This window comes from Pleurodeles waltl, chromosome 3_1 (assembly GCF_031143425.1).
Source record: "Pleurodeles waltl isolate 20211129_DDA chromosome 3_1, aPleWal1.hap1.20221129, whole genome shotgun sequence".
Taxonomy (NCBI): domain Eukaryota; kingdom Metazoa; phylum Chordata; class Amphibia; order Caudata; family Salamandridae; genus Pleurodeles; species Pleurodeles waltl.
In genome coordinates, this window is record NC_090440.1 from 1416286917 (window position 1) to 1416359005 (window position 72089).

The window sequence follows — 72089 nt, forward strand, 5'->3', positions numbered from 1 at the left end:
GTATAATGTCTACAAATTGGCCCTCCGCAGGGTCTTTTTGATGGCACGCACCCTCCGGTTTACTTGTGCCACCTCCTGCTGCAGCCCGGTCATTTTCCACAACACACAGTCCAAGTTTTGTTGCATCTGTAGAAAAGCTGCATGGTCTATGACTGCAGCAGAGGTGGTCTAGGTGCCTGTGGAGGAAGTATGGGCCCTTGTCGGTGCCATGTCTGTAGGAGAAGGTGCAGGTGGTACTGTGACAGGTCCTGGAGCTGTGGATGTTGACGGTCCAGCAAAGGTGCCTGCTAATGTTGGTGCCACCTGGGTGGTAGTGGTGGTGGCTGAGGTGGACATGGAAGGACCCCTTGGACAAATGCCCTCCACACTCCGGAGGCTCTTTCATTCCGATAACGCCTTGCCATGTTGTGGAACCCCGACTCCACATCCAGAATGTGGCGGTAACGCTTCGCCCTGTGCTAAAACTCCAGAATCTGGATGGGATTCATATTGGCAGCTGTTCAAACAAATAGAAAAACAAACATTGGGTACTTCATTGTGTGATATGGCTCCAGAAGTAAATCAGACAATACATCTACTGTACCAGAAACATGCCATATCATCATACAGATCACTGATTGTCCCTGAGGCAGTACATGCCAAGCCAGAATACACATGTCCTATCATCAAACAGCACAGCAAAACTCTAAAAGGTGGGTAACAACTTGAATGACTTTGGCATCATTGTTCAGACATTTGTCAGGTAAAAATAATGCTGCAAGTCCTCCACCACTGACAGGCCAACAAATTACTATGTCCTTGATGACAATCAAGGGCAACAAGATCTGCGAGTTGTAAATGGAATTGCCATGATAGAATATAGCTGCTAATCATGAGTGGGTATCCTAGGTTTGGACAAGTGACTTACATATTTACATGTCTGTGTACTAAACTTGGATCATCAGTCCTAGGTACACTATTCACAACCCTACGCCTGTGCCTGAGGGGGGGTGGACAAGCAACAAATACTTTCAAACAACAAGGTCACCCAGGAAACTTTGGACAGCTTTACATGGGTTTGGCCAGCACACCACAGGTAAGGAGGAAGTCCAACTGGGATACACCCAAACCTTGGACAATCCCATCCACAGTTATGTTTGGAAATGCAGACCATTGTCAACATAACCCATGACTTACAACAAGCAGATAGATGCAAGCACACATCTGGCCATGAGTTGCATGCACACCTAGGCCATTGTACTCAAGTGCCTCATACTTGTAGCCCAACATGTGGAGCTACAGGCTGCTAGGAAGTTAAACATACAGTCACACATATTCATTAGTGAATAGGGAAGCTGAAGTCTGTGGGTAAGACTTTGGCATCCCTATTATTGGAGAATCAGGGTCTGACTTGCAGACTAAGGCCCTCATTACAACAATGGCGGTAAATCCTGCTTACTGCCGTGCAGAAGACCGCCAACACACCGCCGCTGCCGCGGAATTCCACCAGAGCAATTATGACCAACAGTTATGAATCCGCCAAAATCTAGACACCCACACAAGTCCGCCACACCAAAGGTCAGTGATAAACTGACGAAAACAAAACCTCCACCATCACGCCAACAGAATTACGCCCACACTATCACGACCCACGAATCCATGCGGCGGTCTTTCAACCGCGGTATTCCATTGGCGGTACACACCGCCGCGCTCAAAATACACACACATTTACAAAACACTACCACATTGGACAAATCGAAATACACACACCTGATACACATACACACACCACTCCCACACATCCAATACAATATAAAGAACTTCCACGCACCTCACACAACACCCCACTACATATCAGATCACTTATCACCCCACACTCCACCCCACTCATCACCTACACCACCCCATGGCACGGCAAAGACACCCCAGGTTCTCGGACGAGGAGCTCAGGGTCATGGTGGAGGAAATTGTCCGGGTAGAGCCACAGCTATTCGGATCACAGGTGCAGCACACCTCCATTGCAAGGAAGATGGAGCTATGGCGAAGAATAGTGGAAAGGGTCAACGCGGTGGGACAGCACCCAAGAAATAGGGATGACATCAGGAAGAGGTGGAACGACCTACGGGGGAAGGTGCATTCCGTGGTCTCAAGACACCACCTTGCGGTTCAGCGGATTGGCGGCAGACCCCCACCTCTTCCCCCACAACTAACAACATGGGAAGAGCAGGTCTTGGTGATTCTGCATCCTGAGGGCCTCACAGGAGTAGGTGGAGGAATGGACTCTGGTAAGACAAATCTTAACTATTACATCCCCTACCCTACCTGCATGCCAGCACATACCCCCACCCTCACCCTCATCCCCAGCACTCCAACTCCTCACATATGTCCCAACATCACAAACCACACATCCCAACACCAAGCCCTGCATGCAACAACAAAGCATGGACACCCATCACTAAAGCATGCCCACTGTACATACCCGTCCCCCCCCCTAAACCATCATCACACGATGTCCCACACAGGAATGCAAGCACTGGGGTACACGGTCACCCACCCATTGCACACCATGATACACACAGATGTAATAAACATCCTTTTATACCCCTGCAGGACCCCTACCCAACGTCACCGGACAGGAGGGTCCACACATGTCCACACCACCAACAGAAGAGGCCCACAGTGATGACAGCACCTCTGTCCAAGTATATCTAGATGACCAGCCCGGCCCATCGGGGACCTTGGGACAGTCGGTTCCCCTGAAACAGTCACAGGCCACTACAGAGCTTCCCCCCCTCTCGAAACACCAGCACAGCACCCACCCAGCGGGCCCATACATCCGTCCCCAGGACACGTCAATCAGCTGTGTGTCCACCACTACAGGGAACCCAGGATAACCCACCACCCCAACAACAACAGGGACCTGGGGGCAGTGGCAGTGGGCACACAGTCCAGGGGACGGAGGCCCAGGAACACAGGGGAACTGGGAGGGCTGCTGTGCGACAGGGGGCGGACAGGCCAAGGGAACCCACTCTCCTCCATCATGGGAGCATACCACCACTCCCAGGAGACAATGGCAACTGTACTGGCCAAGTTTCAGGAGACCCAGTGCCTGCACGAGGAACAGTATATGGGCTTCAGGAAGAAACTCACAACCATCAACTCCACCCTGGGCACCATCGTAGGGGTGCTGAAGGAAGTCCTCAACACCAGGAGGGACACTGTGGCACTACAAGGGGCCCCTGACATAGCATGGACGATGAACTGCCCACCACCTCCACCGGCGCTAGTGGACAGGACGCCCCACCACAGGACCACCACACCAGCACCCCACCCCCTGCAGAGGGAGAACCACCTCGCAAACAGTCCCTGAGATCCAGGAACAAGACAGAGCACGATGCCAAGACCCCCGCCAAGAAATGAGACCACCTTGATTGTCATCCTACTGTCCCACTTTGTCACCCTGTCCATCCTTAAACTGCCCCAGCTCCACTTCCTATGCCCCTTTGGACAATGCACCTGTTAGACTAATATACTGGACTCTGCCATGGACATTCCTCCACCATCACCCCTCACCATTTTACTACCCTCTTCAATGTTGAGCACTTAAATAAACACACTTAAAGCACAAAACAATCTGGAGTCTGTCTGTGATTTTGAAATAGTGTATTGGCAATTACAGTGGCAAAATGTTCATTCAAATGTAATATCGACATACCTATGTCACACAGTGCTAGTCCATGAGGAATGGGACCCACATCCGTGAAATCGTAAGGGAAAGTGACAACTCAGTGACCATGCACTGGGTGAAAACGACAGACAGTAGAGAGGCACTAGTGTTTAAGTACATGTAGTAGGCAGGTCTGTACTCTTACCTGTGTCTCACTGGAAATATTCCTGGATCACGGAGTCCCTGTTGTTCATGTCTTCTTCCTCTGCTTCCTCGTCTTCACTGTCCACAGGCTCCACAGCTGGCACAACACCGCCATCTGGACCATCCTCCTGCAGAAAAGGCACCTGTTGTCGCAAAGCCAAGTTGTGTAGCATACAGCAGGCCACGATGATCTGGCACACCTTCTTTGGTGAGTAGAAAAGGGATCCACCTGTCATATGGAGGCACCGGAACCTGGCCTTCAGGAGGCCGAAGGTCCGCTCGATTACCCTCCTAGTTCGCCCATGGGCCTCATTGTAGCATTGCTCTGCCCTTTTCCTGGGATTCCTCAATGGGGTCAGTAGCCATGACAGGTTGGGGTAACCAGAGTCACCTGCAAATGGCGAGGGACAACTGTTAGACACGCACTAACCTGTAGGGATATCCCCAGACCCAGACAACTATTCCCACTGACTAGCTTCCAGGTGCTCACCTAATAGCCACACAGGGTGCCTCTGGAGTTGACCCATCACACAAGGGATGCTGCTATTCCGTAGGATGTAGGCGTCATGAACTGAGCCAGGGAACATAGCATTTACCTGCGAGATGTACTGGTCTGCCAACCATACCATCTGTACATTCATGGAATGATAACTCTTCCGGTTCCTGTACACCTGTTTACTCCTGTGGGGGAGGACCAGAGCCACATGGGTCCCATCAATGGCACCTATGAAGTTGGGGATATGTCCAAGGGCATAGAAGTCACCTTTCACTGTAGCCAAATCCTCCACCTCAGGGAAAATGATGTATCTCCTTAAGTGTTTCAGCAGGGCAGCCAACACTCTGGACAACACGTTGGAAAACATAGGCTGGGACATCCCTGATGCCATGGCCACTGTTGTCTGAAAAGACCCACTTGCAAGGAAATGGAGCACTGACAGCACCTGCACTTGAGGGGGGATTCCAGTGGGATGGCGGATCGGTGACATCAGGTCAGGCTCCAACTGGGTACATAGTTCCTGAATAGTGGCACGGTCAAACCTGTAGGTGATGATTAAATGTCACTTCTCCATTGTCAACAGGTCCACCAGCGGTCGGTACACCAGAGGATTCCGCCATCTTCTCAATTGTCCCAGCTGACGGTGCCTAGGAAGGACAACAGCGACCACAGAGTCAACAAATTTCCAGGTATGTACCCACAGATACACAGAACACGACACCTAACACAAAACCATTTCTGTACTGTATGTGTGTTGAGTGTAGGCCTAGCTATGTGTGATGCACAAATAAAGGAAGCCATGTGGGCCCCTGAAATGGCGGCTGCCTGACCTCTAAACTGGGACAATGGGATTTGAGGTATCTGCACTGGTGTTGCACACCGTCGCGGTAGGCGGTGGTAGACCGTGGCGCAATGCAACAATGGTTAACATTGAACCCTATGGGTCCCAGGAGCCAATGAACTAGTGCGCCGGCGTTGATGATACACACTGCCGCGGACGTCACCGCCGCGGACATCACCGCCATTTTCTAACTATTCAATCACTCGATACCTGACCTTCGACAGGAGAGGACCTACACTGCAAGTGCTGCTGTGACCTCGGTCTGGAAGCGACGATGGCTGCTGCGTCTGGGTAAAGGTCCCCTGCCTTCACTGCTCAGGAGTTGGAGAAACTAGTAGACGGGGTCCTCCCCCAGTACACGCTACTCTACAGTCCTCCAGACCAACAGGTAAGTACACAGGGAGCACGTTGTATGGGCTAGGCCTGGGTGGAGAGGGCTGGTTGTAAGAGGGAAGGGGGCAGAGTTTAGGGAACATGAATGCATGTGAATGCATGTGCCACATGGCAAGGGTATGGAGGGGGAACACTTACATCAACAGTGCAGTTGGTAATTACTTCTCTTTTCCCTTGTGCATGTCATGTAGGTCAGCGCCCACCAGAAGAAGGACATTTGGCGTGCCATCGCCAAGGAAGTCCGGACCCAGGGGGCCCACCAGAGACGGGGCACCCACTGCCGGAAAAGATGGGAGGACATTCGCCGCTGTAGCAAGAAGACGGCGGAGGCTCAGCTGGGGATGACCTCCCAACGTGGGAGGGATGCCCGTCGCACCATGAACCCCCTGATGTTCCGGATCCTGGCGGTGAGCTACCCTGAGTTGGATGGGCGCTTGAGGGCATCACAGCAGGCACAAGGGGGTGAGTACACTCTCATTCTGGGGACTTTTCGCGCAGTTGAGGGGTCTAGGTGTGGGAGGAGGGCTGTGGGTTTCCCTAGGCCAGGGCGACTTCCATAGGCTAGGCCCCTCCGTAATGCAGGCCATGTGCCACTACACCCCACCGCAGGAGAGTGCCAAGTACAGGTATAGATGACCCTGTGGCATCCATGTGTGCAGATGTCCACCATAGCCATGTAGTCCAGATCCCAGTAATTGCATCTGTAGAGGCCAGGAGCACGGCGTAGTGCATGGGGCTGCTGTGTCTGTATTGTCCGCCAACGGTAGCAGTATGCCATGCACTCAACCTGTCTTTCTTCTGTCGTCGTCCCCCCTTTTTCTGCTCTCCCTGTTCTTTTGTGCATCAGCATCATCAGGCGGAGGTACAGTGGCACCGGAGCACGAGGGAGCTGCATCCCACATGGCCATGGAGGGCCACACCATGGACTCAGAATGCACCAGTGGGACGGAGGGCGAGGGGAGCTTCACGTCGGCCACCGGATCACCAACCAGCGACACGGACTCGTCTGCCGATGGGAGCTCCCTTGTGGTGGCGGCACCATCTGTGTCCCCCACTTCTACAGGTACAGCCGCCACCTCCCCTACCAGCACCGCCCTCCCAGCAGCCCCTCAGCCTTCGCCCCGTGCCTGATCACCCAGGAGGGTGGGCATCACCTTCGCCCCAGGCACCTCAGGCCCTGCCCCAGTCACCCCTGCTGCCCTCAGTGAGGAGGCCATTGACCTCCTCAGGTCACTCACTGTTGGGCAGTCTACCATTGTGAATGCCATCCAGGGTGTAGAAAGGCAGTTGCAACACACTAATGCATTCCTGGAGGGCATTCATTCTGGTCAGGCTGCCCTTCAGCGAACCCTGCAATCTCTGGCCTCAGCACTGATGGCAGCCATTGTCCCTGTGTCTAGCCTCCCCCTCCAACTTCATCCACCCAGACCCAATCCCCTTTACCCCAGCCCATCCCAAGCACACCATCAGACGAGCATGCACACAACTCAACACACAAAAGTGGCTCTGGCAAACATAGGCACCACAAATCCCACAGGCACTCACACAAGCATCACCCACATACAGACACAGCAACATCCACTGCCTCCACTGTGTCCCCCTCCTCATCGTCTCCATCCTCCTTCCCAGTGTCGTCTACACTCTCACCTGCATGCACTACATCTACAGGCACTAGGACTCGCACCAGAACACCCAGCACCACACCCCGCTCACCTGCACTCACCACCCCCACTACCATTTACACGTCCCCTGTGTCCTCTCCCAGTGTGTCTGTGACGCCCCCTCCCAAAGTACACAAACGCGGGCACCCACACACCCAATATCCATCCACCTCACGATAGCCTCCAGTACCTGCACCCAAAACACCTAAAGTGACACCTCCTACAACCACCTCCTCTTCCTCCACTCCCAGACCCCCTCCAGCTACCCATCCCAGTGTTCGTCAGAAACTGTCCCTCTGTAAAGTTGACCTTTTTACCCCCACCCCCCTCCACTTCATCAGTCCCGTCGTAGCGCCTCAGCCAAAAAGCCTCCAGGACCAGTGGTGCGTGTTCAAGGTGTATGGAGTGCACCGGCCACCAGGGCAGGCAGTGTGACACAGAGCCAAGGCACTGCCAGTCCACCCCCTGTAAAGGCTCTGAAGTTGGAAAGTGTTTGACGGGACCGGCTGAAGACTCCTGGAGGTAAAACAACTCACAGGGGTCCCAGGGGGATTTCAGAGTCAGCTGTGACTCCTCCAAAGGTGGGGAAGGGCCAGAAGAAGTCTGCACAGCCTGTTGTTACCATCACGGCGGAGAAGGGCAGCATCATTCCCAGCGGCCGGGACTCCACCGCCAGCACCGTCGTCACTGGTCAGGAGACCACCGCCAGAGTCATTGCCCAGGAGGGCACAAGTATCGTCACTGGTCAGGAGACCACAGTATCGTCACTGGTCAGGAGACCACCGCCAGAGTCATTGCCCAGGAGGGCCCAAGTATCGTCACTGGTCAGGAGACCACCGCCAGAGTCATTGCCCAGGAGGCCCCAAGTATCATCACTGGTCAGGAGACCACCGCCAGAGTCATTGCCCAGGAGGGCCCAAGTATCGTCACTGGTCAGGAGACCACCGCCAGAGTCATTGCCCAGGATGGCACAAGTATCATCACTGGTCAGAAGACCACAGAGTCATTGCCCAGGAGGGCACAAGTATAGTCACTGGTCAGGAGACCACCGCCAGAGTCATTGCCCAGTATCGTCACTGGTCAGGAGACCACCGCCAGAGTCATTGCCCAGGAGGGCCCAAGTATCGTCACTGGTCAGGAGACCACCGCCAGAGTCATTGCCCAGGAGGGCCCAAGTATTGTCACTGGTCAGGAGACCATCGCCAATCGTCACTGGTCAGGAGACCACCACCAGAGTCATTGCCCAGGAGGGCACAAGTATTGTCACTGGTCGGGAGACCACCGCCAGAGTCATTGCCCAGGAGGGCCCCGGCAGCCACAGCCCCGCTGGGCAATGAGGGACCGTCATGCCACACACCAGTGCACAGGCCAGAGACCGCCATGGCAAAGCACCGCTGAAAAGTCCAGAGACCGCCATGGCAAAGCACCGCTGAACAGGGCATGCACCGCTGAACAGGGCATGCACCGCTGAACAGGGCAAGCACCGCTGAACAGTCCAGAGACCGCCATGGCAAAGCACCGCTGAACAGTCCAGAGACCGCCATGGCGATTCACCGCTGAACAGGGCATGCACCGCTGAACAGGGCAAGCACTGCTGAACAGTCCAGAGACCGCCATGGCAAAGCACAGCTGAAAAGTCCAGAGACCGCCATGGCAAAGCACCGCTGAACAGGGCATGCACCGCTGAACAGGGCAAGCACCGCAGAAGAAGGAAAAAGACCACCACATCAGGCATCGTTATCCCATGTGCAGCTGGGACTGTGACAGGACAGGAACTGTCACGGGGAGACTAATCAAGTCGGGGCACCAGTCCCCCTCCAGAACCAGTGGAGACTGTTATCCACTTGAGAGACTGTGGCTTTGCACTCCCCAGGATGGTACAGTGGGCAAACTACCCACTGTAGAGACTTGTGAGACTGTGGCTTTGCACTCCCCAGGATGGAACAGTGGGTAACCCACCCACTGTAGAGACTTGTGAGACTGTGGTTTTGCACTCCCCAGGATGGAACAGTGGGCAACCCACCCACTGTAGAGACTTGTGAGACTGTGGCTTTGCACTCCCCAGGATACATCAATGGGCATGGAGCCCCGTCGTGGATGTGGCGTGGTGCTGTAATCCGGCAGAGGTGCCCCCTTCCCTTCCCCCTGAAGTGCCTGTTGTTTTTCTCTCTGATGCCCCGGCAGTGTTCTCTCCATTTGTGGACAGGTATCTTGTGTGGGCCTCGCCCATGCATTTTTGGCCTAGTGGTGCACGGACATTAAGATGTGCATATCTGCACTACTTCTCGTACTGTATATACCTTTGTATGAGTTTATATATATCTGTATATATTTGACACATGTATTTTGATACATTACAATGTTTGAACTGATTTCGTTTGGTGTTTGCATTCTTCCGGGGGGGTTGTGGGTTGTTACTGTGATGTTTGTAAATGCATTGGCGTGTGTGTTGTAATATGCGAGGGTGGGGGTGTTGCGTGTGTGTGTTCCTGACTTTTGCCTCCACCCTCCCCTATGTCGTAGGTGCAGTACTCACAGTTGTCTTCGCCGCCTCCGGCGCTGGCCTTCGTAGATGAGTAGAAGGGCAGGTATGATTTGTAATTCCAGCTCCATGGTGTCCTCCTTCCTCGTGGGATGTGTTAAGGTGAGCGTTTTCCCATTGCAGAAACTGTTTCTGCCGTGTTTTTATCCATGGTGAATCCGCCCCGGAAAAGGTGGCGGATTGGTGTGTTGTAATACTGTGGGCGGTACATTTTCTTCCGCCTGTCTGTTGGCGGTGACCGCCGCGCTGCTTGTCTGTACCGCCGTGGCGGTCGGAGTGTTAAAGTGGCTGTCTATGTTGGCGGTTTCTGCCACGGTCATAATTCCCTTTTTTTGTCCGCCGGCCTGTTTGAGGTATTACTGCAGCTTTAACACCGTCTGCCAGGGTTGTAATGACCCCCAATGTGTCCAACCCTCAGATGCTATTCAGTGTGGAAATGAGACAGCACATGTGTTAGTCATACACATAGCACTAACTGCTGTGTGCACTTCCTAGGTTTTTGGGAAAATAAGCATCACCAATGACAAAGCATGCACAAGATAGATAGCAGACGGTTGATCATGGCAATGTTCCAAAACTAAGCCATCACGTGTCCTGGAATGTTGGATACTACTTCCTAGGCACTTGCTTGTTTATTCACCATGAGTCAAGCATGGGATAAGGCTGTGTGGGTACTGTGTTTGTGACACCGAGTCCCAAATATAATACACAAATGTCATGCCACAGTTGGAGTCATAAAAATGAGCCATGTCTCTCCTGTGGCAATGGAGGAACAGCTGACCAAGAAGCACATGTTCACATATTTCCAGTGGTAAAATGCACAAAGGTGTCCGGTTCAAGTGTGTGGGCCAATGTTTAGCCTCTATCGTTATTGGGGTCCATGTTGTCACAGTTATGGGCAGGTCTAGTCATGAGTCTGTGGAGCCATTTCCTGCATCTACAAAGTATCCTTCACAGATCAATTGAAGGAAAGCCAATGAGGAATTGAGAACACACATGGGGATAGTCCAGCTATGGCACTGCAGACATGGTATGACAACAGGGCAACCTTGGTGTGCTGACAAAGTTAATGTATCAGGATTCTGAAACCAGCAGGTGTCCTCACAACATTTGTACACAGGTTGGCCTCTAAAATTCCCACTGCATCCGGGAACATCAGTGCCTCTGTGCTGATTAATCTCACAGCTATTCACCATGCAAGCCCCATCAATATGTGGGGGACAATATGAATCAGCGTGTGGACTGTCAGGGTCCTAACATGTGTTGACATTTCATGCACATTATCTGACGTTGTTTGTTGCGTTGGAGGAACCATACTCAATCCATGCATACAGCCATGGTACACTGTCACTATTTGTCACTCGTGCATACATGAAACCCAGACAAGGGATAGGCCATGTTTCAGCTATTTGGAGACAAGTTCCACCCCATGGTACGATAAGTAAACTGATTATGCTATACAATGTAGTTGAGTATGCTTTGTAGACCCACCTGATACAATTCCCCAGGAGGAAAGTGAGGGCTGAAAAGCAACTATGATACAAATGTAGCCACATGGAACCTTTATGGTAACACAAAGACAGGAACCAGTCAGGCTAACAGGATGCAGGGTCAATCAGGATCCAAACATTTACAAGGCAAATACACAGTGGTCAGACTGAGACTGGTCAAAGGTGGAACAACACTGTGGAAAATGAAAACTGTGTTTCTCCTGTGTTTTAGAACGTAACACAACAACCCAAGGGCTGTGTTACACAGCTGATTTATACGGCAATGCATAACAGTGTTATAGATTAAATGGCAGCTTCTATGCTGTTCAGGCAGCTGCAAGGGCAGTGCATGTTCAAATGGCTGGTCTCCATGGAGGTGCTCACAGGTGTGTGAAGCTTCAGTCTCTCCCAAGTCCTGTAGGTGAGAATCAAGTTTAAAGGGCCAACCTTACCTTTCACATGGGAAGCAATGTACAGGTGATTACAGGTCCTACAGACTACAAGGCAGTGCATAATTTAACCAGACATCCATGCAGACAGAAGTACAATGACTATGGCATACCATACTAAAGAGGGAAGCACACTGGATTCACGTTGTGAGTCTGCGTGAGTGTAGAGGAGTGATTATCTGGGTACACATATTCCCATTCCAGGGACCTCTGAAGAAGGATGGGGTGAGACAGGGAACATGGGTGTGGCAGGACTTAGGACATGGGCTGCCATGTGCAGGGGATGTCCTGTGAGCAATGCTAGTCAAACCTGGGGCACTTGTGCTATCCATTTTCTGCTTATATGGAAATCTTGTCACACATAGTCCTTGCAAAGATAGGTGATGTAACACTTACTGCTGTCAAGGGTCTGGTCATACCTTCTTGTCACCAATGCAATAGCACATCCACTGTCTCGTGTATGAGGCATTTTTTTCCCTTATTGAGTGATGATGTCTTAGTTGTGTGCCATATACTGTGATGAACCAAGTTGCCAACATGTATGTGTGAAATAGCTGTGGTCCTCTGCTATTGCCCTTCAAATGTAAAATGTACAGGATATGTGTCATTTACAGTGTGTGTGAATTTGGCTGTACATTCATACACATCAAATTTGATGTGGATTTTTCTGTGTCCTATTCTGTATTTCTGCAATGTTCCATGAGGCTACACTCTGATTCTGATAGTTAGGGATTATGTTATGCAAAAATGATTATCCAGACCATGATATAGTGATTAGTATAGGTGTTTATTGACATATGGTAAGACAGTGGTGGTGGCAGAGTAGAGTTAAAAGAAATTTTAGACAATATGGACAGCATCCTCCTCTTCCTCCTCTTCAGGCATTTGTGGGTCGGATTCATATAGGGGAATGTTCCTTCATACCCATATGTTGTGCAGGATGGCACAGGTCAAAATTATTTTGCACACCATTTCTGGTGAGTCTAGGAGGCTGCCTCCGGTGATGTCGACTTGAATCTTGACTTCAGGATGCCAAAGGTCCTCTAGACTGTGGTGCGTGTCCTCCTATGTGCCTCATTATAGGCACGCTCTGCTGCAGTGTTTGGGTTTGCAAATGAGGTCATGATCCATGGCTGGATTCCATACCCCTGATCAGCTGAAAGAGAAAATGAGTGAGAGCATGTTGATGTAGCTTGCACCATAATTATCACTTTGCATGGCAGTTGTTCTCTTGTGTTGTCTGTGACTCATTGGTGTTTGTGTTATTGTGTGGAATCCTAGGCTTCTAGGATGTACCATCAGCATTGGGTTGTTTCCTTATCTGAACGGGTGTTTGGCCGATTGACCGGATGTCAGCAGTATTTTTGTAGAGTTACAGTACAGTGTGTACTCCCTTGCATTGTGTCATGTGAAAGAGATGTCCCTGTGTCTTAACTGGGGGTGAGATGTTACTTCCATACACAGATTCAATTCCACAGTGGTGGTAACACGGTTGCATCTATATACCCTGGACATCCCATCCAATTTCACATATGCAATATAATTATTTAAACATCAGTGAGACCCTTAGATTTGGCTAGGTGACAATGTACAACACATCTCCGTACGTTCTCAGCACTGACGTGCTGACAATTGACTATGCACTAATTTTACATGTGTGACAAGTTCACTGCAGACCTATTTCCCTGCCCTTGCCAAGTCGACTCAGGTTGTAACGTGTACCTATACTACTGAACGTGTTCTAGTTCAGATGGCTAACTTGGTTGCGAGGTTGTCATTTTGAGTGTCAGAAGGTCCGTATGCCTGTATGTGAATTTGTCGCAATGCTTATGTGTAGGAATGTGCACTTTCAATACTGTCCCATCAATATGTGTTCTTTGCACAGTCTACTTCCTTATTGGTAGTAGGCAATGTGAGAGCAGGTGTGACGTGAGACATTGATATACCCTCAATGATTTCATGTCACCTTCATTGTAGTTATCATCATGCTATGTGTGTCATAGTGTTTGACCTGCAGCGAAACACATTACACACCCCTTACACAGTACGTATTGGCTGGAAGGGTGTTTGATTGGGTGTTATTGATGTGATATTGAAAGATTAATCTTCCAAATTGTACTGCCAGTTGAGGCCATGTCATTGTCATTGTGCTGTTTTAAATTGTCCCCTTGTGTCTGTGGAGTGGCATCTGTTGTTCTTTCGTACTGTCATTTGTCCATAGGTGTGTATCCCATTGGGTGAGGATATCAAACATGCCTAGGGGTGTCACAACCTCATCGTCTTCCTGGCCACGTGTCGATGTTGTGGTGTATGTGTTGTGTGTCCTAGAGGATTGCTGTGCTGTGTGTATTTAACTGGGTTTCTGTACTTACCAACAAGTAGGCCATTTCTATATCGTCCATCCTGGAAGTGTTGATTGTTGGTGCAGTGATGGAAGATGAATGAATCATGTACACTCCAAGGATACTTTGCCACAATGTTGGTGATCAATCCCCGGTGATCGACAATGGCCTGCACATTGATGGAGTGTGTGTGCTTCCTGTTGCAGTATAGATGTTCGGTTGCAGCAGGTGGTACAAGGTGTACATGTGTGTAGTCAATGGCACCAAGAACGTGTGGGAAGCCATTAATTTGGTAAAACCCCTGTTTTGTCTCCTGCTGCTTCTGCTGTGTGTTGGGGAGGCTGATGTGGTGGGGTGTGAGGGAGATGATAGCATCCAGTACCTTAGGAAGGAAGGCGAAGAATGATGGCTGTGAGATCCTGGCAAACAGGGCCCCAGTGGTTTGAAAGAAGCCACTTGCCAATATGTGGAGTACAACTAGCAGCTTGGTTTCTGGTGGAATGGTGCGGAGTGTCTGCAAACTAGGTGCCAACTGTGGCTCAATGTTGCGTAGCAACTGCTGAATGGCTTGCCAGTTGAGCCTGTATCTCTGAATGATGTCTTGTTGGTGGAGTCCCAGAAGGGTTGTCCTGGTGCAGAATATCCTCTCCTGCCTTCTGTGTTGCCTTTGGGGTCCCTGCTGGTGTTGTGGAAGCTGCTGTTGTTGTTCCTGTGCTCTGCGTCTGCGTGCATGCTGGATGAAAAGCACCTCCATGTCTTCCTTTTGGAGCTCTGCTGTTGCTTCTGTGTGTTTTCATTAAGTACAGGTGTGTTTGCCCCATTTTAATGCCTGCCCTGACCCAGGCGTTATTTTTGTACTGAAATCGGGCTGTGCATCATTTTCCGCCTCCGCCTCCCGGCCATGCGGGATTTTTGCACGATTGGATAAATAAGGCTCACAGGTGTTTTAGTCTTTTTTTGGACAGCAATGCCTACCTAGCAAGTCATTAACACAAAGCGGTTTCCCGCATCCAGAAAATGACGCACATGGTGGAATTTTGGCGTTCACGGGAGCCAAAGTTTAAATATGGTGCACGGTTTGCACCGAATGTGAGTCAAATTTTTGACGCACATTCGGCGCAGAGTGTAAATATACCCCTTAGCCTCTCCGAGATGAGTAAACTTCATTTGAGAGTTCACAAACAGGGGTATTGGACTAGTGACCACTGGGCTGGTGTTTGGAATTACTAAATCAGGGCCTCCTGGGAGTTGTAGTCAGCTCATTCCCTCTACTACACACACTTGACAAATGGTATCCTCCCAGGGGAGTACACTTCAATTGACAGTTAAGACACAGGAGTATTTGGACAAGTGAACACTGGGCTGTTGTTCGGAGTTACTGATACAGAGACGCCTGGGGTTGAAGACCGGTCCCTCCCTCTACTACAAACACATGTCAAATAGTACCCTCCCAAGTGAGTACACTTCAATTGAGAGTTTGGAGTTACTGGAGCAGGGTCTATTGTGCTTGCAGTCAGATCACTCCCTCTACTACACACACTAAACAAATGAAATCCTCCAAGGTGAGTACACTTAAATTGACAGTTAAATCACAGAGGTATTTGGACAAGTGAACATTGGCTAGTGTTTGGAGTTACTGACACAGGGCCTATTGTGCTTTGCAGACAGACACATCTCTGAGCTGAGCATGATTTGTATCTTGGTCACTCACACATGAGTAGACTTCATTTGAGAGATCACAAACAGGGGTATTTGGACAAGTGAACACTGGGCTGGTGTTTGGAGTTACTAAATCAGTGCCTCCTGGGAGTTGCAGTCAGCTCACTCCCTCTACTACACACACTTGACAAATGGTATCCTCCCAGGTGAGTACACTTCAATTGACAGATAAAACACAGGGGTATTTGGACAAGTGAACACTGGGCTGCTGTTTGGAGTTATTGAAACAGGGACTCCTGGGGTTGCAGACCGGTTACTCCCTCAACTACACACACTTGACAATAGTACCCTCCGAACTGAGTACACTTCTATTGAGAGTTTGGAGCTAATGGAACAGGGTCTATTGTGCTTTGCAGTCAGATCACTCACTCTACTACACACACTAAACAAATAGTATCCTCCCAGGTGAGTACACTTCAATTGACAGTTAAATCACAGAGGTATTTGGACAAGTGAACATTCGCTAGTGTTTGGAGATACTGGAACAGAGCCTATTGTGCTTTGCAGACAGACACATTTCTGAGTTGAGCATGATTTGTATCTTGGTCACTCCCAGGTGAGTAGTCTTCATTTGAGAGATCACGAACAGGGGTGTTTGGACAAGTGAACACTGGGCTGGTGTTTGGGGTCACTAAAATAGGGCCTCTTGGGAGTTGCAGTCAGATCACTCCCACTACTACACTCACTTAACACATGGTATTATCCTCCCAAATGAGTACACTTCAATTTAGAGTTCACAAACAGGGGTATTTCTACAAGTAACCACTGGGCTAGTGCTTGGAGTTACTGAAACAGGGCCTTCTTGGAATTGCAGTCAGGTCACTCGCTCTACTACGCATACTTGACAAATGCTATCGTCTCAGGTGAGTACACTTCAATAGACAGTTAAGGCACAGGGGCATTTTGACAAGTGAACAGTAGGCAGGTATTTGAAGAAGTTACTGGAATAGGGCCTATTGTACTTTGCAGTCAGATCACTTCCTCTACTACAAACACTATACAAATGGTATCCTCCCAAGATAGTACACTTTAACTGAGAGTTAACAAACAAGGATATTTGGACAAGTAACCACTGGGCTGGTGTTTTGAGTTACTGAAACAGGGCATTTTGTGCTTTGCAGTCAGATCACTCCCTCTACAACACACACTATTCAAATGGTATCCTCCCAAGTGAGCACACTTCAATTGAAGGTTCCCAAACTGGGTTCTTTGGACAAGTCACCACTGGGCTGGTGTTTGGAGTTACTGAAACAGGGCCTCCTGGGAGTTACAGTCAGGTCACTCCCTCTACTACGCAGACTTGACAAATGGTATCTTCCCTGGTGAGTACACTTCAATTGACTGTTCAGACACAGGACTATTTGAACTAGTGAACACTGGGCATGTATTTTGAGTTTCTGGAAAATGGCCTGTTGTGCTTTGCAGTCAAATCGCTCCCTCTACTACACACATTATACAAATGGTATCCTCCCAGGTGAGTACTCTTCAATTGAGAGTTCACAAACAAGGTTATTTGGACAGGTGACCACCAGGCTAGTGTTTGGAGTTACTGAAAACAAGGCATCCCATAGGTTGCAGTCAGGTCACTTCTTCTAATACATACAGTATACAAATGGTATCCTCCCAGGTGAAATCTCTTCAACTAAGAGTTCACAAACAAGGTTATTTGGAGAGGTGAACACTAGGCTTGTGTTTGGAGTTACTGTCACAAGGCCTCCTGAGAGTTGCAGTCAGGTCACTCCTTCTAATGCATACACTATACAAATGGTAACCTCCCAAGTGAGTACACTTTAATTGAGAGTTAAGACACAGGGGTATTTGGACATGTGAGCTCTTGGCTGTGGTTTGGAGTTAGAGAAATAGTGCGTCTTGGGCGTTGCAGTCAGGTCGCTCTCTCTACTTCCAAACACTTGACAAATGCTTGGTATTACACACCTGTATGCAGGTTACATTTGGGTTGAGCATAAATTTACATTATTGGACATACTATGAGTCCTGGAATATGTTTTTGGTATTGTGAGATTTCCGGGTACCATTTGGACATACGGCATGTGATGAGCCTAGGTGGCTGTGATGCTGGATCCAATTATATAGAATGACATGGATAAATCTCTGATACTCTGGGTATTGAATGTTGGTGAGGTACATGAGGTACAAGACAGTGGCAAAAGTTGAGCTGTGAGCATTCATGACATTGCATCTTGTGATGCTTTTTGTGTTATAACATACAAGATTTTACTTCCCCAGGTATTCCCGTCAAGCCCTCTGGATGCAGGATGACCAAGACCTTCTCCTCCCCGGCAAAGAGTCTTAATGAGTACTGGAAGGGCCACCTGCTGCCTGAAGAACAGGGAGTGGACCTTGCACCTCAGGTCATTCCACCTCTTCCTAAAGTCCTCCTTTTTGCACAGGGTAGTACCTACAGAATTCATTCTGTCGACTATCCTTCCCTACGCTCCAAATAATTGTGGCTTTTCTCCAGTGATTTCATCCACCATGACTCTCAACTCATTCTCTAAAAATCGTGGGTTTTTGACCTGTGACAATACTGAAAATTAAAGAGGGTGACAGTGACTAACTAAATAAGAGAAGTGGATGTGGGAAAAAAAATAGACCTGTGTGTGAAAAGTGTAAAATGGGATGGGGAAAAAAAGTGCTGCCTTATGCAAAAAAAGGACGACATGATGTGTGGTCTGTCTTGCAGTGCTGCAGTGAAAATGCAAAGGATTGTGGTCTGTGAATAGGTGTCTTTATAGTGTCTTTTGCAGGTGTGTCTACTTGGCCAATGTGTGTCAGCTGTGTTGCTTTTAATCCAGTGTGTACTAGACTGTTACTTTGCGGACTTTGTAATAAGCTCAGTGGTTTGCCGCAGCGCTGGTGGCACTAGGGGTCGGACCGCCTAAATCCAAGCTGCTGTGCCGCTGAAAGTCTGCCATTTTTGCTTGCCAGACGGTGGACTTTCCTGTACGAATCGTAATCTGGGGACCGCCGGCACAGCAGTCTTTTTGGGACTGCTAAAATGGCAGTGTGGTGGTCCCACCACCAAATTCGGAATCAGGCCCTAAGTTTTCACTACCTAGTACCCTGATGAGTTGATCCATCTTCAGTTTGTATAATGCCAGAATATTACAGAAATTCATTTGACAAATATATTCTGTCCTAGATAGTATTTATAAAATATTGACCAACTGAAGTTAATAATAGAAATGCTATACCTAACATGATCAAGGACTTTATTTAGAGTTAGAAGACAAGATAGTTTATTAACATCTGTGGCAGATATCTCGTCCATCATTGTTCTGGTATTATATGCTATAATGCACTTGCCTTACAGCTGATGTGTTAGCCTCCGCATTTCTGATGGAGTACCCCATGTGCTGAACTCTAAAGAAGGCCCCTTGTCAATGATCTCAATATATGTGACTTATAACATTTTTTATTACTCTTTGTGGGATCTGGTTGGGGTCTTAGGGCATTCAGTGGACCCCATTGAAGCATTTTACCACTGGCATTCTAAGGACTAAAACAACTCAAGTACACTCCTTTATCATTTGAGCCTCAGGTTATTGAAGAACACTGGCCTACAGCCAAAGGGGAGTTGACTGGTGGGGCAATAGATTCAGAACTGAGCAAATGTGTAATAGTCATCAATAAACTATTGTAGGCCCAGTGTTTGCACTTCAAAAGAAAACAAGTACTTTAATCTATGCACAATACTCAATTTCCATGTACATAAGTTAAATAAATGTACTTCACCAAAATGATAAGCTATTTAAAGGCAGCTTTCTCACAATCAAAAGGTGCTGTCTACTGTGACCGTACCATGCTATGCACCAGAAACAAACCTTCCCCGATAGACATTGACAAAGGAGGCTACTATTTGTGGGTGGTACCTACAAAGTTGGGATAACTCAATAAGGATTTATGTGCATCTACCACCCAGACAATCTTATAAGGTGGGTGGAAACAATGATCAGAGGCAAAGAGGTGTTCTGCCGGCACAGTCACATGTTGGCTGAGCTCTGCTGTATTCATGCATCCCTGGGCAGATCGGGAGACCGCTGGAGTCATTTTCTTTTGGTCTTTACACCCTCTGTGGCCCCACAAGTACATACCAGTTATGGCCTCGGGCCAGCTGGGGCCTAAACTGTAGTCGAGTGTCCAGTCCTCTGCTGTGTTGTCACGGCTGGAGGGGCTTTGTACTAGCTGATGTGCCTCTTTACAGCCTGACAGCAGTGGTGGTCGTGCCCCACATCATCCTCCAGGGCTCTGATCCACTTGGGACACACTCTCCCACCTCAGGGTCCGCCTGTTCGTCATCCCATAGCACTCTGCTCTTATTGCTGTGGCCCTCTCATTGCTGTGGGTGGGTGATCTATGTACTCCACACCTTATATGTGGTGCTTGGCGTGGTCCTTGACCTGAACTTTGTCAATGACATCTAGGGATGACTCTTTGGTGGCTGTTTGACCTTCCCTAACTTCAGGGACTAGAGAATACTAAAGAATACTGATGTCACAGCCATGTTTTGGAAACTCATACAGGGCTTGTGCTCCATAGATGGCAAAATAGATTGTCTTACTGCATGCCTTGACTGTATGCACGAACGTGCTGGATGACACGATTCCAGGCTTATGCCGGCTGCGGATGGGATCTGTGCCCACCAAGAGCTCGTACATGGTCTCACAACGTCCAGATGGGAGCTCAAAGCAGATAGGGCTAAAATGAGGACTTGGAAGGTATTTCCCTCAAAAATATTGTCAGGATACTGAGTGTTCCATAGTCTGCTACCAACTCCAACTACGAGGGACTTGTGGACAATCTTCTTGATGCCCGATTCAGCAACAGCAAATTCTCCAATGTTCTCATCATTTAGTGGGCACAATGCATGCTTGAGCCCAAGTCCAAATCTGGTCAAGGTCCGTACCCAATCATATCCAGATTATTAAACTATAGGAACAGAGACCTGATCATACAATTGAACAGAGATAACCTGGATCTTCAAAACGAGGGTTATAAGATATCCTTTTACCCTGACTTTACCCCTGCAGTGGAATAGGCACATTGCTCTTTTCAAGAGGTGGAAATGATCCTTTGATCTCATGGGTCAAATACTCTATGCTCTTTCCTGCCAAATTGCGTCTGAATCACAAGGGTAAAACCCGTTTCTTTCTTCAACCCACCACTGTGCCACAATTCTTTGAACACCACATCTCCACAGGCAGGGCAAGAACCTCCTCCCTCCTCTTCACCAGACCAACACCTTTGATAGCACGTCCAGCCCTTATAAATTACTTGTACTTGGACACTCTGGAGGTCGGTGAACCTTTTAGCAGAGTTGGGCTCTCCTCGTCCTAGAATAGTCAGATCACTTAAATCAATAACTATTGTAATCAATACCCAATACACTATTACTAGATCAAAATAACACATTAGGAATTAATAACAGTCGGTATTTGATGCAACATGACCTTTCAGTCATGAATAACCACACCAGTTTATTAAAAGTTAATGAGTTTATTTCCCTATATTAACAAAGCTAACACAATATATATGAGTCTCAAAATCAAATGATATATGTATACGAACATTACTAGCTGTCCATAACGACGGAAGAAACGCTATGTACGCAAAATCTGAATTATAATGCACTCAGTTATAGCAATACAAATCACTAATATGAGTAACTGAATTTGACTAATTGCATACATCGGTCAGCATAACAAGATTTCAATTCAACATGGTGTGTCAAGTGAATACCTCAACTAACATCTAATTAGCATTGGCATGTGGGGCTTCATGCAAAACGAATTTAGTCAACACAAATTTGGAAAGCGTCTAGCTTGGGGCCTAACAAAATAGCAGTTGGTATCTAAAAGGAAAAACACAATGCATAATACAATTATCCTTTCATAATTACCAAATACAATCAGCATTCATGAAAGTCTTCGTCCTTCAGGTACTGGTTCGATCAGCATGGGGCAGATTTCAAAGGGGCAGAGTTAAGGACAAGTTTCCTTGCGGCAGCAAGGAGAAAGGGGCAAAGTTACTGCATGGGCAAGACGGGGTATATTAAAGTTAAAGTCTCTAGGGTGAGAATTCTCAAAGTCTCTTTCTCTGGAATAGAGAAAAGGGCATCAAGATGTCGTCCAAGATGGCATCTGGCATTTGGCTTCAAAATTGGCATCAAGGAAAATGGCTGACTTCTCTTTGTCCGGTGGGTTAAAGTAAGAAACATTCCAACTTCTTCAGGGTCTTCCATTGGAGGGTTCATAAGGTGGCTTCAATTTGACCAATGAATAGTGTCTTTCTCTTTATACTCATTTATGCATACATTGTCCTTGGAGCCTTGGAGCACAAGTTGCAACAAAGTTTGCCAATTAATTTTATCTTAAAGCCTTTATTGTCTGCACCTGCAGGAGCTGACCTTGTATCAAAGGGGATGAAACCGGCCTAGCACGAAACCTAGGAGATAAGTGTATTAGTCATCTCTACTGGAAAAATACAGAATAATTTATCTGTTAGTAAAAGTGAAAACCACGCAGTTAAATTTGAGACCCGGTGACTAGGCCAAAGCCTCTACTAAATTTAAGCTAAGCATAAAACAGTTTCAATCAAGAAAATCATAGAATAAATTTGCAATTATGACAGATTACTAATTTTTTCAGTTCTTCATGATTAATTAAGCTCGTTTATAATAATGGCGAACTACTCCGTGGGCACAATTTTCCACGTACATTACTTTCTTTGCTAAAATCACACTACCTTATACGATTTTGGTTACACGATATATAAATATATGTTGGTCCTTCTTTTTCTGCGTCACTAATCCCTCCTCTGATGACTAAATATGTCATCACATCAAATCTTCCCACAAATTTTATTCCATTAAAATTCTGTTTTAGTAATTTGGCACTTCAGTCAACTCCATCTTTCTTTTGGTTCCCTTTGAATTCTCTCTGTATATTTCTACTATTTTATTTTCTATTTTCTCTTCTTTTCTCCTTTTGTTTCTTGTTTTCAATATTTTAATAACTTTCCACATTCCCCAAATACCTAATAAACAAATTAATACTATCAATATGCCTTTTACTATTCTCAGTAACAATCCATTCCAAACGTTGCTGAGCCAATTTCCCACAGAAGCAAATCCTTTTCCAACCTTCTCCCATACTCCTGGTTCTTTCAATTCCTTCAAATCTGTACTTTCGTTAGTTAAATTTGTAAGCATTTTTCTAATTTGCCCGCTGTTGTCCAGAATATAAGTACAACAGTGACGTGTACCAAGCATTTTGCAAACGCCGCCATCCTTTGCTAAAAGAATGTCTAAGGCAAGCCGATTTTGAAGAGTCATAGCTCCTTCTGCAGCAAGTTCAGCATCCATCAGGATTATAGCTCCTGAGAATTTTGTCAGCATGTTATCCAAAATAGTAGACAACTTTCGTATTTTAATTGAATTCAATATGACTCCTACTGAAGGAATCATTGCTCCAAATATATCTCCTACCACACCAGAAGCTGTCTCCCTTTTCTGAACATGATGTGATTCAGACAGCTTTGGAAGATTCTTTAAGTCGTCTAGTTGATAAATCTTTGGAAATACTATTCCCAGATAACATCTCCCATACCATCCTTTTGGAAGACGATAATAGGCGTTAAGTCCACAAATATAATATAGCCCTGGAATAACTGGGTATTGTCCATTCAGCATGAACGTCCATTTGGGTTGAAACAAAAATGTATGTTTACATTCACTCGTTCCCACAAAGACTGTGTCATAATATGATTTATGTCTATGTACACAGAACCTCCCTAGTGTAATGCATCTAAAGCTATTTTCCCTTGTGTCTTTATCGCTGCAAAAGCATAATTATCTACAGATGTCCTCTTGTGTAATTCCCTTTCTAATTTCTCCTTCCCCGCTTTCCTCCTATCGTCAGTGTGATCTAAAAAGCTTTTCTCCATCGGTGAAAGCAAGCATGTAAGGTTTTCTCTGTAAGCGTAAGCCGTGTGAAAAGGTGACAATGGCTCAAAGAAACCCCTTATATCTTTATATAATAATCTCTTGCTATTTTACTCAGGTGCTCTATTATGGGGATATATGCAAATACAACATCCTGATTGGAATAAAAGTAGTGAATATACTCCTGACCATAAAATCTGGTCATTATTAAACTACATGAAATCCCATACGTAAGAGGCATGCTATGATATGTCACACCTTCCATTACTGAGGTAGGTATTTGTGTGCACACATAACAATCTTTCGCATCCATTGTCTCGACATACTCATTCAACAAGCGTTAGAAAACGTTGGACGAAAGTTCCTTCTTATCATGCAAATGTCTTTCATCTTGTTCGAGTTTCTTCAAAGGAGTTAGTTCAGTAGTAGGTTTAGAAGTAGAAGCATCATTCGCGTCTCTTTCATTCCCTCCATGCATTCCAAGAATTATTGCCATAACTGTTAGTACACATGCAGTTATTAGACCTATACACATGTATTTACAACACTTCATCTTATGTCCCTGTGTAGTGCAGCCTGTCATGATCTATATAGAATCAGAAAGTCGAAGACACTTTATTAAATCAGATTTTCAGATATATATATAAAGCTGAACGAGTTCAATGTTCACACGGTTCCTTTAGCAGCTTCGTCTCTTATCGGTTTAGCAGCTTTGTCTCAAAATCGGTTTCAAAGTCAATCAAGTTAGCAATGTCTCATCCGGTTCAAAGGTCAATCAGGTTATCAATGTCTTATTCGGTAAGGTTCATGGAATTTCACTTCTCAAGTGCCAAAGTGACGTTCTGCTTCTTCGTTCTCAAGACTGAGAGATAGGAATTCGTCTGACCAATCGTTAGTGGCTATGTATGCCCACTCCGGACCAGAATATCTTCTGCTCGGTATTCTTTTCCTTTTCAATTTTGCATCTCCTTTTGATTATCTCTCGCTGGTACTTTCTTCCTTGGCCGGGTCTTTCTCTTCACTTGGTGTTGTTATTGCGACAGACACTTCTTTTCTTTTCTCTTTCAACTTTGGCCCTTCATTTTCGTTTAATATTTCCCTAGTTCTTAATTTCACTGGCGATATGCTTTTTCTCCGTTTTGCACTGTTTTCACCTGATGGACCTGCAACCGGTTCTGGAAGACTTTGAACAGTTTCACTTTCTCCTGTCTTGTCTTCTCCCCCTAGGAGGTCAATCAGGTTTTCCTTTTCTTTTCCTGTATCGTCTACTTCTGGGAAAGCCCTCTTCTGATCAGGCTCTCCTGCTCCTTCACCTGTCTCAGGATCTTTGTCACCTTAAGGACCTTCGTCACTTCCTGAGGCTTCTCCTTGGTCCTCCTCAAATGAATCAGTTGTTTCTTCCTCAGAAAATATCTCTCCTTCCTCTATTTCTGCTTGTTCGCCTCCAGGTTCTCTTTGTTCTGCCTCTGTGCCTGGTACTCTCTTGTCAGTCACTGGCGATTTCGGTGCTTCAACTTCCTCTTCTGTGGGGCACATCACCCTTTTCGTGTGACTGGCGTGAATCCAGTTGGGAACTCCTGCACACTTCACAGCGGTGGTAGTTGTCAGAATCACTTGGAAAGGTCCTTTCCAACGAGGTTCCAGGCACGACCTCCTCACGTGCTTCTTTATCACGACCGGGTCACCTGCTTTCAGGGCGTGTCCTGGACCTTGGATCGGTGGCAAGGTGGTTGCCTCCACCTGGTGAGAAAAAGAGCGCATCACATCAGCTAGACCTTTGCAGTAGTCCAACACCATATCATCTGTAATATTCAAAAGAGCATTTGCAGGAACTGCTGGAAGCCTTATGGCTCTGCCCATGAGGATCTCATGCGGTGACAGTCCAGTCTTTCTATCAGGGGTGTTTCTCATTGACATTAACACCAAGGGCAATGCGTCAGGCCATTTCAAGTTTGTTGATGCACATATTTTCGCCATCCTCGATTTCAATGTGCCATTCATTTGCTCCACTAGTCCTGATGCTTCAGGGCGGTAGCTACAATGCAATTTTTTCTCAATGTTCAGCACTGTAATTTTATTACTTCATTATTGAAGTGACTTCCCCTATCTGATTCTAAGGAGATCGGGAATATGAAACGTGGTATTAGTTCTCTCAAGAGTAGTTTTGCAACTGTAAGGCTGTCATTTCTACGTGTGGGGTATGCTTCAATACAGTGACTTAAAATACACACAATCACCAACACATATTTCAAACCTCCATGCACAGGCATCTCAATAAAATCCATTTGCATCCTGCGGAATGGACCACCTGCTCTTCCAATGTGGCTCAAATTTACTACTGTTCCCTTCCCTGCGTTCATTTGTTGGCAAATGACGCAATGATGGCAAACTGCTTCAGCAACTTAATGGAATTTGGGATTATACCGATCAATTTTAAATAGTCTAATCATGGCATCCCTTCCAAGATGGGCTTGTCCATGATACAGTCTGGCTAACTGCGTCAAAAGACTGTTTGGCAGAAACATTCTCCCTTCACTTGAAACCCACAAATCATCTGGTTTCTTTACGCATTGTAATTTTGCTCCATGAGAGTTTCTCATCTTCACTAACATCGTTCTGTAGGGATTTCAATTCATCGATTGTATCTACAACCTTTAGAGCAAAAGCTTCACTTGGTTCAAATTCTGGCTCATTTATCAAGTTCCATGCGTCTCTGAGCAATATACAGTTCAATGCGCAAAACCTTGAGACTTGATCTGCATACCCATTTCCCAAAGAAACAAAGTCTTGTGATTTTGAGTGTGCACTGCATTTTACCACTGCTACTTCTCCTGGTAACTGGAAGGCATGTAACAATTCTCTTATTCTTTCACCATTTTTCACTGGTGATCCTGAAGAGGTCATGAAGCCTCTTTGTGACCACAACTGTCCAAAGTTATGCACTATTCCAAATCCGTACTGACTGTCAGTGTAAATGGTGACTTTCATCAATGCGGAAAGTTGGCAAGCTCTAGTAAGTGCTACCAGTTATGCTGCTTGTGCAGAATAAACTCCTTGAAACCAAGATGCTTCCAGAACACCTGTTATTGTACATAAAACATATCCTGCTTTCAATATTCCTAGTGCATCTCTTAAACATGAACCATCAACAAAAATAACTTGATTGTTTTCTTCCAATCGGGTGTCTTGGTTTTGTACAAAATTCAGTCACCTGAAGACAGTCGTGCTCGATGTCTTCAGCGTTCTCAATTTCGACATTTTCACTGGGAAACAAGGTTGCTGGATTCAACGTAGTGCACCTTTTCAGCTGCACATTAGGTGAACCCAAAATTATTGTCTCGTACCTTGTAAGCCTAGCACCGGTCATGTGCTGTGTTCGGGAACGTGTCAAAAGTATCTCGACTGAGTGAGGGACCGTGACTGTTAAAGGATTTCCCATCACTATTCCTTCACTCTGATTTAGGCTGATACCAACTGCTGCTACGGCACGCAAGCACCCTGGCAGTGCTGCTGCGACCGGATCCAAAGTAGCTGAAAAATATGCTACTGGTCTGTTTACGCCACCATGGGCTTGAGTCAAGACAGACAAGGAACATGCATCACGTTCATGACAAAACAATGTAAAAGGCTTTGTGTAATCAGGCATACCTAAAGCTGGAGCCCTGCACATGCATTCCTTTAATTCAATAAAAGCATCCATCTCATCTCTTTTCAGCACTATTTCATCCAGCGCATCTTTCTGTGTCAGTTTCAGTAAAGGTTTTGCTAGAGTTGAGAAATTGGGAATCCATTGGCGACAGTAGCTCACCACTCCCAAAAACTTTCTCACTGCTCTTCTCGTCTTTGGTGGACTCATTTGAAGTACGCTTGTTATTCTCTCTTTCATAATTCTTCTCGACCCTTTCTCTATTTGGTGACCCAAATATTTCACTTTCTTCTGGCAGAACTGTAATTTTGAAGGGGACACTTTGGGCAATGATATCAGCTGTACAGTCATTTTCTGTCTTGGATGCGATCCGCAAATCGTCAATATACTGTACCAAGGTTGATTCAAATGGTAATTCCAATGATTCCAAATCTTTCTTTAGAATCTAATTGAAAATTGATGGTGACTCTGAAAACCCTTGAGTACTTCGACACCAAATGTAGACTCTGTCCAAATATTTGAAACAAAAGAGAAATTGGCTGTCCTCATGAAGAGGCACAGAAAAGAATGCTTGTGACAAGTCGATGACTGAGAACCACTCAGCATCACAGGGAATTTGAATCATTATCACAGCTGGATTTGGTACTACGGAACAACATTTGACTATTATGTCATTTATTTTCCTCAAATCCTGAACAATCCGGACCTTTCCACTCGGTTTTATTAGTCCCATGATTGGTGAATTACATGGACTACTTAGCACTTCTTTCAGTACTCCCTGTTTCACAAACTCGTCAATGAGTTGGGCAACTTTCATGAGGGTATCTTGCAGCATATGGTATTGTGGTGTCTGGGGAAAATTTACATTGGGTTCTACGGTCACTTTCACTGGTTTTACTCCTTTGACCAATCCTACTTCTTTCCCTGTCATATCCCACACTTCCCTTTCAACTTTCCTGTAACTCAGCAGGAATATCTGCTTCAGTGAGCATTGGATAAAGAGTAATCAGGGGATACTCTTCATCAACAGTTTCCACTTCGTCTCCTCCTAAACTGTCCTCTTCTTCTTCATCACTGTTTGTCTGAATTTTAATTCCATCATTTGAACACATAATCGAGCATCCCAATTTACACAATAAGTCTCTCCCTAATAGTGATATCGGGCTTGAGTCACACACCACAAATTTATGTGACCCTTGATAGTTACCAATTCTGACTTGCACTGGATCTGTGATTGGGTTTGTCAGGTACCTATTTGCTACTCCCACTACTTGAACTGTTCTCCCTGAAAGTGGCAAATTTGGTACTTCGATGCTTCTAACTGTAGAACATGTAGCTCCAGTGTCAACCAAGAACGAAACACGGTGACCCATAACTCTTCCTTCCACATACGGACCCTTTTGATCAACTTCCAAGGATGCTGCAAGCATACAATTTCCCTCCTCATCTGAACTTTCACTCTCCCACACATCATTTATTCCATTCTTACTGTGTAACGGGAATTGATGTACTGTGTCATTTTGTTTCATCCCTTGACCCGCGACCTGTTGAGGAAGCATTACTTGTTGCTGATTCATTGGTGCTAAGGGTATTTGCATTTGCTGATTAGGTACCATAGGAAACTGATGTTGCATTGGCTGCAACTGTGCCATTTGTGCACAGGATATTTGCACCTGCTGCGGTTGTATGGGTTGTAAACCCTGCATCTGATTTATATTATTTTGAAAATTTGGATTTGGAACTCTCAATTTCGGTCCTCTCATATTCTGAAATGCATTGACATCATTGTTTTGCTGACCTACACCTTCCTGCACCATCATTGGGCACTCCCGTTTCCAATGCCCGACGATTCCGCATGTGTGACATGGCATCACCTTCTTCATTGCCTGTATACCATTTGGAATCATAACAGTATTTAAATCAGGACCATTATTCACAAAACCTCCTCAGCCTCTGCCTCTCATTTGTGGCTGAAACATAGCATTTCCCTGCTGTTGCTTCTGCGGCAACTGTTGATGAAAACCTTGTAAACTTTGCAAACCTGTCTGAGCTGCTCTAAGCTGCATCACCATCACCTTTTCTTTCAACCTTTTATGCTTTGTTTCAATCTCATCACTGCAGTATTTTGCATAGTTCAACACTTCGTCAATCGATTTTGACTGCCAACAAATCAAATGCCTTTTAATCATCTGACTGATCTCAGGTCTCAACCCTTCCACAAATCTGAACACAAAATGGAGCATGTCCTTTGCCTCAATCGTTTCCGTGCCACTCTAATTTTTAAACGCTTTCAACAATCTCTCATAGTACGCATGTATTGACTCTTTAACTTCTTGTGCTGTTCTGTCAATCCTATGCCAATCCACATTTTTTGACTCAACCTTTGTTTTCAAGTGCTCAATCACCTTATGGTATAAACTCATTACCGTAGGTGATGGTGCATCTGTGTCCCTATCTCTTTCTGGTTCACTTGTCGGCCAACCTACAGCCCTCTTACAATCTTCCCACAAATCTGCCAGAACCACAATTTCTAATAAGGTGTTCAGGTCTTCCCAAAGACATTTTGCGAGTTTCACAAATCTATCTGTTTGTTGATACCTTTCAATCGGTTTCTCTCTTAATTTAGGGAAATCATCCGTAAAGGATTGAATATCGCACCTGTGCCATGGTACATGTACAAGTTTTCCCCCTGCTGTTTCTCTCATTGGCAAAATGGTTATCAGGTCGTCATTCTGTTGTGCTTTTTCATTCCTATCTGGGGTACTTTCTTTCTTTTTGTCCTTTTTCTTAACCCATCTACTTTCCCACTTGTCCAATCATCTCCAGACCTGCGCGCTCTGCAGTATCTCTTTAAGGTGTGTTTTCATCCCTGCAGATCTCATGTGTTCAAAGTCTTTTGTCTCAAAGTCTAGCCTGTAACTTCTGCTCAAGTGTTTAGTCTTTCCTATATCGATCTTGTTTCTATCTGCAATTTCTTGTAACTTCTTATGTACCCTGCTTACTTATCTTGTAATCCTAGGGCACATGTTCCCTCTACCATGCCCAATCTTATTTTATTCAGGTATTCTTCTCCCTTCCCGCTGGGTGTACTCTGTGGGGAGTTCAGACTGTTGAATCATTGTGTTAGCTGTTGTGCGTTCAGTCCCATCAATGTAGCACTTACATCAACTGCTACTGATGGTTGCTGTAACGTTTCAGTTTTTGAAGTTAGAGGTACTATTAGTGGTGGATTTGACCTTACCACAGTTGACAGAGCACAAATTAGAATTGGACTGAATTCCGACAAAGACCCAGATCCATTTGGCAGTGTTCCTACCGGAGTCGTTTCTGGAGTGTTTTCTATGCATCTTCTCCCTGTCTCACTTTGTATCATTACCCCTTGATCGCATACGTTTGGGTTTGCCTGTATATACAATGGCACTGGCGGTCCTACAGTGATGGGCAAAGATATTGCATCTGGATTCTGTCTGTTCCCCGAATTCTGTGGCATGTTAATCCCCACATTATGGTTCATCATTGCTGTCATACCTAACTGGCTCTCTGTTACTCGAGTGTACCACGGCACTTCTTGTATCTGCTTTTGAGGCATCAAAATTTGTGTTGATTCGGCTTGAATCAATGTCGGTCTTTGATAATTCTGTCCTCCCTGCGCCATTAAATCAGAAGTCATTCCCAGATTATGCTCATCACAGCAGCACCTTTGAACCTGCGGCTGATAATTATCGACAGGTTCCAATTTAGGCACGTCAGGATATATTCTCTGAATTTGTGGTATTTGTGGTGTAAAAGGCATATCGGAACTGCTCTGCCTCTGTGATATTCTCAAATTCTGTGTCACATTACCTTGTATTGGTTCTGGAGGGGGAAGTACTAGTGCTTGAGCCATTTTCGCTTTCAACATATGGTGGTGGGCGATCGTTTAGCAATTGCATAATGAACTCCTTGTCGTCTGACTCGTTTGACCTTTTCGAATTTCTGTTGTTTTCTCTATCTCTGGACTGACTCCTGTTTGTTTTATAGGTAGCTTTCCTTCCTTCCATCTCTGCTTCATCAGTAATTGCTGGAAACAATTTAATTCCCTGCAGTACGTCTGATCTCCAAACCTTTTGTGTGCTATCCCATCTAGCATCTGCTAGTGTCTTTTCTACTTTTCTTATTCGTGTCTCAAATTTCTTTGGTTGTTGGTTTCTAGCTATTAGTTCCCAAATTGCTAATGCCTCAAACTGTGCTGGTCTTGGAGGTACTTTCATGTCGTATAGCGCGAATCTTAGATTCTCCAAAACTCTTAGATTAAACGACCCGTGGATAGGGAACGCTACACTCCCATGCTTCTCTGTTAATTTGCACCATTGCTTTAGCCAAAGACATGGTGCGACACCTTTTTCTTCAATCACAATGTAAGCTGGTGTTCCCTCAGGCGGTGTTTCTTCTCCTACATTTGCTTTAATATATACATCTCCCCTCAAGGCACTCTTAAATGCTTTGAAAAATGTCATCTTTCTGTCTTTTATTTTTCTATAATATGTAATCAATAAGTGACTTTAATTCCCAGAATACTCTTCGCTTGCCTTTCCCCACCAATTGCGCTTCACGGACTGCGTCCAATCCGTGCGCGACCCTTCTCACCAACCAACCTATCCCAGCGTGGCTCCTAGTGACGTCACACTCACACACTGCGGCTGACAAAGTCCCGCGGCTTGTCCTCCTTCATTCAGCTTCACTCAAAACTAATTTCCGCAATATATCGCAAGCACTAACCAAAAAGAAGCAAACATATCTGTCGGTTTACTATAGAAAGGGTAATACAGTCGCTTCAGAAACCTTAGGGATTTTTCACTAGCCTCTGCAGTTATTCCATCTTTCTCGGTTTCCCACTCTCGCAATTAAAATTTGACCCGCAAACTTTTTTTCTCAACTGATCAATGAACTATTCTAGTGCACCTTAGAATTCGTCAAATCTCAAAGTCGAAAATGTTCTTTCATTCTTCAATATTCATACTGACTCGTTGACCACGCCCGATCAACCTATTAAACCGAACAGATTACAACATCAATCAAGTGTCTCATACACTTTTCAACATACTCCGGAATCTCTTGATCTCGCAGGGCCCGTCTCAACATCAATAACCACGTGGACAATTTTTTCCTGCACAAAGCGCTACACAGATGTGAAGTTCTACGACTTCCCTACTCTCACACTTTGGAGTAAAACTCCTCTAAAATCTTTTAATTGGAGTTCGTAACCCCCTAAAATCCTCACAACTTCTTTAATCAATCTGCGGCAATAAGCTGTGCAAGCGCAAAACCCTAACTTCTCTCATGCCGTCACTAGAAACGCCGGAAACATCCTCACACTTCCATTTTCTCCATTCGCAAGCTCCGAGATTCCGGGAAAGTCATTGGGGATTTAGGGCATCATCATCTCTCCAACTTGTTTTATCAAAGAAAATCCTAACTTGACTCCGTCTATTGTTCGGATGGGGCCCCAAAGGGTGAAACCATCAATCTCTGTATACCATCTACTGATAGCGCGTCCAGCCCTTATAAATTACTTGTACTTGGACACGCTGGAGGTCGGTGAACCTTTTAGCCGAGTTGGGCTGTCCTCGTCCTAGAATAGTCGGAACACTTAAATCAATAATCAATAACTATTGTAATCGATACCCAATACTCTATTACTAGATCAAAATAACACATTAGGAATTAATAACAGTCGGTATTTGACGCAACATGACCTTTCAGTCATGAATAACCACACCAGTTTATTACAAGTTAATGAGTTTATTTCCCTATATTAACAAAGCTAAGACAATATATATGAGTCTCAAAATCAAATGATATATGTATATGAAATTACTAGCTGTCCATAACGACGGAAGAAACGCAATCTACGCAAAATCTGAATTATAATGCACTCAGTTATAGCAATACAAATCACTAATATGAGTAACTGAATTTGACTAATTGCATACATCGGTCAGCATAACAAGATTTCAATTCTACATGGTGCGTCAAGTGAATACCTCGACTAACCTCTAATTAGCATTGGCATGTGGGGCTTCATGCAAAACGAATTTAGTCAACACAAATTTTGAAAACTTCTAGCTTGGGCCCTATCAAAATAGCAGTTGGTATCTAAAAGGAAAAACACAATGCCTAATACAATTATCCTTTCATAATTACCAAATACAATCAACATTCATGAAAGTCTTCATCCTTCAGGTACCGGTTCGATCAGCATGGGGCAGATTTCAAAGGGGCAGAGTTAAGGAGAAGTTTCCTTGCGGCAGCAAGGAGAATGGGGCAAAGTTACTGCATTGGCAAGACGGGGCAAATTAAAGTTAAAGTCTCTAGGGTGAGAATTCTCAAAGTCTCTTTCTCTGGAATAGAGAAAAGGGCATCAAGATGTCATCCAAGATGGCGTCTGGCATTTGGCTTCAAAATTGGCATCAAGGAAAATGGCTGACTTCTCTTTGTCCGGTGGGTTTAAGTAAGAAACATTCCAACTTCTTCAGGGTCTTCCATTGGAGGGTTCATAAGGTGGCTTCAATTTGACCAATGAATAGTGTCTTTCTCCTAGTACTCATTTATGCATACATTGTCCTTGGAGCCTTGGAACACAAGTTGCAACAAAGTTTGCCAATTAATTTTATCTTAAAACCTTTATTGTCTGCACCTGCAGGAGCTGACCTTGTATCAAAGGGGATGAAACCAGCCTAGCACGAAACCTTGGAGATACGTGTATTAGTCATCTCTACTGGAAAAATACAGAATAATGTCTTTGTTAGTAAAAGTGAAAAACACGCAGTTAAATTTGAGACCAGGTGACTAGGCCATAGCCTCTACTAAATTTAAGCTAAGCATAAAACAGTTTCAATCAAGAAAATCATAGAATACATTTGCAATTATGACGGATTACTACATTTTTCAATTCTTCATGATTAATTAAGCTCGTTTACAATAATGGCGAACTACTCCGTGGGCACAATTTCCCACGTACATTATTTTCTTTGCTAAAATCACACTACCTTATACGATTTTGGTTACATGATATATGAATATATGTTGGTCCTTCTTTTTCTGCGTCATCACCTTCCAGGGGCAATGATTTGCTGGAGACCTCCACACTCAGTGACAATGACTAACTGAATATCGTTTGAACGTCCCATTGCATGGTTTACTTGATACACTTGGTAATCCTCTCCCAATTCCCAGGGCTATGCTCACATTTGGACGTTGCCTGTGTGCTGCCTTACTGTGCAGCCGATTCCTATTTTGGTTCCCTGCCATGCTACTGCACTCCATTGTAGCATTTGATTGGTGCATCCTTTCAGCTGTCCAACTGGTGATGGGTACAATGCAGACTTTGACAATGACTGTCCTGATGTCTTGCTCAGGGTAATGCTACGCTCCCTGCCCCCCCCCCCTGTTGTGTGACGCACATACATTGACTTTTGTAGTGTGTTTGTGCTGTCAATGATTTCTCTCCAAATTTGGTTACACTTTTGTCTCCTCAGTTTTGGGTTTTCTTTCGGTATTTCAGGCTCATTCATCGACGTTTGAGGTCGGGGTGGGGGAATAGGGATAGAGCTTTTGTGTGTTGAAGCTATTTTCATTTATGGGTTCCGCACACTCAAATGCACACTTTTCATCTCCTGCAGTTAAAGGGTACTGGCACAGACTGGTGTGCTCACAAATATGGCCAGGCCCGTGGTGTTCCTTCTCCCAATGAATTTTTTGATATTGAACATACATGGGCTAAATAACCCCTGCAAGGCCAGGCAGGTGTTGGCTTACATTGATTGTCAATTGTCTTAAAATTGTCATATATAAATGCTCTAGGAGACGCATTGTTCTCCCCTGGGTACATCTGTGTTTACCACATCCAGGGGCATGCATTGCTACTTCATTCAGTAATTACTCCAAAGGGGTGGTCATTCTTGCTCTGAAATTGGTTAATTCTCCTCTCATAGAATGAATCACAGAGGCTTGCGGCAGACTTGTTGCAGTGGCTGGAGCTTTTAAAGGGGGATCCCCTGCTCTGGATTAACTTATATGATCTGAACGCCAATGACCCCGCTTTATTCAACAATATAGTTCAATTATGCTGCAAATATCAAGAATGACTTACTATCTGGGATTGATTTCAACCTCCTTTTCTCAATGCTGTGAAATAAAGCCTCTGACTCCCACCGCCCAACACTGCACACCAACGTAGCTGTCACTCATATTATACAACTCAATGATCTGGTAGATGCTTGGTGAGCACTTCAACCCAACCAAACTGAGCATACATTCTGCTCCCTGCTGCACAACACTCTTTTGCGGCTGGATGTTGACTGCCATACTTGAGTATTTTTTTTGCTCAACAAAGCCTCAGTTGGTGATGTCACCACGCTTTGGTAGGCCTTTGAGGCCTACATCTGAGGTATTTGTATATCTAAGATTGTCTGGGTACTGAAATCAATCAGATCCTGTCTCTCCCAACTTAAGTCGCAGCTTAGACATCTGGAAACAACCTGCTCAGTTATGGAAAGAACGGCACTCTGGGTAAACGTGCACGATATACTGCATCAATATACGGAAGTAGCAGAACGGGAGGTCATATACATGGGTGGGGTGCTCAGGTCACGACGTTCAGAGAGGGTGACAGACCGGGCAGAATTCTTGCCTAGATTGCTACTCAGCAGCACGGTTACATAAGTGTCACCACCATAACTAGTAAGATGGGTGTGGTCTACACCAATCCCCCCTTAATACTTAAGAAATTCCAACATTATCTTCAATGCCTTTATGCTCCCAGAACGCACAAAGTACATTAAAATCTTTCTGCATATCTAGATCAGGTCGCATTTTCGTGATTGGGTGGAGAAGCCAAGAAATTCTAATTCACCAACAACAATAAAGACATCAGAAGTGCCATTAGGAATCTACCCTATGTAAGGCTACTGGCTCTGAAGGCCTACCTGATGACTTTTACAAAGCTTATGCTGATGCCCTGGCCGTTTTTCATAGGGTTGAGTCACAACTCCCATCGGTCGCTGTCCTGTTTGATGAAGGGAATGCATTTGATTTTTTGGATTGGCCATACATGACGGAAAAGCTCACAGACTCGGTCATGGTAAATACTTTTGATTTCTTAATAGCTTATTTTACACAGCTTCCAAGGCTAGAGTCTGGGTGAAAGAACTCTAATCATGCATATTTTAAATTGGCACAGTTGTCCTCTGTCCCCATTGAGCTTCGCTCAGCCACTGAACCTATGGCTTGCTAAAAATGGGAATGTCACTCACATAGAGGGGTTTGCCTTGGCAGTCAATCCTTAATCTGTTCCCTGTATGCAGAAAACATTGTCCTATATGTTCCACACCCACATACTAACCTTGCATCTATTATGTGGTGGCCCTGGAGTGATGTCTGGCCTTATTGCCAGTCAGACTAATGTGATCACCATATGTACGGTGCACTGTCTTTTACCCACTGCTTAAATGGGTGTCTTCTGATTTGCACTCTTTACTTCATTGTAACACTATGGATTTTTCTCATATTTATGTGGGCAATGGCGCTTGTTGCACATGACGCAATGCCTTCTTTGGTTCGTTCATTTAATGGAAAAATAAAAATATTTATATAAAAAAAATACTTGTGCCGATTATCCGCAAAATTGTTCTCTTCAGGGGTAGTCTGGCCTCTCCATTAATTGATCTAAATTAGAGATTTTTCCTCTCACAGATGGCTGCTGGACCTCATCCTTAGATTATACTCTAAAAAGAAGCCCCGATGGACTATGTTACCTTATGATCAGGGTTTTCCAAGACTATGATGATATGATCCGACCTATCTTTTGAATTGTTCTCGAAATGGTAACTGCTAATGTGGAGTTGTGGATGCCTCTTCCACTGTCCCGTCTGCAGGGGATCTCATTCATACAGATGGTTGTGCTGCCTCATTTTGTTTACTTTTTCCTTAATCTACCTGACCACCTCCCACTGCATTTTTTTCATCAGCTGAAGTGAGCTCTATCTCAGTCAATATGAAGTAGTGGCCAACCTGGAAAATGATATGAAATGATCATGCAACCCATGCAATCTTGTTGTATTGCACTGCTTGATTTCTGCAGTACCTAAGTTGCAGCGCACACTCACTATTTAATATATTAGATCTCAATGCATACAATGCATGTCAGAGCAGAACAGGCACTAGCCCAAAGTCACCTTTTGCTAGGGCGGCTCTATACAGTGCCATGAGTTGCATAGCACCATTTCAATGTCCTGGCTCTTACTTGTCGTTCCTGGTGGAAACGTTTATGCGGATTGCACAAGTTGGGCCCATATTCAAACTTACTCCCACTCGTGGACAAGCCTATGCTTTCACTCACAGGTGAAAAATCCACAAAGGAACTTCTTCATCAGATGGGTCTTCTCACATTGTTTTCTCACACTGTGATGTTTTCTGAATTACACTTATTACACAGCAAGCCTTTTGCTCCCATCAAGAAGTAACTACACTAGCACCACTTTACTACCTTCCGCTACAGTCTGCATTATAGGAGGTTGAATGCTCTTTTCCCACTGCTCTACCAGAAACCTCCCTATTGCTTGCATTGGAAGGGGGGACATGGCACACTCCATTTCATATCTATACATCCACTATGTAGCTTTCACAGTAGACATGTTTCCAGAGGCCTGGTGTAAATGGGAGTCATCCCTGGTCTACTAACTTACAGAAAAGACATTGGCATATTGTTGTTTGCAAGATAAAACACCTTCATTAATTATAAACAAAAGCTGATACAACTCAAGTACCTACACCAATATTACTAGACGCAAACTAAACTCTCCCAATTTGCCAATCATAATGGTAGTGAATGTCACAGATGCAGCCTTATAAAGGCATATTTTATACATATGGTATGGCATTACCAAGACCTAGGGCCTGATTTACACTTTGGCAGATGGGGTTACTCCATCACAAACATGACGGATATCCCTTCTGCCATATTACAATTCTATAATACCCTTTGGAAACATAATACAGCGGATGGGATATCCGTCATGTTTGTGACGGAGTAACCCATCTGCTAAACTCTAAATCAGGCCCCTAGTTTCTTTCTAACATATTCCAGTCCCTCTCTGATATCCTAGCACACACATTTTACTGCCTCCCCAGGTATCCCTACGGATTGACACTTCAGCGCTCCCGCATGCTCTCATGCCGGAGCCTTACCTATCAACTTTTAGTTCTTGCTAAATGCTGAATTGATATGTTTTGAATGTAGAAAAAAGCCCGTCGGTCTCGCTCTGGATAAAAAGAAATGTAGCAAACTGCCAGGACATGCTTGACCAGTATACTGAATTAGCTTCTACCGCCCCTCGGATATATGGACACCATCCTGATCCTATTTATGGAGGACCTTGCAGCAATTCTCCCCACTCGCCCTCTAGAAGCATACTTTCCCCCCACTTTCCGGACATAAAGCGCAGGCTCTCACCCCACTTGTCTACAATTCTACCTTATATTGACATCGTTATTGGTGCTCGAGCCTGCTCAGTCTGTTTCTATAGTCTGAGTGTCTCAATTGCTCTTACAGAATTGACTGCAATTTGCTTGATTGTATTTACAAAATCTCAATAAATATATATTTTTTTAAAATAGAGATCTGGAGGAACAGTCACGGACAAAAGTTGCTTATATTGCCTCTGCAATGGAATTTTGGGGTTGGTTCAGCGATTTGAGTGGTGGAAAACTCAAGAAATTAATGTCAGAAAACATTTTAAATGCTGCAAAACCTTAAAAGACTAAATGAAAGTAAACAACAGAATGTGGTTCATTGGTTTGATCCCCAGCACACTTACGTGTACTTATCTTGAGAGCTCAGGGGAACAGGGGAGGGCAAGCAGGCTCTCACAAACTATACTTTAGCAGACGATTTGTCTGCAACCTCTGAATGGATTTACACGTGGTTTACAAAGCCTAACCTGGCAGTCCCAATGATTGAATCCAGGTTAGGAAAGAGGATTTAGTCATTCTGATGAATTATGAATTAAAAGAGGCACATAAGCCGTTAAGGACAGACCAGGCTCATAACAAAATATTATTTCACAGCTATCTTCCCCCTACACCACAAACAAGGTTGTTGTTAGATGGTTCATACATCCCTCCTGCATAGATTTGCAGTGCCCAGTTAGCCAGAATATGGTTCACTTGTTAAGTCAGCTTCTTTCTTCCAGGTCCTGCTCCAAGCACCCCTCCACACCAGATAAACATTTTCCAGATAGCTTTTTTAGCTAGATTCAGGACTCATGCTCAATTCCCAGGTTAGAGAAGGGTTAACAATCGGAGATTGTTGCCACAGTGCTCAAGTGTATCATAAGCAGAGTCCTATCCCTCTCATTGCCTTGGTCAAAAGAAGTGTGGCATATTCAGAAGACCATTTCTCCATCATTTATTCCCAAACACACCGATCATAGGTTTGCCATGTTCACATTTTGAGCGGGTCCTTCAATCAGATCTTGCAGACACAGATACTATTTTCAGAAGCCCTTATGTTTCTTAACATTTTCTGGAGAACGTTAGATTTGACTGTTCATAGTTTGATCCCAAGAAGTAGTCACTGCTTATGTAATTCAGTGTAATGCTGATCTTTCCACAATTTTGCATAGCTCCTTCAATATGCAAAATCAGAGGTGTATTCAGAGATTTGCACTGATTTGTATAGCCCACAGAGTATTAAGGCTAATGTACATATTTAGCTGCATTTTAATCAGGTCTCTATTTGAATCACCTTGATTGGTGCACTACCTTCCAGCCCTGACAATCTACATCTTTGAAAGCATCACTGAATATCTGCTGGACTGTTGGTTGGTGGATATCCAAACCATGTCCTTTCCTTATAACAAACTATAATCATTGCCATAACACACGATTATAGGTTTACTGCATTATTTTCTCTTCATTCTTGTCCTAAATGAAAACCTATTTGTATCATATTTCTTTTTTTCCTGGTCAAAGATAATTTTTTCATGCTGGTGATTTCATTTGATCACAATGTTAATGGAGAATGTTTAAAGCATATCTCAGTGTGATGTAAAGCCCATAAGGTCCAACTCCATTTTAAGTAGGCCCGACTCCATCTAGGTAATAAGAGTCTCCATTTTCTCAATTTTGAGTAATGTGAGATGTCATTTTATTCAATTTATGCAGAACCATTCTCATGTCTGCCATTGATGCAAATTTTGCCTGACCTTATCATTCCAAGATGTGTGAAAGCGCTATGTCTTTCAGACATTCACACCTCAGATATTACACCTGATGCAACATCAGTCTGGGATGTGTCTAGTTATCATACTGTCAAGGTCAAATAAGAACAAACACAGACATGTAGCCAAAATAGTGTAGTCTGAATTGACATCCACACCTTTGTGCACATAATCTATGTCAGACATTCCTAAACTTATGTCAGAAATTCCTAACTCTTATATAATTTACCATATATTGTCTGTCCCATGACCCTTGTCGAGAGAACTCCACCTACATCATCTCACAAGATACTGCTAGAGACTTCTTGACTGCTTCTTGTGCACCAAGAAGATACTACTTTGCACTTGATGCAGATTACGAGATAAGGCCAGGAGAAAGGACTCTGCTGCATCCATTGTTTTTCTTTCGCAGAGAATTCTACCTTGATGCCTCACTGATAACCCGAGATTTTGTTGTCAACAAGGTGTGCAGTAGGTTGCTTCTCCCTAAGAAGGACTAGATTGAATGTTCTGCCTGCCAAGTAGGTTTGTTTCTAGTACCACACAACCACAGATCCCAGTTTATTTATTCTTAATAACTCAGAAGCAATGATTCCAGTTCAAGAATGTATTGGGTGAGGTTCTGCAGGACTGTAATAATGTGTTTTCCGCATTCAGCCCATATGCATTGAGCCAAGTTCACCTGTGTCACCTGTGGGTGGGACAGCAAATCTTGTAGAAATGTGCCACAGGTGTGGTTTACAAAACAAGGGAAGGCAAGTTGAAAAGCCAGTCAGCTATATAGTGGATGTGGAAGGGACTTTGAGAAAATATTGAGTTTTAAATATTAGGTGACACAAAAACAGGAAAAAATATTGTGAAATGAAAATATTAAAATATTGGGTTACTAAGATATCATTGTCAAGAATATAGTTTTTTTAAGTAAGTGATATCGTTTTTAAGAATATTGTTGTTTTTATTGTAGTTTTCAATAATATAGTTGCAAAAATATCATTTTTGAATTATTTTAATGTATTTTAGTTAGCATATTAATTTTAAGTGTTACTATTGTTTGTGTAATGGTTAAATTATAAGTCCTGATTTAGAACTCGGCGAAAAGGTTACTCTGTCACAAGAGTGACAGAAATACCATCCTCTGAAATCTTAATCCCATTCTATTTGATGGGAGTTACATTTCAGCGGATGGGGTATCCCTCACCATTGTGATGGAGTGACCTGTCCACTGAGTTTTAAATCAGATCGATAGTTTGTAATGTTAAGTGATTTTTATTTTTTAATAGCAATTTCTAGTGTTGTAGTGGGCTGTTGGGTTTGCATGGGTGTGGGGTGGAAAGTAAATTAGGTAATAATTAATTAACAATTAGTTGTTAATGAATTAGTTAGTTGGTTATTAATTATGTTAATTTTGTGATGCGTATATATTCTAGTTAGTTTGGATAATGGATTTGTGGGGGCTCAAGGTGGAAAATGATTTCAGCAATATTTAATTATTAATTGCATTTAGTTGGAGGATGCTGGGTTTGTAGGAGTATAGGGTGGGAGATTAATTAGGTAATAATGAATTAACAATTGATTATTAATACTTAATTAGTTAATTGATTATAACTTACTTAAATTATGCTATACATATTTATTTGAGTCACATTTTCATTGCAGGATGCTAGGATTGTAGGGGTCTATGGTGGAAGTTAAGAAATAATTGATAAATAATTATTATTGATCAATTAATTATTTAATTTATTTTACATATGTTAGTTATCAAAACAGTTTTTTTTAATTATAATTAAGGCCCAGACTGCAAGGTTTGTAAGGGTACAGGACGGGAAGTGAATTAATTAATGGTCAAATAACAGGTATATGTAAATTGCTACTTGCTATTAATTATGTGAAGTAATTAATTGGTTTTATTTTTTTTAAACAGATATATTTATATATATTGTGCTTATTATGCTTCCTAAATAGTTAATTTTTTTTTTACATTGATGTGGTTACTCATATAAGTAATGTGTTTGAAATGAAGTATTTTCCTTACTCTTGCTTTGACTGCAGTTGGAATAGTACAATTAATGTGTTTGCAGTTCAGCACTTTCCTTGCTGTTGCATTGTTTGGAATTGGCATAGGCATAGTAAATTTCACCCCTACAAAATCCAATTTTTTCCCTCCTGTTGCAGAGATTGGAGTGGCAATAGTAAACGTTCCCCCTCCAAAATCCAGCACTTTCCCTACTATTGTGTTGTTTTAAGTGGGAATAGTAAATTTCATTCCTATGAAATCCAACCCTTTCCTTACTGTTGTAGAGGCTGGAGTAGGAATAGTAAATGTTACCCTGCCAAAGTCCAACACTTTTCATTGTTTAGAGTGGGGATTGTAAATATTATCCCTGCAAACTCAAGTGCTTTCCCTACTGTGTCAGAGACTGGAGTGGGAATAGTAGATTTTACTTTTCCAAAATCCAACAATTTCCCTACTGCTGTGTTGACTGTAGAGAGAATATTAAATTTCAACTCTCTGAAATTCAAAACTTTCCCTACTGTTGAAGAGACTGGAGTGCAAATAGTAAGTTTTACCTCTTCAAAGCCCAACTTATTCCCTACTGTTGCTCACATTAGATTGGAAATATTTAAAATTCTTAGGGGCATATTTATCATGCCCTAGCGCCACCTTGCGACACATTACCGTCATAATTCTTGACGGTAATGTGGCCCAGCTCGCCCGAAATCCCTGCGCCATATTCACAGAGTGGCACAATACATGCCTTGCGCCACTCTGTAACCCTTTGCGCTACATTATTCCTGAGCCAGGCTTAATGTATGCAAAGCGAACGTTCCCCCATCCAGGGAGCTAGAAAAATGGAGTAAGGAAATTTACGGCACTTTTAATGCCTACTCAAGAGCAGGCGTTAAACGGGAGCTTCCATTCTTTAGAATGGGGCCCTATGCACTCTGCAGGAGTACCATCAATATTTTGGCGCTACTTCTCCAGAGTACATCAATAGCGTCATGAGAAATGACGCTATTGCCCCCCTACCCTGCGACATAGTGTGCCATATTTTAAATACAGCGCACACATGGTGGCAGTAGGGGAGTGCTAAGGGGCGCAGGGAAAGCATCGCTGCACTCGGTGGAGCACCACTTTCCATAAATATTCTCCTAAGAGTCTAAAAATTTTCACATTATTGGGTGAATAGATTTTATAGTGTTGATTGTTTAGTTTTTTAAAAATAATTTATCACTTTTTTTATCTTTGCATTTCTGTTAATCTTTATAGATTTTGTAAATGTGTTTTTTGGATTATTCAATTTGTAATAGTTTATTTATTGTCTATATCAATTTTTAATTGCTACACATTTTCTTATTTAATTATTTATATTTTTTCTGATTTTATAACACATACATAATACACATATATGTATACACACACACATAAACACACGTATATACACCCATGCGTACACACATATATATATATATATATATATATATATATATATATATATATATATACATATATATATATATACACATACACACATGCATACATACAAATTATATATACAGATGCCATCAATCTGTCTGTATAGAATCCAGGGGTAGACCACAGTTCTAACAGCACCGTGGTTTATTTCACGCTTCTGTCCACCATGATGCATTTTGGCCACCCCACTAACCTTGTTCACAGAAAGTACAGTGCCATTTTAATTATCAATATATCACACCACGTGATTGAAAACATCATAAACATTAAAAGCAGACTTCCATTCCTTGATTTGTAAACCCAAACATTTCAATGATAGATAAAAAATGCATGTTTATTGCAGAAGAAAGTTCAAGATTTTACCACTATTTAGGTGCATATAATACTGTTCTATATTTGGAGCATTGATTATAAGCCACTTTGAGGGTGACAATTTGATTGTACTTTATTGGTGACTAATTATTGATAAAACCAATCTCTTGCGTTATGGTTCTGAGCCTCATGCTTGTATAATCTAATTTAAAGTTTTGGGCACATCTTATAATTAGACCCATAATGTGCCCATAACAACTGGCTGTTACACATAGGCCCTCATTACAACCCTGGCGGTTGGTGATAAAGTGGCGGTAATACCTCCAACAGGCCAGTGGTAACAAAAATGGAATTATGATCACGGCGGAAACCGTCCACACAGACAGCCACTTTAACACTCCGACCGCCACCGCGGTAGCAACAAGCACTGTGGCGGTAACTGCCAACAGCCAGGCAGAAGACAATGTACTGCCCACAGTATTACAACAAGCCTATCCACCACTTTTTCCTGGGAGGTACCAATGACATCAAAAGCACAGCGGAAACATTACACAGAAGACAAAGGACTCACCTCTGGAGACTCAAGGAAGAACCACAACGCCATGGAGCCCGAGTTGCACATCTTCCCCATTCTGCTATACCTCTTCATGCATTATGAACAGCAACGTCAGCGAAGACGACCAAGGTGAGTAATGCTGCCTAGCACACAAGGGAGGGGGGAGGAAAAAGAGAGTAACACACATGCAACACGCAACACCCCCAACACCATATACACAAACAGATGCCGTAACATTACATATTCACCCCGTACCCCTCAGGAATAATGCAAGGACAAAAGGAATTGATTGAAGCAAGTGTAATAAGATCAAATAGTAGAAATTTGTGCTTCAAAACCAAAACATTATACTGTATACATATATACAAATGGAGGGACACTGCCCAGTCATTAATATCCATGGGCCACAGGGCCACATCACATAGGCCAAGGCCCCACTTGACTCCTGCAACAACACGGAGAGAACACTGCAGTGGCTTCAGGTCAAAAATACACAGGCACCTCAGGGGGATTGGGAATGGGGGGCACCTCAGCCGGAAGATGATACAACACCACTGGTCCTGGAGGAAACATGTTCATCACTCTGTCCTGGGGAGTGTAAAAAAGCCACAGTCTCTCAAGTGGGTGGTTTGCCCACTGCTTGGTCCTGGGGAGTGCAAAGCCACAGTATCTCAAGTGGGTGGTTTGCCCACTGCTTGGTCCTGGGGAGTGCAAAGCCACAATCTCTCTAGTGGGTGGTTTGCCCACTGCTTGGTCCTGGGGAGTGCAAAGCCACAGTCTCTCAAGTGAGTGGTCTGCCCACTGCTTGGTCCTGGGAACTGCAAAGCCACAGTCTCTCAAGTGGGTGGTTTGCCCACTGCTTGCACCTGGGGAGTGCAAAGCCACAGTCTCTCAAGTGGGTGGTTTGCCCACTGCTTGGTCCTGGGAAGTGCAAGGGAACAGTCTCTCTGGTGGGTGGTCTGCCCACTGCTTGGTCCTGGGGAGTGCAAAGCCACAGTCTCTAAAGTGGGTGGGTTGCCCACTGGTTCTGGAGGGGGCCCTGTGCCCAGTGTGCTTCATCCTGGCAAGGAGGGGGTGAGTGGATGGCTTCTTCCACTGGTTCTGGAGGGGGCCTTGTGCCCAGTATGCTTCATCCTGGCAAGGAGTGGGAGAGTGGATGGGTTCTTCCACTGGTTCTGGAGGGGGCCTTGTGCCCAGTGATGCAGCACTTGGGGTGTGCAAGGTCACAGTCTCTCAGCACGGTGTCACACCGACAGGATTTTCAGGGTCAGGACACACTACAGCCCATGGAGGCAGGACTATACACTGCTCAGTGGTGGCAGTGGCGGGGCTGGTTTCAGGAATGCCCGTGGTGGGGGAGGCTCCAGCCCTTCCCCTGCAGCCTCGGACGGCAGCCCACTGGCGATGTTGCTACTGGCAGTGGTGCTGGTGGCAGTGCAGGCAGTGGTGGGGGGAGGCTCCAGCCCTTCCCCTGCAGCCTCAGATGGCTGGCCACTGGGGCTGCTTCTGCGGGTGGCAGTACAGGTGGCGGTGCTGGTGTCGGGGATGCCAGTGGTGGGGGGAGGCTCCAGCCCTTCCCCTGCAGCCTCCGAAGGCTGAACCGCCGTGGTTGGTGGTGGGGGTTCAGAATCAGTTCCAGCACCAGGCCTCCTGTCCTTCCTGCCTGCAGGTGCAGGCCCCTTGCCTTTCCCTTTCGCAGCTGGTGGTACCTCCTTGCCCTTCCCCTTGGTAGCTGGTGGTGCATCCTTGCCCATCCCCTTGGCAGCTGGTGGTGCCTCCTTGTCCTTCCCTTTGGCAGCTGGTGTAGGCACACTGTCAGTGCTGATGGCTGGTTCCCTGGAGCCTCTCCCAGCTGCAGTAGCTGTCTACACTACGGTGGCCGTGGACTGGGTGGCTGAGGTACTCGCCTGGGTTCTGACCACCCTGGCCCGATGTGAAGGACAGGGAGGGGTGGGAAAGAGGTCAGTGGCAGAGGAAATGCTTCTTAGGGGCACTGGGGCAGGAAGAGGGCGAAGGTTTGGGAGTGGAGGAAGAGGGAGTGGTTGTAGGAGGAGTCTGTATGCTGTGTTTGGGTGCAGGTGCACAGGCTGGATGCTGTTGTGAGGTGGATGGCTGTTGGGTGTCTGAGTGCTTGTGTTTGTGTACTTTGAGAGGAGGGGGCACACACACAGTGGGAGAGGACACAGGGGATGTGTGCATGGATGTGGGGATGGTGACTGCCAGTGAGGGGTGTGTAGTGATAGGCGTGATGGTGATGGGGTAGTGGATGAGGATGTAGTGCATGCAGGTGTGAGTGGAGACACTACTGGGAGGGTGGTGGACGAGGAGGAGTAGGGGGACACAGTGGAGGCAGTGGATGTTGGTATGTCTGAAACTGAATGGTGTTTGTGTGAGCGCCTGTGGGATAATGTGTGGTGCTTGTGTTTGTCTGAGCCACTCCTGTGTGATGTCTTGGGTGCATGCTGGTCTGAATGTGTGCTTGGGATATGTTGGGGTTGAGGGGAATGGGACTGGGTAGAGGAAGTTGGAGGGGGAGGCTAGAAACAGGGACAATGGCTGCCATCAGGGAGGAGGCCAGAGCCTGGATTGATCTCTGTTGGGCCGCCATGGCACAGTGAATGCCCTCCAGGAATGCATTTGTTTGTTGCAAATGGCCTGCCAGCCCCTGGATTGCATTCACTATGGTTGACTGCCCAACAGAGATGGATCGCAGGAGGTCAATAGCCTCCTCACTCAGGGCAGAAGGGCTAACTGAGGTAGGGCCTGAGGTGCCTGGGGTGAAGGAGACGCCCACCCTCGTGGGTGAGCGGGCATGGAAAACATGCTGAGGGGCTGCTGGGAGGGCATTGCTAGTACAGAGGTGGCCGCTGTACCTGTAGTTGGGGAGGGCACAGTGGTGCCCGCCACTGCCAGGGTCTTTCCATCGGAGGAGGTATCACTGTCCTCACTGTCCCCTCCTGTCTTCGCTGTGGTGCCCCCTCGTCCTCCGTCCCACTGGTGCCCTCACTGTCGGTGGATTTGGCCTCCTGGGCCCTGTGGGATGCAGCTCCCTCCGTCGCCGGTGCCTCTGCTCCTCCACCAGATGATGCTAATGCACATAAGGACAGGGTAACAAAACAAAAAGGGGAGGGGAGAGACAAAGGATACACTTGGTCAATGGCAGCAACAACACCACGCGTACATGACACACACACACACACAGGAACATTCCTACGCACTAGGCAAAGCACTACCAGTCACAATGCTTGTCACCAGGCCATGGACATGAATACCTAACGCCAATAGCAGCATACCTGACACCCACAGACCCCTGCCCAGTAGCGGATGCCTAGTAGCTTGGTAGGAGGTGGTGTTCATCAGCCCCTGCCCAACATGGTATCTACACTGCAATGTCCAGCCTGGCCTAGGGGCACCCACAGGCCCACATCCCCCTCCCGGAGACCACCCCACCATGCACAAGTAGTATATTGGGAAACTGTACTCGCCCTCTTGTGGCTGCTGTGATGCCCTCAAAGGCCCAACTAGCTCCGGATAGGCTACTGCCAGTATGTGGACCATCAGAGGGGTCAGGGTTGGACGGGCACCCCTTCCTCATTGGGAGGCCATCTCCAGGTGGGCCTCCGCTGTCTTCCTTGCCCAGCGTCTCAGGTCCTCCCACTGTTTGCGACAGTGGGTGCTCTGCCTGCCGTAGACCCCCAGGGTCCACATGTCCTTGCCAATGGTACGCCATGTACCCTTTTTCTGATGGGCGCTGACCTGCAGAAAAATAAACATAGAAAAAGGTATCAGTCATACCGTCCAGCCTGTTACACTTATGACCCATCATGCCCTCCCATCCCCTTACGCACAGACATTGCCCACCATACATGCAGCACGCTGCCCAGAACCCTTTCACCTACACCCCCACACGAGGCACTCACACACAGCACTCCATGTATCCATTCCCCTTGCATCGTGTTCACAGTGTACTCACCTGTTGTTCTGGAGGCCCCTACAGCATTCGGTACTGGGATAGGACCCCATTCACCAGTCTCTCCAACTCCGCAGCGGTGAAGGCAGGGGCCCTTTCCCCAGTGACATGAGCCATGGTAGGTTCCAGACACAGGTCACAGCAGCACTTACAGTGTAGGTCCTTTCCTGTTGAAGGTCAGTTAGCAAGTGAGTGAACAGATAGAAAATGGTGGTCACGTCTACAGCCGTGTGTACCGTCACCACCGGCGTACATCACCATTGGCCACTGTAACCCATAGGACCCAATGACAACCAATGAGGAGTTGCACGGCGCACAACATCAGCAGCATTACCTCATTTCCTCATGTCCATACACACAGGACAGGCGGACGCCATTTCGGGGAGGCAGGCCATGGCACCTAACTGCGTCACAGTACACATAGGCACCATTTGGGCCTATCCAACAATATACTGTTACAGTCACAACATGTAATGCAGTGTAGTGTTTGGAAATGTGGAATACTGACCAGCTGCTCCCCGTTTTGCCCCCTAGATTACAACCACTGCGGATGAATAGGAGATGGAGACATCCCCCGTGTATAGGCCCCTGGTGGACTTTGCAACAATGGAGGACAGGCACATTATCCTTACCTATAGACTGGACAGGGCCACAATCACAGAGCTGTGTGCCCAATTGGAGCCAGACCTGGTATCTGCTATCCGTCAGCCCACTGGGATCCTCCCACTTGTGCAAGTCCTATCTTTGATCCATTTCTTGGCAACTGGTGCCTTCCAAGTGACAGTGGGCTTGGCAGCAGGAATGTCTAAGCCAATGTTCTCAATAGTGCTGACCAGAGTGTTGGCTTCCCTGATTAAACACATGTACAGCTAAATGTTTTTGTCCCAGGTGGAGGATTTGGCCACAGAGAAAGCTGATTTCTATGCAATGGCACATATCCCCAACATTATTGGGGTTATTGATGGTACACATATTGCATTTGCCCCCCCCCCCCGGAGAAATGAACAGGTCTTCAGAAATCAAAAGAGCTTTCACTCGAAGAATGTGCAGATAGTGTGCATGACGGACCAGTACACCTCCCATGTCAATGCAAATAATCCTGGGTCTGTGCATGATGCCTATTTCCTAAGGAATAGCAGCATCCCATATGTGATGGCTCAAGTCCAGAGGCACCGGGTGTGGCTAATAGCTGAGCTCATTGCAACCAACTACATGTCATTCCTATGTATACATTACTATACTATTGTATTGCAGTGTTTAAAACTTTCTAAACAAATACATAATTAAATCATTTGACATACTCCATACTTTTATTTTTTCAAAGGGTGTTTATTTAAGTGCTAATAAGTAGTGGGGTCTGTGCAATGGGCTGGGGTGATGGTGGAGGAAAGTCCAGGATAGAGTCCAGTCTCTTGTATCACAGGTGCATTGTCCAAGGGGATATAGGAGGAGGATCACTGGCAGTTCAAGGTGGACAGGGTGACAGAGTGGGACACAAGGGTGACAATCAGGAGAGTATTATTTCCTGTTGAGGTCTTGGCAATATTCTCTGGCTTCTGCCTGTATCGCAGGGACCGTTTGCCGGGTGGTTCTCCAAAGGGGAGGAGTGCTGGTGGACTGTTGTTCCTGTGGCGGGGCCTCCTGTCCACTAGCAGCAGTGGAGGTGGAGGGCTGTTCATCTCTGTGGCTAGAGTCAGGGGCCCGGTGGTGTGCCACTGCCTCCCTCATGGTGTTGGCCATGTCTGCCAGCACCCCTGCAATGGTGACTTAGGTGGTGTGGATGTCCTTCAGGTCCTCCCTGGTCCCCAGGTACTGTCCCTCCTGCAGACGCTGGGTCTCCTGCAACTGTCCAGTATCTGGCCCATCGTCTCCTGGAAATGGTGGTATGCTCCCAGGATGTTGGTGAGTGCCTCCCGGAGAGTTGGTTCCCTGGGCCTGTCCTTCCCCTGTTGCACAGCAGTTCTCCCAGTTTCCCTGTTGTTCTGTGCCTCTGTCCCCTGAACCGGGTGCCCACTGCCACTGACCCCAGGTCCCTGATCATTCTGTGTTTGTGGGGCTGCCTGGGGTCCCTGTAGTGGTGGACACACTGCAGATTGATGTGTCGTGGGGACAGAGGTATGGGCCCGTGCTCGTGTTTCCTGAGGAGGGAGGTTCTGTGGTGGTATGGGACTGTGCCTGGGTAACCGACTGTCCGGAGATCCCTGATGGGCCAGGTTGGTCATCCAGATCCAGGCGACTAGAGCTGCTGTCATCACTGTGGGCCTCTTCTGTGGGAGGACTGGATGATGATGGCACCTCCTCTCTGGTGACGTTGTGTGGGGACCTGTGGGGATGTAAATGCAGTGTTATTGTTTCTGCGTGTGACATCTTGTGCATGGGTGTGTTGCCCTGTATGGTTGTGATTGCCCTGTCAGCTTTGCCCTGTGTGATTAGTGATTTTGTGGGCTAGGTGATTCTCTCTAATGTGCATGCTCTAAAGATGGGTGTCCATGCAGGGGTGTGAGTGGTGTCCATGCATTGGTGGTGCATGCAGGGCTTGGTATTGAGATGGGTGGGGTGTGATGGTGGGGTGTATGTGAGGTGGTGGGGTGATGGGGTGAGGGTAGGGTTGGGGGGTATGTGATGGCATGCAGGTGGGGGTGGTGATAGTAATAGAGATTTGAACTACCAGAGTCCAGTCTTCCTGCTACTCCTGCCAGGCCCTCAGGATGCAGTATTACCAATACTTGCTCCTCCCATGTTGTTGTTAGGTGTGGGGGAGGAGGTGGGCGTCCACCGCCTGTCCTTTGTACAGCCATCGGGTGTCTTGCAACCACGGAACATACCTTCCCCGATAGGTCATTCCACCTCTTCCTGATGTCATCCCTTGTTCTGGGGTGCTGTCCCACGGTGTTGACCCGGTCCACAATTCTCCGTCACAGCTCCATCTTCCTTGCAATGGATGTCTGCTGCACCTGTGATCCGAATAGCTGTGGCTCTACCCGGATGATTTCCTCCACCATGACCCTTAGCTCCTCCTCTGAGAAACTGGGGTGTCTTTTGTGGTGCCATGGGTGTAGTATGTGTGGTGTGTGTGAGGGTGTGTGGGGTGATGTGTTGGGGTGTGTTCTGTAAGGTGCGTGGATGGTGTATGGGTCATGGTGTTATGTGGCTCTGGTTCTGTGGGTGCTGTTGGTGTCTCTCTGTTGTCAATTTATTTGAGTCATAAAGGTTTGTGGGTAGTGTGTGTGTGTTTTATTGTGGTGTGGGTGTGTGGGTGTGGTGTGTGTATGTGTGTCAGGTGTGTGTAGTTTGAATTGTCCAATATAGTGTTGTTTTGTATGTGTGTGTGTATTTTGGGTCATAATGCTGTGGGCGTAGTTCTCTTGGTGTAACGGTGTGGGTTTTGCTACCACCAGTTTATCACTGACCTTTACGCTGGCAGACTTGTGTCTGTGGAAGTATAGTAATGGATTGCTAAGTGTGGGTTATAATATCGGTAGCGGTAAACCGCCACTGCAGCGGTATGTTGGCAGCAGTCAGCATGCCAGTAAGCGGAACTTACCACCAATGTCATCATGAGGGCCATAATCTTCATATTCGTAGTCCATGTTACATTACAAATTATGATTTGTAAACACCCTGGTTGATTGGTCAAGCCCCGTGGTCTAGGAGCAAAAAAAATTAATTTTCCCAACCGATCCAAAGACCGCGCTCTAGGGCACTGCAAGTACTAAAACATACCTGCTGATGACTGTATACCTGTGTGAAAACCAGCTCAAAAACATCATTTGTAGGCACAAAAGGTGGTTGCAGTTTAAATTTTATACAGTCCCAGTAGACAAAATAATTAACTAGGGGCCAGATGTAGCAAAGTTTTGCGAGTCGCAAATGCCCCGAATCGCTATTTGCGACCTCGCAAAAATCCCATTTCCGAATAGCAAATAGCAATGCGACACAGCAGTGAGTCGCAAACAGGAAGTCGCAAATTGCGTGTTGCAAACCATATGAAAAAGCCAGACGCAAATTTTGACTAGTCGCAAAAAGCCAGTTTTTCACATCCGGATTACCACTGATTCAGAGCAGGTGGTAACCACAACCAAAGTATCAAAGGAGACCCAGAAGGCATCTGGGTGTCTCAAAATGGCTGAACTGTACGTGACAGCATGAATGAGGAGAGTCCAGGCCGCCCAGCAGAGGAGGAGGAGGCAGAGACAGAAAAGGATATACTGAACTAGGCAGACACTATTTCAACAAACTGAGGAGGATATATATGACAAATATAGACTGAGCAGTGCTGTAATCTTAGAAATAATTGAACTGCTGAATTCTCAGCTTGAACGACAGACAATGCGCGGCAGCGCCATCCCTACACATGTGCAAGTGCTATGCTCACTGCACCTCTTGGCCTCGGGTAGCTATCAGGGGGTGATTGCTGTGGCAGGTGGGGTATCCCAAAGTGCACTCTCATGATTCATCAGATGTTTCCTAGATTCCATACTCACACACATGTCCAGATATATATACCTACACAGGAATGAGGCAGAAATTAACAGCACCAAGTTGACTTCTACAGAATTGCCAACTTCCCCCATGTAATAGGGTGTGTGGACGGGACACATATACAAATTTGCCCACCTGCATATCTGGAGTATGTGTTCCGCAATAGGAAATGTACCCATTCACTAAACATCCAAGTGGTATGTGACGCCCATAATGTCATTACTGACATTGTAGCTAAATATGCAGGGAGTACACATGACTCATACATATTCAGTCACAGTGGGATACACCAATGCCTAGAATGTGGGGAGTTTGGAGATGGATATCTATTAAGTATTGCTGACTACACTCTGAAGCCATACATACAGGTCACTGTGTAACCCATTGATGCCCTGCTAAATTTGCCTTTTTTGTCAAACAGGTGACAGTGCATATGCCCTGAGACCATGGATACTCACCCCGTGCCTAACACCTGGCAATCAGAACGAGGGGCAATATAACAGTGCACATCGGTGGACCAGAACTGTAGTTGAGAGGACCTTTGGCTTGTTAAAGGCAAGATTCAGATGCCTTCACAAAAGTGGATGTGCACTCCAGTATGCCCCAGAAACAGCAAGCAAGATAGTTGCCGCCCTGTGCCATCCTACACAACATTGATACCAGACGTGGGCTACATCTCACCCCTAAAGACACAGACACGGAGGATGAGGAGCAAGAGCTACCACACTGACAGCCTGGTGATAGAGCAAATGAGGGCAGACAGAGACAGAACCACATTGCAACCCAATACTTTGGCAGGTACGTGGCAACCGTGACCCCACTCACTAATGTCAGACACACATAGCCAAGTTGTGAGGTCAAACAAACAAAACCTTTTTATTTCTAAACTATGAAAAAAATAGAATTGTGCTGTATGCCACAGTATTGAATTGTAAAAAGTCATATCAGACACATTAACTGCATGTGCCTTAGGAATAGTACATTTTGGTGGCTCACAGCCTCCTCCTACTGCGGCCGCCATGGCTCACTCCTGGTGGGTCCCCTGACCCCTGCCATGATGCACTGCTACTCTGCAGCACACGGGAATCGGTGGCAGACACTGCTGATGGTCGAGCCCTCCTCGCTGTCCTGCAGGGTATCCCCTGTACCCCTTGCAGCCTGCCTGGTCTCCATTATGTCTACCGCATGGCTGATACAGCCAAGTCCCCGTGCCACATCCCCTGCAAAATGACCTAGTTCAACCTGCAGGCTGACAGTACGCCTTGACAGGCAGATGATGTTTGTAGCCAGGCGCCCAATGGATGCTGCAAGTCTGTCAAACCGGGCGGCAGTGTTGCACTCCCTGCGCCGTGCCTCGAGTTCCAGGACCAAATGTTCGATGGCCTGTGCCAGGTTCCCCAGATGTGTGTTCATGTGTTGGAACTGACTGTCCACATTTGCCATCCCATGGGTCATAGTGGTCTGCAGTCTATTAAGGTTTCTGTTTATTGACAGAAACTGTCTGTTCTGCAGGCGCTGACCCTGTACCAGTGATGCCTCCAGTCCCGCAAACTCAACGTCTGCAACATCATACCTGTGCACAGACTCCACTCTGCGCCGTCGTCTTCACACTGCTCCTGCTGCTGGCTGTGTGTGCCTCTTTGTGGGGCTGGGCCCTGGTGCTACCCCTGCTGCCTCCATGTCCTGCGCTGGATCTTCCATGGACTCTGGTGGCATTTACATGGGTGGTGGCATCCTGCTGGGCCCTGCTATGTCACTGGCAGCCTCCTGCTGTGGGTCTGGCCCATGTTCCTCTCCCTGCATGTGTTCGCTGATGGGGGTGCCTTGTGGGAGACCTGTGGGACATAGGGGACACACTGTCAGTCTCGCACATCTGTTTTATGCCTCATAATAAACATTTGCCTATATTTGAACCACTGTACTACATTGCCCATAATGCACTATTCTAGAGGTTGCTAGACTGGAATGGAGCTAGTCTGGTGGTGCCTGCTGCTGTGTACTGGGATAGTGTGTATACTGCATTTGTGGGTGCCAAAGCATATATCATGGTACTCACTTTTTGATGTTCTAGGCGCTGAACTCTCCACTTCTCCTATGCCCAGTACGGCCTCCGGCTCTAGTGTCATCTCCACCATGGTTTCCAGGGCTGTAGGTGGTGGAACGGTGGATGGCCCTTCTCCGGTGCCCCTCATCTCCCCTCATGCACTCCGCAACCCTCTCCTGGTCCTGGAGCAAAGGTAATACCACCTTTTCCGGATTTCCTGTAGGGTGCGGTAGCTTACCCCAATGGCATTGATTTTTTTCTTGAATTTCTAGCCAAATCTTTTTCTTCTGAGTGTCAGGGACACTCATTGCTGCCTTGCCGAAGAGTTGGTCATGGTGCAGGCAGCACTCCTCCATTAGGACCTCCAACTCCTTGTCTGACAATTTTAGTTTTCTCCTCCTGCCAGCACTGCCTGTCTCCTACATGGTTGCTGCAGCTCCTCTCACCTGGGTGTGGCTCTGCAGTTTGGGCTGTGTGTGCTCCTCCCAGTTCTTTTTGGTGACTTCCTGGTTTTGATGTCATTACCAAGAGCCAGGAAGTGGGTTTCCCAACTGTTATGTTGCACCTGCAGGCAATTTGCATCGGATCACACCCTTCGTGCAAATTGCTAGCTCGCTTTTATCTACCTACATCTGGCCCTAGATCACAACATTTTGAATGTCAGAAACATCTAATCATATCAGCAACAATCAAACCCAAGTGGACAAACCTAGCCATCCAATAAAACTGTCAAAAGTGATAAGCACTGAACCTCCCATCATCAAAGTTGTAACTGATGCACCATCAGTCCACGCATTGTCATATATCTTATCAACCACCATGTGTAAGATCTTGTCAGTGCACCACTTCCTGATGTTACAATGTTTCCATAAAACAGAGTGTTGAAAAAACATGTTTGAGTGGCATGGTGATTCCCACCTATAGAGTCCTCATTTATCTCTTAACTTATAATATTGCTTATTCTTTCTACTCATGCTGATAAAATATGGACATTACAGAAATGTATAAAGTTCTTCCTCCATATTGAAATAGTTGGATGTCTTGCTTCCCAACCTGATTATGTATCCACTGCCCTCACTTGTTTTCTTTGTTACCACCTCTGGGTTGGATTGGAACTGCATCAATAACATAATATTTCAACCTTTCTACAACTCCCTGATGCATTTCTGTGATGTGCCTGTCAACTGGATATGACCAATCTTTCTATATAATGGACCTGATGTGTTGTAACACCCTCTTGTGGACCTGCAATTTATTGTTACCTACATACTTCAAACCACATTTACAGCGTACCATGTACACAGCAAATTCAGTTTTACAAAGATAGGGTCCCTTTATGACTCAGGATTTGTGGGAGAAGGGGAACACAATTTACTCCATATCTTGCCTGTACCTGCAAGCCTTGCACCTATGGCAGGTGGGCAAACCTCTTTTATGCAACCATATTTCTTTGCTCCTCATTTTTGGGCTGTTATAAACCAAGGCATCCCTCATCATGGGAACTCTGGGTATGTAATCCGGGGGGATTTAGAAAGCATCAAACCTACTACACCATAAGATCTCAATAAATGCTGATGTTGGTTCATAATGGCTCTAAACACGCTATCCTCAGAGCTAAACTTTATCATCCTGATTGCTGAATCCTTTTTCTCTTCCTTCCCTGTTGAGAAGTGTGCTGTTTCTCTATCAACAGACTTAACTCTGATGTATTGAGCATACACCTTCTGCTGGAAACTCATTATAGTATCATGTTTATTGATGTTCCAGTCTCACTTGTTACTTGTGTTTCTTCTCACCCTTAATAATACACCATATGGGATGTTGCAAATAGAGTGTTTAGGGTGGAAACTAGAGCCATGGAGTAAGAAGTTATGTCATGAATCCTTTTAAGGAAGTCACTAGTATCCTTAATAAATGAAAATATATTACTAACATACTCGTGCAGAAAAGTCAACAAATGTTTAAGAATTCTCAAAAAGTCCATCAATAGCTGATATAATTGGTCTTCCGGGTGAACATATGGCATTCTTATGGACTTTAGGAAGCAAATGTAGCTCTGGGATTCATGGATGGTCATTTTTAAGATGCAAAGATTCCTCCCGATTTAAAAGGCAGTAATTTCTCCACTGCCTTACTCTCAGATGATACTCATCCTTAATTCTGGCCCACTGCGTGCGATCATTCTGCATAAACCTGTTGACATTATTCAATTAAGAGCTAGCTTCCACTAAATACATCCATAGTGGCCACGGAACTATATTGCCACCCTTATCTGAACTTCTCATTACTATTTGATTGTTTTATCAAAGATTTTTGATCAAAGTCTGGTACTCGTTTACTTTAGGATTGTACCTGTTTTTACTAAAACGCTTTGGTTCAGAACAGAGTGTTTTCAATTAGTCAATGACAATTTCATGAAAAATATTGATAGAATCTCCTGGCATTGAAAGCATTAATGTGGAGGTTGGCTTAATTTGTGTTTGACTATAGTCAGTTTTGCTCACCAGGAAAAAAATATCAGACCCAAAAAAAGGATAAAAGGTTTATCTCTTTTTCATTCAACTCAATGTCTGACAAATGTACTACTGTTTTGTGAATGCCATGAGTCACTTCCTGTCCATGTTTAATGTAGTTCTGGGCGGAGTTTGTTTAGCCAAGCTATGTGGAACTCCGCAAAGTTGCAAAAAATCTTTGTTGCGCTATGTGGAGTTCCGCTAGCAGGTGGATTTTCTTGCCGTGTACATTTGCATGACGTTTAAAGTCACTGGCAACGCGAAGTACTTCCTCGTGTTGAAATTCTCACGTGAACAGCACCACGCAGTTTGCATGGGTGCAGCCATCTTGTTTTTGTTTGCTTGTTATGGTGCCGGGGGTCTACTTTTATATCCCTCTATATCTGTCTCATCCCACACTTTTAAAACCTATTTTACCTTAGTTTCTGTTTATTGTTTTTACCTTTTCTTTTTGTGTTTTTATATTTTAACTTTTCTCCTAATTTTTTGTGTTTTTAGTGACGTTTTACATTTTTAATTCTTTTGCTTTACTTTCTTTTTCATCCCTTCCTTCTTCCTTATCTCTTCCACCTCCTAGTCCCAAGCACCATGGCAAAGCAGTTGAGCGGCAGAGCCAGGCCTCCAACCACCACCATCAGTCGCCTTCCTTGTGGGCGGCAGTGACATGAAGGGGTGAAGTCCTGCGCCATTTTTTCTGAGATGGAGGTGGCACCTACCCTCTACCTTGGCAGCAGGTGGCAGGCACTGGTCTGGGTACGGCCTCCAGGAGTGCTAGCTGGGCTAGGTCAGGGTGCGACAGGCTGTGAGCCACAGCTCTGCTGTCCCGCTCACCCAGCAACAGCTTACACACCGCTGGACCGATATCCTAGACCATGAAACAGGCCTGCTCAACCTGATAAGCCTAGAGGTTGCAGGCCTCGGTTAATAATAATTCATTATTAATTGTGTTCTATGCTAATAGTTTCTTCCCAAATAACAAGCATGCTGGTCACACACAGATAAGTTAACTTTATGTTACAAATATAATATGGGATCATCATCTATATGGGTGTTCAGTGCTAACTAATTATACATGTTTTTGGTGCTTGCTTGGGCTGATTAAGAAGTAATGCAGGGACTCTTGCTGTGACCTGTCTAAGAGAGTCATAGTTAATATTAGGATTGGTGAGTTAGTGTTAGAAATGGGGTTTCTGGTTGGCTACGGTATGCACCTAGGCCAGGCAGAATCCACCCACTCTAGTCAGGGCAAGGGAGTTACACGTCCAAGATAACCCCTGCTCATCCCCTTAGTAGCTTGGCATGAGCAGTCATGCCTAACCCGGAGGCAATGTGTAAAGCATTGACACAACACATGTGATGCATTAAATACACCACATCAAATTATATCAAAATAAACTGTATTGCACTAAACATAATGATATCAAACATAACACGTCAGAAATATCCTACGACCCAAGCAGTTGACAGAACATCAAATGGTACTCTGCGGAATAAGCAGTAGTCATAATAAAACACATAAGTTACTTATTATTCTGCAACATAAGCAGTAGACAGGAATCACAGTACCAAAGAAATGCATATATCCTAAATGCCCATATCAGGAACATTAGACAGCATATGGCAAATCATAAACACATATTTGCATAGAATACCCCTAGAAGGAACATCAACACATGTATCTCACATCAACAAAAGAAATAGGTTAACAAATCAGTCCCAGCAGGCCCATAAAAGGAACGGGGGCAAAGCATATGTCGAGTAACAGTACCTGTGGTTGATGGAAGGGCACCTCTAGTGCCACAAAGCATAGAGAGGCCTCGTGGTGATGTTGGGAAGGAGGGGGTGGCACGCACCCCCTCCGTGTTTTAATATTGGGCCCCTCCTGGGGCCTGCGATCTCTTGGGTCCCTTCCGGGCCAAAAAGGGGTGGGGGCTGAACAAAATCCCAGCCAAGTGGGAAGAGAGACCAGGCGGTGCGGGTGCCTCTAATGAGGGTTCGTCCCGCCCACAATCTCTACTGGCAATAAGGGGGCCGGGTGGGGCTGAGAGTTTCCGTTGAGGCTTCCTCCCCCCCAAAGTTCCTAGTTGAAATGGGGCCTGGTGGAGCAGGGGCCTCCAATGAGGCTTCCACCCCGCTCAGGGAACAGCCGCACCCAATGAGGTGCGCAAGCTGCTGTTCAGCCCTTCCTTGGCTGTAGAAGTGAATCACTACCAAAGTGGGCGCCTGCTTGTGTCCCGGGGGTGCCTCTCTTGGCGCTTCATCCTGGGAACACTTTGAGTAGCACACCAGCTCCAGCTGTCGCTCCCTCGTGCCCCAGGGGCACCAGGTACAACACATCTCCGACACGCTCGGATTTCCAGGGAGCCCAGGTCGTGGCGATGATCCTTTCCACCTACAATTCTCACTACAATTAAAACCATACCAAACATGCCTACGCTACCCCTCACAAATTAGACAATAGCCCCTAGACATAAGGCAAGGCATTTTTAATGCAATCATATGAGAAGGCAGCACTCACAGCAGTGAGAAACCAAATAGGCTGTTTGTCACTACCAGGACAGGCCATGCTTCTAGCCACATGTCCTGCCTTCTACTTACAGAGCACCCTCCAATAGGGCCAGCTAGGGCCTACCTTAGGGGTGACTTCCATGTAAGAAAAGGGGAGTTCTGGGCCTTGCAAGTAAAGTTAGATGCCAGGACCCTGTGGCAGCAAACTGTGCACGCAGGTCCTGCGGTTGCAGGCCTGAGACAGGTTTGAAAGGCTATTTTAGTGGGTGGCGCAAGCAGCGCTGCAGGCCCCCTGGTAGCATTTCATTTACAGGCCCTCGGTATAGAGATACCACTGTACAAGAGATTTACAGGTAAACTGATTGTGCCAATCAGGTATAAACCTATCATACCAAGTTTACAAGGGAGAGCACATGCACTTTAGCAGTGATTAGCAGTGGTAAAGTGCCCAAAGTCATAACGTCAGCCAAAAAGGGTCAGAAAAATAAGGATGAAAAGACAAAAAGTTTGGTGAATGACCCAATAGAAAGGGCCAGGTCCAACATGAACCCCTATCAGCCTAAAGCCGGGGGGGGGCAATCAATACCTTGATGGACTTCCTAGAACATGTATCATGGCCCGCGACTGTGGGGGCATTATCCAGTTCTACACCAATCTGATCCCAATTGGATCCCTCGGTTAATGCTCCCCAGACAATCTAATCTGACCCATGGAGGCGTCCTAGTTGTCTGTGGCCAGAGCCAGGTCCCAGTCCATTCAGAGGCCTCTGGTCTCTGAAGCCTCTCTGAGCGGGGGGCGGTAGCCCCAGGTGCATAGCATCCTCTCTCCATTCTACTTCCCACCAGTTCCGGGTTTCTATCCGGCTACTGGTCCTCGAGCCTAGGGACTGGTCCCATAGCCTGAATAGGGGTCAGGGGAGAGTCCTTCCTCCCCCTGTCCCTTCTTCTCGGGTTCCGCACCCTTTGGTTAGGAGTGGTACCCCCAGAATTCAGAACTTCTTTGATGATGGTATCAGTTGTCCTGTTCAGCTTACCCACCAGTCCAGGGAAGCCCCTCGGTAACTGGGTTCCCAACCCAGGGTCCTCCCCTTCTGGTTGAGCTTGGGTCAGGGAAGACCCCTTCCTCCTCCTGCCCCTTCTTCTAGAGTTGTGCACAATCCCTCCAGGAGTGATACCTCTAGAAGTATTGGTTGAGAGGCTGGGGACAGCTGTCTCCACCTCCAGGTCAAGGGGGTTACCCTGGACCTAGTTCTCCAACCTTGGATCTGTACCCTTGGCTGATTGTGAGTTGGAGGCAAGTCCTCCCTCTCCCTCAAACTCTTCGCCTCAGAAGTGGTGCTGCTAGGACAACATGGAAGCGCTCTACTCCAGCTTGGCACATGCCACAGATGTCTGCAAAGACAGCAAATCCAACCACCAGCACCGCAGCCACCTCAAACCCACCAAAGCAGCCACAGATGCAATGCAGAAGGAGGGAGAGGATCTTTAGACAGCGCATAACTATCTTTGGAATGAGGGAACAAGATGTGGTCTGGATGTACAGACTCAAATGGGAGTCCATCATACGCCTGCGGCACCAGATTGCACCACATATCATGACAAGGCTGCAAACTCCCCATAACATTCCACTCATGGCAAAACTCCTTGCTGTCCTCCACTTGAGGGTGTCAGGATCATTCCAGACAACGGGTGCACTAGTGGATGGTATCTCCCAGTCTACCTTCTAAATCTGCCTACCAAAGGTCCTGAACGGACTCCTACGCTCATGCCCCAATACATCTGCTTCCCAAAAAGCCAGCAGTTGCAGCAGGAGACCAAGCAAGGTTTCTTTCAGATTGATGTGTTTCCACATGTGCTGGGTGCAATGGATTGTACCCATGTATAACTGGTGCCACCTGCAGCAAAAGACACCTCTACAGGAACCAGAAGCACACACATTCTATCAATGTGTAGGCCATCGTGAACCACCGCAGGATCGTCACCAACATTCTTGTGAAATATCCTGGCAGCGTCCATCATGCATACATCTTTCGTCAATACACCATCAACCAGTGGTTCCAGGATTGCGAATATGGCAATGTGCTACTCATAGGTAAGCCAACATTATCAATCATACCACACTACACATGCCATACTACACTGCACACATTGCATGTCAAAAACACATACAACCAAATTTACATAACACCAACACCCTGACTGGCAAGCCTGATGTGGACAGGCAGAGATAAGTCTCCTTTGCATACAGAAGCTGCTCAAAAAACTCTACAAGTGTCCACAGATCACACACACACATTACACTAAACAAAGAAGCACATAGGCATGTAAATGGCATAGGCCATGGTCATGTTGAGGAAATCACACATAAGCACTCCCACTTAAACCATGGTGTGCCACCCTCGGGCAGAACCTAAATCCAATGCCACCAAAGTGGTGCCATACCCAAGTATATATCAGCTACACATACCTGACATATCTGTAGTGTGCGTATACATCTGTCTGCTGCATTGTGCCCCACACATATGTATACAAAAATATCTGCCATTGAAGACCATGGGGCTTTCTCATGAAAAAAGGGACAGCACCTACTCCAGTGCCACCTCACATGTGCCCCTATCCCACAATGGTGGAACAGCAGGTCTACAATGAGAGACACTGGAAAACTCACAATGTGGTGGAGAGGACATTTGGCCATCTGAAAACCAGGAGAATCAAGGAGGGAGTGTCTTGTATGCTCCACGCTTGTTTGCAAGATCATCCTGGCATGTGCAATCCTGCACAACATTTGTATCTGGACAAATATTCCATGGGATGAAGAGGATGATGTACCCAGTGAGGACGAGGATGACGATGGATTAGATAATGTGGAGGGGGAACAAATGGACACTGCTGCAGGAGTTTGCAGGAGACTGCAATCACTTTGCACCTGCATATCCTTGGTTTGCTCATTCTCCACTACATACACCATTGCAATGTGACTCAAACCTCAGTGAGCAGGTACGTAACACAAAGGTGACCAGTATGACAGAAACAACATTTGTGACATAAATGGGTCTACTGCCACCATCTCAAATATCAGTGACACACAATTTGCGATAATGTGACTCCTGAGGTCTAGATCCATGCACCACACATATATTGTCCCGTCAAGTGGGCAAGGTGCTAATACCTAGCCTATCCACCACAACAACACAAAGCATAACAGAATGAATGCAAGGGGGCCACACATGATGTAGGGGCTGTCAACAAATAGATATTAAGTCATGTAGGAACAGAACACTGTCACAACTCATGGTGACAGTAGCATTGCCTGCATGGTACATGTGTGACAAGGGTGGAACATCATTGGGAACTGTGGTCTCTCAGTAAATGCCCAAGGATTGTAACCAATGTCCGATGCTGAGCCTACACAGTGTATCCATGAGATTGTGTCCCGGCACTGCCAATGTGCACAACCCTGACACATGGTGGACTGTACCTCACGCATGACACACACATGCTGGTTGTGGAGTGCGCGATGGGTTGCCTTGACTACATAATCCGCTATGGGTGCAGAATCACTATCCAAACACATGACCCATAGTCACCATCCATAGATTTTATGGGACAATGCACCACCACATATTCAACTGGGTTGAATGTAGGCAGAGTTGCAAATATTCACTATGTACATCAGGTGCACACTTGTCACATACATCTGCTGTCTTGACTCATGGCTAGAGCAAATCTAGGTAAGCATGTGCAGAATGATGTATGGGTGTATGTTCTAGATAGCAATAGGTTTGCCAGGATCAACAATGCTTGATGGGTCAGCATGTATATCTAGTATTCTGTATATAACTACATCACATAGTACAAAGCAATACACACCACCCATTGTCACCCACATGGCAGAACAAGTGCATGATAGCAACATTAACAAATAGTACCACACATGTCGTGGCCTCCAGCATTGCAATCAGGTGTGGGATGTGCTGCTCTGACCAGCATTGTTGAAATATATCTGAGACATAACTCCAAACTGAGTGGAAATAGAGCTACATATATATGTTGCAATTGGCAAATGAAATCTCCAGCACTGAGATGATGTGACACCTCAAGATCAGTCAGTAATGGTAAGAGTTACCTAGGTTGTGCTATGCTGGAAGAAATGCAAGCACATGTACAATGGACGTTCTGAATGGACTGCTTCCAGACACACACAGATACTTGCAAATGCAACACAGGAGGTGAAATTGAGATAAAACAAGTGGTATGGCAGGAGTGATGTCATGTGTGTGTGGAACTCATGACAACTCATAAACACAGTCAAGGGAACCGTACCTATCAAGTAGGCAGGAGAAGGAGATGTAAACATCTTCCATGTACAAAAGTCACATGTTGCATTATGTCCATGTACGAATAGACAATGTTGCAGTAGAAGATGTGCACAAAGTGCAAACAGACTAAAGAATGGGAGGAATGTAGGTGACAATACATGACTCACCAGTAGTGCAGGAATGCATGGAAAAGAGACACACGTAGTCCAACACTGACTGTACAACACATACATTTTTACATGTCAACATTTCACATATGTACAGAGAGAGTGGGCAGGTCAGTATATCACCCAGTCATGTTGACCGCTAGCATACTAATGTATTTGCCCATTGCATGCCACCATAACAGGAGGATGTGATAGACAACACCATCTGTACCCAGCTCGTTTCCAATATTGAAGTCACAACAGAGATACAAGCCCAAAAAGATGCCCAAGGAAACTGCTAAAGACATCAAAACATGTCCCAAATGTGCAATACCCGAGTGTGGTACATGAGAGGGGAAAGCTGACATCAAGTACGGCAGAGGTAAATGTGAGATCATGAACTGTATGACCACAATTGTGCATGTGTCTATCTGCTTTAGACTTTGCATAGCACTGATGAGTAGCAAACATCAAGAGGCTAGATTCCTGCTCAATTAACCCACACTCCACTGCTCTAGCTACATGAATGTATCACATTGTCAGGGACCTGATGCATGTGCACATGGGGGTGATTAAACTAGGGCTTCATTGACTTTCCCCTTCACATGCAACCATGGGTTTGTGTTGCTATAGAAACTCACACTGTTGTGTTGATTACTAGGCTGGCAGCTATGCTGCAATACTGTAACACAGTGGTATACCATTGTTTGTATCAGTTAATCATGATGTGGCCAAAATTCACATTAACCCCTTCGCTACCAGGCCTTTTCCCCCTCCTATGCCAGGCCTTTTCTTGCCTATTTGGAATAGTTCTCGCTGAGGCCCTCATAACTCTTTGTCCACATAAGCTACCCACGCCAAATTTGTGTTCTTTTTTTCCAACATTCTAGGGATTCTAGAGGGACCTAGACTTTGTGGGTTCCCCTGAAGGAGGCCAAGAAATTAGCCAAAATACAGTGAAATTATTATTATTATTTTTTTGAATGGGAAAAAAGGGCTGCAGAAGAAGGCTTGTGGTTTTTTCCCTGAAAATGGCTTCAACAAAGGGTTAGCGGTGCTATAATCACGAGCTTCCCAGCTTTCTGGAACAGGCAGACTTGAATCAGAAAACCCAATTTTTCAATACTATTTTGGCATTTTACTGCGATATACCCCATTTTTACGATTTTTTGTGCTTTCAGCCTCCTTCCAGTCAGTGACAGAAATGGGTGTGAAACCAATGCTGGATCCCAGAAACCTAAACATTTCTGAAAAGTAGACAAAATTCTGAAATCAGCAATGGGTAATTTGTGTAGATCCTACAATGGTTTCCTGCAGACAATAACAACTGAAATAAAAAAATATTGAAATTGAGGTGAAAAAACAGAAATTTTTCTCTACGTTTTACTCTGTAACTTTTTCCTGCAATGTCAGATTTTTGAAAGCAATATACTGTTACGTCCGCTGGACTCTTCTGGTTGCGGGGATATGTAGGGCTTGTAGGTTCATCAAGAACCCTAGGCACCCAGAGCCAATAAATGAGCTGCACCTTGCAGTGGGTTTTCATTCTATACAGCAATTCATTTGCTGAAACATAAAGAGTCGAAAATAGGTATCAAGAAAACCTTTGTATTTCAAAAATGGTCATAAGATAAGGTGTTGAGGAGCAGTGGTTATTTGCACATCTCTGAATTCTGGGGTGCCCATACTAGCATGTGAATTACAGGGCATTTCTCAAATAGACGTCTTCTTTACACACTGTCTTATATTTGGAAGGAAAAAATGTAGAGAAAGACAAGGGGCAATAACACTTGTTTTGCTATTCTATGTTCCTCCAAGTCTCCTGATAAAAATGGTACCTCACTTGTGTGGGTAGGCCTAGTGCCCGCGACAGGAAATGCCACAAAACACAATGTGGACACATCACATTTTTCCACAGAAAACAGAGTTTTTTTTTTTGCAAAGTGCCTACCTGTGGATTTTGGCCTCTAGCTCAGCCGGCACCTTGGGCAACCTACCAAACCTGTGCATTTTTTAAAACTAGAGACCTAGGGGAATCCAGGACAGGGTGACTTGTGGGGCTCTCACCAAGTTCTGTTACCCAGAATCCTTTGCAAACCTCAAAATTTGGCTAAAAAAACACTTTTTCCTCACATTTCGGTGACAGAGAGTTCTGGAATCTGAGAGGAGTGACAAATTTCCTTCCACCCAGCGCTCCCCTAAGTCTCCCGATAAAAATGGTACCTCACTTGTGTGGGTAGGCATAGTGCCCGCGACAGAAAATGCTCCAAAACACATAGTGGACACATCACATTTTTCTACAGAAAACAAAGGTGTTTTTTGCAAAGTGCCTACCTGTGGATTTTGGCCTCTAGCTCAGCCGGCACCTAGGGAAACCTATCAAACCTGTGCATTTCTGAAAGCTAGAGACCTAGTGGAATCCAGGACTGGGTGACTTATGGGGCTCTCATCAGGTTCTGTTACCCAGAATCCTTTGCAAACCTCAAAATTTGGCTAAAAAACACTTTTTCCTCACATTTTGGTGACAGAGAGTTCTGGAATCTGAGAGGAGCCACAAATTTCCTTCCACCCAGCATTCCCCCAAGTCTCCCGATACAAATGGTACCTCACTTGTGTGGGTAGGCCTTGTGCTCGCAACAGGAAATGCCCCAAAACACTATCTGAACACATCAAAATTATCAAAGAGAAAACTACCTGTTTTTGTGGGGGCACCTGCTTTTTTGGTCCTGGGCTCAGCAGCCATCTAGGGAAACCTACCAAACCCAGACCTTTCTGAAAACTAGACACCTGAAGGAGTCAAGGGAAGTGTGACTTGCGTAGATCCCCCAATATTTTCTTACCCACATTTTTCCCACATTTCTGTGTGGGATCACTGCACCGGGACAAATTTCCTACCACCCAACATTCCCCTCAGTCTTGTGGTAAAAATGATAACTCACTTCTTTAGGTGGGCCAAGTGTTTGTGACAGGGAAGAGCCAAAAACACATTGAAATTGAGGGGGAACCAAAGTAGGTCCAAAAGGGCAGTTTGAAAAAAACATTTTTAGGCTGACCAGTGCAGCAGAAATGTTATCGGTATAGATGAGACAATGCTGGGTGGTAGGAATTTTGTGGATTACTGCAGATTCCGGAACGTTCCATCACAAAAATGTGGCAAAAATGTGTGCTTTCCAGCAAAGTTGCAGGTTTGTAAGGCATTGTGGGTAAGGAAATGGTGCGGGCGCATGTGAAGCACATCACCCTGGAATCAACTAGATGTTTAGTTTTCAGATGTGCCTAGGTCTTGTGGATTTTCTACATGGCAGCATCCCAAAGTAAAAAAAAAAAGCTTGCCATGGGATAAGATGTTTTAGTGTGCAGGGGAAGGCTGAAAGACTGTTACCCCCTGGGGTGTGGATCGGGGGTAATTTCCCAATCTGCCCACTGGTAGGCAGAACAACTTTGGCCCCATTTATTTGGGGTGGGGGTATGGCCATACCCCCAACCTTGTCTTTTGAAAACAAAATCTTCCCTGGTCTCTGGTGGGCTTTCTGCCCTCCTTGGGGGCAGATGGGCCTTCTGAAATAGGCCAATCTGCCCCCAAGGGAGGCAGTTATGGCCAACAGTAATGTGCCCCCATGGGAAGAGACCCTTGCCCAAGGGGCTTCCCCCTCCAAACAAAACACACACATACACACACACCAATCCATGGTGTCTAGAGGTTTCTGCCCCCTTTGGGGGCAGATTGGCCTAACAAAAATAGGCTGATCTGCCCCCAAGGGGGGCAGAAATGGCCTAAATACAATTTGCCCCCCAGGGGAGTGACCCTTGTCTAAGGGGTCCCGCCCAATACATAAAAACATAAAGTAAATAACAAATATATATATATATATATATATATCCCTGGTTTCTAGAGGTTTCTGCCACCCGGGGGCAGATCCGCCTAATTATATTAGGCCAATCTGCCTCCAGGGGGGGCAGAAAAGGCTTAAAAATATTTCCCCCCCCCCGGGGAGTGGCCCTTCTCAAAGGGGCTGCTACCCTTATGCGTTAGTATAAAAAAAATAAAAATTCCCTGGTGTCTTGTGGTTTCTGCCCCCCTGGGGGCAGAAATGGCCTAATAATAATGTGCCCCCCCCCAGGAGTGATCCTTGCCTAAGGGGTCGCTCCCCAAACATAAAAAAATAAATGTGAAAAAAAAAAATCCCTGTTGTCAAGTGGTTTTCTCCCCCCCCCCCGGCGGCAGATCGGCCTAATAATATTAGGCCAATCTGCCCCCGGGGGGAAGAAATGGCCTAGAAATAATTTTCCCCCCGAGGAGCGGTCCTTGCCCAAGGGGCCGCTCCCCTTACTTGAAATAGCCCACACAAAAAAATATTCCCTGGTCTCCCAGGGGGTGCAGAAATGGCCTAATAATGATTTGCCTGCCCCGGAGCGACCCTTGCTCAAGGGGTCGCTCCCCAAACATAAAAAAATTAAAAAAACAATTACAAAAAATATCCCTGGTGTCTTATGGATTTCTGCTCCCCTCGCGGGGGCAGAAATGGCCCAGAAATAATTTGCCCCCTGAGGAGCAGGCCTTGCCCAAGGGGCTGCTCCCCTTACTTCAAATAGCCCATAAAAAAATATATTCCCTGGTGTCTAGTGGTTTCTGCCCCCCTAGGGGCAGAACGCAAGGCCGATCTGCCCCCAGGGGGGGGCAGAAATGGCCTAATAATAATTTGCCCCCCTCCGGAGCGACCCTTGCCCAAGGGGTCACTCCCCAAACATAAAAAAAATTAAAAAAACAATAAATAACATTTTCCCCGGTGCCTAGGGGTGTTTCTGCCCCCACTGCGGGCGGATCAGCCTAATAATATTGCCAAGAAATAAATTGCCCCCGAGGAGCAGCCCTTGCCCAAGGGGCCGCTCCCCTTATCAATAATTGTACAAATAAAAAAAATTCCCTGGTGTCTAGTGCCATTTCTGCTGCCCAATCGCATTGCAATCGGGCAGCAGAAATGCTCAGAGATGCCTGAAAGGAGAGGAAAAGCCTTTCCTCTCCTTTCAGGCTTTTCTGCCCCCTCCACTTGATCGGAGGAGAAATGCAAAGCATTTCTCATTCGATCGGGCGCTGGAAGCTGAGCTTCCAGCGCCAAAGGGAAGGCATCTGATGAGGTCAGCGGGCAAAAGCGCGCTGACGTCATCAGACGCCACAGGGGGGGTCACGGCGGTGGCAGGGGTGGAAGGGGAACCGATTCCCCTTCCATCACTGCCCAGGTGCTAACACTCCCCCCGGGGGCCCATAGCAGGACGAGGTGGTCTCGTCCTGGGCACCGAAGGGGTTAAGGTACACGCCTATAACAATCGAATGGCATAATTTGTCTCATAGTGTATGTCCTCCATAAGTAAATACGTATTCTTTCATTAGATAATAATCAATATCCAGTCAGACTCCACAAATCTTGATTTGGTTCATCACTTCATCATCTCGAAATACAAAACACCAGTCCTTCTGTATACTTCAACCAATTTCTCAGTTTAATTTCTGCGAACACATGTTTCGTCTTGGGAAGTAACCCATCGACTTCATCAGGGCTGAAAACATCATTAAAAACAATTCTGTTACAAAATTATGTTCACACATAAACATATACGTAACGTTCCATCGCCAGTCACTGTGCATATGAAAGCCAAACTTATTTGGACGAATTCGAAGTTCACTGATCAAAACATAACAACATGCATCAATGTGCATCATTACAGACCCAATAGTTATGAATCTGTGTAAATAACAATGTGACCGTCATCATAACCAATATTTCATTTTGAAAGCTGTCCCACAGTATACGCTGTGTGAATCTCCGCCAACAATATCATGTCCAATATTATTACTAATTAGGATACAACTTCTTCCATGTGAGTTTATGACACCTTCAAGCACACACATGTGAAATAATGTATAGAACTCCATAGGTCGTATTAAAAACTCAAAACATGAGTCCAACAATTTAAGTAAATGTTATCTATCCATTCCAAGGGCAATACCTTGTGATTACTAGGATCTCACATGAAATTATCAAGTTTGGTCACCCCTGTTTAGAAGTGCTTCTATTCATCCATGTAACAAAATTAACTATCGGGAAAAAATATGATTCTGTCATCTCTTCCTGCCGAATATTGCATTGCAACTCAATTCAAATTTGAATAATGTCCGAAACCTATTTAACACTTTGTGAACCAGCCTATCTGGTTCCACCTCTAATATGGCATTAACCATCTCTGCTTATCTCCTCTGAGTGGTAGTCATTATCCATCCCACGAGTTCACCAATGTGTCTTGGAAAGTTAGTACGTTAAAGGGACTGTATCTCTGCTGATGACCGTGCAACCTGAAGCGCATAGGTCTTGTGTGCAGATGTAAGCACCACATCTTGGTTTTGAAACAATAAAGCCTTGAGTCTGCTGAACTTGCCAAAATTCACATTTGAAGTAGCGATATGGGGCCAAATCTCAGCTACTTCCCTCTGTCATGTAGGAGGAAAAAGTATGTTCCTGCAGCATGTAACAATCTTACAGACTGAAACAGCATAAACTATTCTGGCTCGCATCCCACAGCATCTCTCATTATTTAGAACATAGCTGCCATTTGAGAGCACCTGGAATGCAGGTCAAATCAAGGGAACTGGACTTCCCTTCGGATAACAAGCCAAGTTCACTGTTGAAGCGTTGCACACCCCGTGCAAGGACAGCTGTTGACAAACCATCAAATGGCTGACAGAAGTCTTGTATTCACTACCACTAAGAAAGACCTCTTTCATGCCACTCAGATATTTGTACGAGAAGGGTAGCTCCCACACCTCATGAATGTAACTATCTCCTAGCCTTTCATATCTGCCCTCTGGAATGTGTTTTAAGCAGGACATGAATTGATGTGTTGAAATAGGCAGATTAATGCCTCTGTGTATTAACCACTCAGCAGATGGTATTTCAGCCACAGTAAAAGGCAACTTTTCTAATTTCTCAATGTTTAACATGACATACATTTTTTTTTATCCATTAGTTGTTGTCACATTAAATTAAATGTGGATAATATTTCCCTCGCGCTGACGTTTTGCCAGGGAGCGCAACCTGCTTCCAGTGTTTGTAGTGTCCAA